General features: G+C 42.3%; 5 protein-coding genes across 5 annotated transcripts; 2 read left to right on the forward strand and 3 right to left on the reverse strand.

Annotated features, from left to right (window-relative positions):
* Positions 1-1,192: 1,192 nt before the first annotated feature.
* On the reverse strand, positions 1,193-5,356 carry LOC143314523 (TNFAIP3-interacting protein 1-like). The gene is made up of 10 exons (XM_076721586.1): positions 5,279-5,356; positions 4,131-4,249; positions 3,923-4,013; positions 3,622-3,690; positions 3,471-3,536; positions 3,245-3,364; positions 3,026-3,154; positions 2,837-2,914; positions 2,243-2,368; positions 1,193-2,156 (listed from the first exon to the last, which is right to left on the reverse strand). Exons 1-10 carry the CDS (start codon positions 5,354-5,356, stop codon positions 2,073-2,075), a joined length of 960 nt encoding a protein of 319 aa, XP_076577701.1. The 3' UTR covers positions 1,193-2,072.
* Positions 5,357-9,783: 4,427 nt separating this feature from the next.
* Positions 9,784-15,775, reverse strand: LOC143340110 (ADP-ribosyl cyclase/cyclic ADP-ribose hydrolase 1-like). The gene is made up of 8 exons (XM_076761731.1): positions 15,548-15,775; positions 13,975-14,101; positions 13,732-13,867; positions 12,546-12,628; positions 11,272-11,345; positions 10,423-10,509; positions 10,193-10,276; positions 9,784-10,098 (listed from the first exon to the last, which is right to left on the reverse strand). The coding sequence occupies exons 1-8, from the start codon at positions 15,703-15,705 to the stop codon at positions 10,050-10,052; spliced, it is 798 nt and encodes a 265-aa protein (XP_076617846.1). The 5' UTR covers positions 15,706-15,775; the 3' UTR covers positions 9,784-10,049.
* A 1,648-nt stretch (positions 15,776-17,423) lies between these two features.
* LOC143314382 (ADP-ribosyl cyclase/cyclic ADP-ribose hydrolase 1-like) lies at positions 17,424-22,207 on the reverse strand. Its single transcript, XM_076721359.1, has 10 exons — positions 22,047-22,207; positions 21,565-21,689; positions 21,334-21,457; positions 19,857-19,983; positions 19,621-19,756; positions 18,710-18,792; positions 18,508-18,581; positions 18,333-18,425; positions 17,779-17,865; positions 17,424-17,592 (listed from the first exon to the last, which is right to left on the reverse strand). The coding sequence occupies exons 2-10, from the start codon at positions 21,671-21,673 to the stop codon at positions 17,493-17,495; spliced, it is 933 nt and encodes a 310-aa protein (XP_076577474.1). The 5' UTR covers positions 21,674-21,689; positions 22,047-22,207; the 3' UTR covers positions 17,424-17,492.
* A 3,268-nt stretch (positions 22,208-25,475) lies between these two features.
* On the forward strand, positions 25,476-33,058 carry LOC143340112 (inositol monophosphatase 1-like). The gene is made up of 9 exons (XM_076761734.1): positions 25,476-25,535; positions 25,903-26,011; positions 26,766-26,899; positions 27,592-27,696; positions 27,947-27,992; positions 28,188-28,296; positions 28,471-28,579; positions 29,759-29,910; positions 31,510-33,058. The coding sequence occupies exons 2-9, from the start codon at positions 25,949-25,951 to the stop codon at positions 31,629-31,631; spliced, it is 840 nt and encodes a 279-aa protein (XP_076617849.1). The 5' UTR covers positions 25,476-25,535; positions 25,903-25,948; the 3' UTR covers positions 31,632-33,058.
* A 4,638-nt stretch (positions 33,059-37,696) lies between these two features.
* Positions 37,697-42,238, forward strand: LOC143314427 (inositol monophosphatase 1-like). Its single transcript, XM_076721443.1, has 9 exons — positions 37,697-37,797; positions 38,779-38,865; positions 38,992-39,131; positions 39,223-39,327; positions 40,009-40,054; positions 40,151-40,259; positions 40,671-40,779; positions 41,681-41,832; positions 42,008-42,238. The coding sequence occupies exons 2-9, from the start codon at positions 38,803-38,805 to the stop codon at positions 42,133-42,135; spliced, it is 852 nt and encodes a 283-aa protein (XP_076577558.1). The 5' UTR covers positions 37,697-37,797; positions 38,779-38,802; the 3' UTR covers positions 42,136-42,238.
* The last annotated feature ends 28,157 nt before the right edge of the window (positions 42,239-70,395 follow it).

A 70,395-nucleotide genomic window follows, 5' to 3' on the forward strand; every position in this document is an offset into this window, starting at 1 on the left:
TGGAAAAAAATATGGTAATAATGATCAGCTGTGAGGAGTGAATGACTAACTGCATGAAGGGAAAACAGGGCTTTGCTAACAGTAACATGCAAGAAAGGAAAATTTCTGCTTCAGTTGCGAGAGCGTTTGTTTGTCTGTTGTCCAGGTGATGGTGTGGATCCACGGGGGGAGGCTGCAGGAGTTCACCCCTGGCGGCTTATTAGACTGTGGTTGTGGTCTTCTCAGTATTATGGGATTCCTAAAGTATCAGACTGCAATGCATTTGATGTTTTAGGAGTGTTGTCCAGGACGTTTAGAGCACCTAACACCATGAACGTGTACGATTATATTTTGGATCTGTGGATGTTTTCATAATAGGTTTTCATAATTTGAAGGAACCTAAGTGTTAAGTTGGGTTGGAGATACCAAAGAATTATGCAGCAGAGAAAAAAAATCAGTTAATGCACTTCCTCCTATCTACCAGTAGAGGTCTCTAGAGGTCCTAGATTTCTCAGTTCTGCTGACTCTAAAATCAAGCAATAGCGTGCAGGTGTGAAATTACTTCATGACCAAGTGACTGATTGTTGGCTTTAAATCAGCAAACATGTAGCTGTGCAGAAGGGGCTTCTTGGATCAAATAGGCAGCCGTCAGGGGGTTCACAGCAGTATAACAGCCTTTAATACAGACCCAAATTCAATCACCATCTTTGGACAATCTGCAGGTGGCATCAGTGTCTGAGTTGGTAGGTTACAATTATCCAAGCAGGCTTGTCTTAGTTGTTTCAAAACAGACTTTTACACATGTTCCTGGGTGGGTGGATGATGCCAATTTGAAAGTAGTAATAAGAAACTTGTCAAGTGCACCAAAGGCAGGAGGAAATGCTGAGTGCTATGAAGAAAGTACACTACCTACTAGTGACTGTCTGTATCTTCGCTCAGGCTTTTGCTGTTCATTTGTATTTGTCTTTGTTTGGCATTGACAGCTTTCTTGGTCAAGTTTTCCATGTTTTTTAATATCCATGGAGCACCTGTTTCAAGCTGCACAAGCTCAAATCAGAAGAGCCTCCTATACTACCTGATGCTACACTACCAAAAAACAGCTTTGCCGTTTTATCTGCATTAACGCAACTGTGCAAGAGAGTGAACACACATGCAATGCTTTATTTTCATGATAAATAAACCTGAAACATGAAGAATATGTGCCAACAAATTTCTTCGAACATTCATAAGTCTGCTGTAAAAATAACTTCCCATGTACTTTTTTCCTCTTCTCCCACAACTCTCCATATTTCCTCTTTGACAGGTGGGTGTAAATGAACCAATACTGAACGAATACCTGCCGCAGAATGACTCTGCGTGATGCTTTCGCAGAGACACTTGGCAACACGGTCCTCACCCTTCCCATTCTTAAAGTGTCTGCATACCACCGATGTGAGCATACTTTATAATGAGCCAGAAACGGCTCCAGCCCTTGCAGTTTCCTTCCTCCTGACAGATGCAGGAGTGTCCATGCATGTCTTTGAGTTTAAACATTCATCTCTGAAGCACATCGGACCTGCGTCTGTCCAAGCAGACCAGTATGATGAGACACATTGTGGTTACAAGTACTGAAAACAGGAAGACGAGGCCTCATTCATTTCACCCCTTTCATAAACATTGTCCATGTCAATAGTGTTTGGGCTGTGCAATAATTAACTCCCAAAGGACGTGTCACAAAGCTTTGCACGCAATGGCTCGACTAATTTATGTTGCTCTTTGCTGCTTTTCTCCTCTTGGGAAATGTTTAAAGTGGAGGTTCTTGTTTTCATATCACAGATTAAGTGTGTGTTTGCCGCCTCCACACAGCTCTGTGGGAATGGCCTAGCTATGACCAAAGCTACCTGAAGCTGAACCCGCAGCAGACCATCGGCTGAGGGCTGAAGCAGAACAGAGCCCACTTCCTGGATGTCCAGACTGAGCTAGCAAAGTCTGCTAATGATGAGCTCTGACCTGAGACTTCCATAAAGTGCAATGTACATTATCACACAAAGGCTGTTGTAATTCACAGTTTGCTATCAAGAGTTTAACATCTTTGTAACTGCGTGTGGTGCTGGTTAACTGGGTGGACCTCCCGGTTTGGTAATCTTGGTTCGATGAGTGCAGGTACATTCAAGCACAGGCTGTGGCGGCTTTGTCACCTGAGAAAACAGAGACACTGTGTTAAAGGCTTCATTCAGTGCTAACTGCAGAGAAAATGGTTGAAACTCCAAACGGTATGCTGTACCTGAGGTTTGAGGACCCGAAGCTCACTGTAAACTCTCCTAAACTTCTTCTCCAGTTCCAGATATTTGTCCTTAAGCGCCTCCCTGTCCCTCCGCTCCTTCAAGAAGTCCTCCTTGTAGACTTCAGCCTAAAAGTGGGCGACAAAGAAACATGATATAAGGACTGAAATGGGACTTTGGGAAAGCGCTTTGAAGAAACAGTTTGAAAAATACTCTTCTCTTCTTCTTGTCCAGAATTTGATGAGATTGATACCACTCACGTCTGTGGTAAAAGTGAAGCCGCCGGTTAACTTAGCTTAGCACAAAGACTGAAAACAGAGGGAAACAGCTAGCCTGGCTCTGTCTGAAGGTAGTTTTTACTCTTCAGTTTTATGGATTAAGCAAAAAAACATGTAAATTGCTAAAGTGAGCTTTGGAGGTGCTCATATGTCAGAGTCAGGTTAGCTATTTCCTCCCAGTCTTTGTGCTAAGCTGAGCTAAGTGTCTACCACCTGTAGCTTCGCACTTTAAGTGCAGACATTAGAGTGGTGTTGATTTTCTCACCTGCGGATAAGCAGTCATAAAAATGCTCATATACGCTGATGAACAAAGCCCACCTGATGCTTCCAGACATCCTGTAGTGTTTCACTGCTCTTGTCTAGAGGCTGAGTGGCCTGAAGTGCCTCCACCAGAGCCTGCACAAACATATGAGAGCAGCTTTAATGCCACTGTTGTTGCAGGGAACAAACACTCGAAACATCTTGACTCTGTGCTGATTGGAGGTGCGTTTTTCCATCCTGACTCACCTTGTTGAGTCGTTTGATCTCCTCACGCTGATGCTGCCATCTTCGGGTCAGAGCGCTGTTTTGCGCTCTCAGCTCCTTTGCCTCCCTTTCAGCTTTTAGTAACTCGGAGCTGATATCAACGTCTCCAGTCTGCGTGAGCGCGGATCGGATCATTATACACATTTTGCAGATTTAGTTGATTAAAAATTGTATCAGGAATTAAAATACGGCGTCATTTACCGATGTGCTCTCTTTGTCCTTGACTCTCTTGCATGACGTGATGCTCTTTCCTCCTTCCTCACACGCCTCCTCTTCAAAGTGACTGTGCTCATGTTGCAGTAATGCCTTTAACTGCTGCAGCTGAGCGTTAGGTAAAGAAAAGGACACGTCACACAAAGCAGGAAGTGCTGAAATGACGTCAGTGAAGCCATCAAACACTGAGCGGGAGGGTGAAGTTTTTCCTTACCTGCTCTTTGTAGTACTGTTTCATGGTTCGGTACTCCTTTGCCCATTTCTCATTAATAGAAAGAAGCTGAGTAAAAGAGAAAGAGCATGAAGCACTGAGGAGTCCGTGTGTTCTGGGATGAATATAGATCTCGGTTCTGAGATGTACTCACCTCTTGCCTTTGCCCCTCCAGTATGAGTATCTGATCTTTCATTCTGACGTCAGCGCTGCCGACTTCTGACTGGAGCAAATAAGACACAAAGAAAGAGGAACTTCAAATGTGCCACATGGGTAATTATGTGATATGACTGTATCCACTAACTTCCCTTTATCACATTTTGGGATTTTTTTTTATTTCCAGTAACACAAAGAAGTCGGTCATTTCCTCGTGGTCAGGGAATCAGAGGGTGACAGCATGGGAATGAGTGCCGCTGGTCAGACGGACCCTCCAGTGTTGCATCTGTTAGCATTACCTGATCGTCTCCATGCAGACTGTCGGGATGATGAAGTGCAGCCATGTGCAGCTTTTCTCTGACGGAGCGGATCGGCACACAGATCTCATACCTGAAAACATTTGATTGCATGACCAAAAATCAACATTTGGCTTTTCTTTTAGCCTTTTATTAATAGCAGGCAGCCAGGAAATCATTGGAAATGACAGGAAGCTGTGATGTGCCTCACCGGTCTATGTTGGGCAGTGATGGGTACAGTCTGCAGGCGTGTTTTCTGTCTGTGGTGACAGCTTCAGCGGCCTGTGCTCTCTCCACAGGTGGCCTGTCTGCTGTGTTTTCATGTAGAGACTGTAAAAACACACAGGAGGACGCACATTATACATCAGCCTTTAAAAAAAGAAATCCTTTTAACATTCATACGGTATAAATCAATAAGAAAAATCCAACATCTTTACTTTACAATTGTAATGTATACCACTGACTGATGCCGTTTCCTCATAAAACTTTGACTTTCTTTAATTCTTTTGTGTTGTTTTAAAGGGAAACTGGTCTTTCAGGTGTCATTAATAACACAATAGACTCATAAAGGCTCATTTAAATTCATAAACTAATGTCTAATTTACACAACCCAGCAACAACAAACCAGACCAGACCAAACCTACAGATATGAGACAAAAATAATCAATAATCATAATAAATGAATTGTGAAATAAATGAAAATCGATACACATGAAATAAATATGCTGAAATATATGAAAATAATTACAAACAATCATTATTGTCAAAACATACATTATTCAGAATCCTTATTTCTAACATGAGACTATGTAGAACACAGTTAGTGCAGGGGTCTCATGGTGGTCTACAGGGTTCACTATTGACCTGAAAACCCCTTTCCTGTCAGTCTAATAAAGTCATTAATAGAAATAAAGTAAATTAAATTACATCATCTAGCGCTAAAGCACGAGTTGGCTGGTTCAACCTTCTCAAACATGACATCTTGAAAACAAGCATTTTGAAGGTTTGATGGACATTTTTAATCAATCGGAGATAAATAAATAATAGATTGATTCACCGCAAATTATACATATGGAACATTTTGGAGATGGTGTGGTGATGAAAGCTGCCTCAGACCCGCAGAGGATACCTGCAGATCACATCAACAGACCTCAAAGTGTGTCCTTCAAAGATCAAACATGGGTAGATAACCCAAACACACACACACACACACACACACACACACACACACACACACACACACACACACACACACACACAAGGTCTTTGGCTTTCAATATAACCTACTAATAACCGCTTTTAAATAGCTTCACAGATCCGCAGAGACGCGTATAAATCATCGTTCAAAGGAAAACTCACCATGTTTTTATCTTCTGGGCTCCTCGACACGTGCTGATCTCCACTCAAGAAGGTTTGAAGCACTGACTCGCTCCTCATGTTAGTTATACCGAGGATCCCGTGTGACGTGGTAAAACCGGCGTTGGCCAATCAGCTGCCGGGATTCCCTGCCCGGGGACAGGTGCTGGTGTCCAGTCACTCTGAGGAAAGGAAAGTACAAGCAGCGAGCGGTAATTAACGATGTGTTTATGGGACGAATCGATGACTAAGAGAAAAATCTGACTGCACACTGCAAGAAGTGACACACGAGCGACCTCACGCTTTCACCTTATTTAGGACCTTCTTATCCCCAATTTTTGTCTTCTTTTTTCAATGCTGTACGGCTGACTGGTGATTTTTAATATTGTCCTCATAATAGTCCTTTTGTGCTTGATTTTGTTGTTGTTTTAAAGGGAAACTCACCTCTCGACTGCCATTTATAATAAGAAATATTCATAAATATTCAAAGAAATTCATAAAAATAGACTGTGAAATATGCGAGACAATAATAGAAAACTGGGCAAACAATAAATAACATTTAAAATAAATAAAAATCATAAATAAATACAATGAAAATAAGTGAAAGACACATTTAAACGTAAAAAGCCTTTATTACCCAATAAAATCCTCGAGTATCTTTACAAAAGACTTGATTTTTCTTTTTTAATAATATCAAAAAATGTCGACAACCTCCTTTCAGTCAAGTAAAACTGAAACAAAGTGAGATTTACAAAACAAAGCACCAGTGAAGTGAGAGAGTCTGTGGCTGTGCTGAGGTCAGAGATGAGCGCGCTCGTCACTTCTTACAGCGGACCGCTGGTGTGAACTTGCTGAGCGCGTTTTCTTCCTGAATGACTGAAAACACTGAAAACACTGAAGTCAAGATGAAACTGAAGAAAAAAAAAAAAAAAAAAGAGGTAAAGTAACGTGCAGCGGGTGGTGGGAAAACCACACATCTCGCAGGCTCATGTTGCTCAATCTTCTCACAGCCTGTGAAAAGGTGTTGACTCAGACGGACTAGTTTCAGGGAAGAAGCGGAGGGGAAACTACGCCGCTGCTCCTCCTCCAGTACCCGGCAGTGTGCAGGGGCTGGGCCCCTGGATGCTCACTGATGCTTTCTACAGAAACCTCCATTACTAAAGCCTAATTTCCATATTTCTTCACATATACAGCTGTGAGACCACTTCTTTCATGTTGAAATGAATATACAGACATGTCATTCAATACCATCATAACTAAGTTCATTGCTTTTTCAGGTAGTGGATTTTTTATTTTTTTTTTTGCTGAAGTTGGAGCTTCCACTTCCATTAATTACAGCATATGATGGGGAGGTTCGGGCAGGGTGTTCTGGGATATTCCTGCTCACCAAGAGAGCTGTAGCTTCTTGGAAATAAAAGATAATCCTCCCCAGTGAGGATGCTTCCAGTATGTCAGTGGAAACCGAGACGGCCGAGGTCAACAAAGACGTGTCGGCAGCAAATCACGGCTCTGATTTAACAGAGGAAAAGACTTGTGCCCTAAATTTTAAGGCAAATCTTAAAGAGGTTTGACATCCAGGGAAATATGCTATTTCTAGCCAATAATTAGATGAGAACATCTGCAGGATGATAAACATGAACCAGGAGAGGTAGCTTAGCTTAGCCTAGCTTAGTTTAGCTTAGCGAGACAGCCGTTTTTTTATAAACTTTGGACAGAGCCAGTGTAGCTCTTCCCCCCGTTGCAGTAGTTTTGCTAAACTAAAATAAACTAAGCTCATCTTCTTATCCATGACACCCTCATCTGTACGGTAAATATGAAGTTGCTAGCAGCAGCTGGTTAGCTTAGCATTCAGACTCTGAACAGGGGAAAGCAGCTAAAAACAGTCACATACATACACATGTATTATATATCATATGACTTAATAGAGGCCCTGCTAGCACTGGATTCCAGGAAGTTACCCGAACACACTGTGAAGCCACAAAATGCTGTTTTTAGTCTTTTTTACATGGAATAAACAAATCAGATTTAAAGTGTTCATGTTTGTTTTAAGTGTTTTAAACCCTAAAAATGTTTGGAACTGCTTTGCTTGATTGACAGGGTGTCATTTGAGCTTTTAGCTAATATTAACACGCATGTGAAATGATGGATGTCCATAATAAAGCACTTTGTAAGCCGTTTTGAGTCCATGACATATAAATAGGTGGAAATGTCTCACATTTTGCTATGTAAAGATTATTATTAGTCTTCGTGGCAGTGACTAAAACTGTTTACCGACATTACTGTACTTGTCACAGTGCCCCATGTTGTGGTTTTACCGAGGGGGGCCTTCTTCATGTAACACCTGTGCAGAGAGAACCCTGGACGTCTCTTCCCAGCACCGACGCAGCCTGTTTACCGTACGTGTGACACAGCAGCAAAACACTAAAAAGGAAAGAAGAGGTCATTACTGCGCTCGGAGAGCCTCCTTCTTCCTGCCACAGCAGTCTCACTCTAAAAGGTTCACACACACACTTTAACTTCCTGCCTGTGTCACCCCACACACGCCTCCGGCCCACTCACATAATAGATAACACATTTCATGGCCTACACCTGAAAATCCAAAACCAAGAGCAGGTGTGCACTTTCTATTCTGCTCAGTGGTTTGGTGGTTTTCTATATTTGCGTACACCTTAGTGTCACCTGAGGGCAGTAGGTTTCATGTGTGGCAAAAAGAAAGCAAAAATGGTGCGTGTGGCATTATTAGAAGGGAAACACACTACGCACGTGTTTGCTAAAGTGGATCATTAAAGGTCAGAAGGACAAACACCTTAAAGGTGCGGTGAGTTGGTATTCGCTGACTTTGAAATTAGAGCAAATCTAAAGTTCAGTGAATATCTCCTCACTGTCCAGTCGTTGTCTCTTCTTTGTGTGCACTTTTATTTGTACACAGCCCTGGATTTGTAAACAGGAAACAAAAACACAACTATATTCCAGCCAATCAGCAACAGGTGGCGTTCATCCTCGCGTCCAGGACGATAGGGGCGGTAAATCCGGCATGCTGACGTGTAGAAGGAGAGATATCAACAATCTCCCTCCAGAATGACTCTCCCCACCTTTGTCTAAGGGGGTCATGTTATTCAGATCCCCATTAGCTTCCACACAGTGTTTGCTAGCCAACCTGGGCTCCTGCAAAGACAATGAAGTCACACATGAGCCAGATACCAAGGTCAGACAACAAGTGACGCAGCTTCACACAGGAAAGTGAAGCAAGCCGAGATGGAAACAAGAACAAAATCCAGAAAATAAACAAGAACCAAAAGCCTCCATAATCAGCAGCAATCAAAGAGACTGATAAGCCTGCTTTGGTGACTTTCTGAACTCTGCAGGCAGATGAACCTCTGTAAAGAACAGTTCACATTATGTAATGTGTTGGTGGACTTGGTACGACAAGATAACTCACCTCTTGCACTCATGACCGAATAACCTGCATGTGTTAGCTCATCACGAAAGAGCATGACAGTCTGCATGAAAAACAGATTTCAGACAGCCCGGATAGTCACACACATTATCACAGAAAGAAGAGCTAATGTATAAGAGCTGTTCTGTACAACATGTTTCATTTCAGCGCTGGGAATCAGAATAATGGGCTGTATGATGTCACGGCACCTGAAGAATATCACTGTGCACATGACAGAAGCAGCTGTGAGTCAAATCAGTGCTTGTTCCCATGTTCACGTGTTGCAGAAGCATCAGGACACACAAAGCGGATGTTAGATTTTTAGTGTAAACGGTGAAAAATCTATTTCAGGCTTAATATGGTACTTATATGTGTGTATAAAAAGCTTCTTATTCTTTTTTTAATCCGTCAGTGGGCAGAAAAAGATGCTGTTTGTCATCTGCAGGTCCGTGTATCGTGTGGAAAAGCACTTGTCTTTAATTTATCACCGCAGAGCTTCAGGGGATGTTTTACACTCCAAATCGTATAATTTTACAACTATGGTTAAATGTCTTGTTGCTCTGTCAGATTAACATATACCATTCCAGTCCAGCACGTCCCAGCAGGGTGTCTTCAGGCTGAAATAATCCTTCTCCAAAAACAGCTAATACCGCATTGTTAATGTATTATTCTACATTATGAAAGAAGTCTTCTCTGATTAAAAATGTGCAGTAGCTTGATGTCCATTTTGTTGCATGGATAACAAAAAGGGACCTTGGCCAAAGTACTGCAAAAATCAGCTCTCAGTAATAAAATGGTAGAAAAATTACTTAAAATAAGCAAAATTATCCGTCCACAGAACAGGAAATGTTCCCATACAAAGACTTCACGGCTTGTCATTAAGGGGTGATGGTGGGTCCCGAAGCCAGAGCAGCTGAGAGCCACTGCTTTGATACGTTAAAGCAAAATGATTTCACACGATTTATAATCCAAAGAGGACTTCACAAGCTCACATTTTAACATTTTATTTACAAACACTGAAAAAAGTTGTGCCACCAGGAGGAGTGATCATCATTGTTCAGCAGCACTCATCTTACCTTACAGTGCATGGCGATTTGGCAGAAGTCATTCACACTTGATTAAAAGCTTCTCCAAAGATAAAAAGGTGCATTGTCATAGTGTTAAAATGTAAAAAGATGCATTTCACATTAAGTCAAACTGGCCCACAGGTACAAAAGGAATTACATTTGAAATACAAAGACTCAACAGACATGAAGGCAAATCGGACGGATATTGTTCATCGCTGGTTATTGTTGTGCTTCTTATCAGACTGTATAATCTGATTTTTAGTTGACACCTTCACCAACAGTTTCCACAGGGTTTATGGCTGCACTGCTGGAGCTGAGCTCTGCAGAGAGAAGCACAGAACATGCAGTCAACAAACTGCGTGAGCACGGAAACATGCATATGATGGCATCCTCTCATAGACGTGCCGTACATACTCAGTCATGTCCTTGCAGCTATATGTAATCCCTGCAGACAGCGTTTTCTGTATTTCTTGTAAAGATGCGTTAGTGCAGTTTGCCCTGAGGAGGTTGCAGAAAACATGACTTTAAGATTAATTTGTGCCATATCCCTAAACCAGCAACCTATGGAAGAACATGCACAGCATTTATGCATTACAAAGGACACAAGTGTTGCAGGAGTCCTGTGCATGAGGAGAAAATCTTACCCTGAGTTCGTCTGTGAGACCAGAAGAATATGCAAGCGCTTCACTTTGGGGGAGGTGAACCTCGGCAGCTCGATGCTCCCAAAAATGCTGATGAGGAAAAAAATACGTGACATTAAGTTCTCAAGTTGTGTGATGTAGCAGGCAACAAGAATTATAATAGCACAGCAGAGTGGAAGAAAAGTAATTCTCAGGATGTGATAAAACTTGAGAGAACAGGACACAACTTAGTGGATATAAGGATGATTTGATAAAATATTGGTTTTCACTCAATCAATTTGCACAATATTACATTTAATCCACAAATTCAGTTCCATAGGAATGCACAGAAATGCAGACTGTAGCGACTGTTGGCTGGACTGTTGGCTGGATGTCTTAAAGTGATTTATTGAAGTACAGAAGGGTGAGGTTGCCTTCCTAAAGCTAATATAAGCCTGTAATGTAAAGTACGTATTGTTTGGGCAGAACAAGCTGCATGTTCCAAAACACCGAGTGGCTCCTTTGGTAGAATCTAGTGTGTTGATTCAGCCAACATCCTCACAGTTTTCCTTAGAGACCCGATGCTGTAAATACTAGCACTTATCTACAGCACCTGGTCCATCATCAATCATCAGACATTCGGAGAGGATTTCCTGGTTTCTCATGCAGTGCCTGTTCCTGTTAGCAATGCATTTCAGCCAGCAGTCAGCATGCAGAAATTGTTGTCCTGGTGTTCGGTCGATAGCGTGCTGGTGATTTTGGGTCCTTGTATTTGTATGAAATGGCTTTAACTACACATGCTGAGACCTTCTGTGCATCTGTAAAAATGTTTGGGTGCATGAAGTAACGATAACAGGGCAGAGGGCCGCTCACCTTGCAGAGCTGAATGGGGTGTCGAGGGCTCCGTTTAGCATTGCTGTGACATCACCGCAGGCAGCATCTGCAAACTGCACACATGAAGATGATGTTCAAGACAATGCACAGACCCAGTAACATTTACCAAATTATGTCACTGGTAAAGTGTTGCCATCATGTTAGCGATCACTCTTTCAATGCTGCTTATCTATTCCAGCAAGACAACGAGACGCACAGACGCTTTCAAAATGCCCTCCCACTCATTTCTTATCTGGTTTGGAAAACAACCAGGTTGTTTGGAGGACTTTCCCACACAGGGGAGATAATAAGTGGGTGAACGGCAGCACATTCCAAGCAACAACTCGTGGTTGACAAGAGCGCTGCTGCTCAGGACTGTGGGCAGCAGTGTAGGGATAGAACTCTAGCCAGCAACAACTGACCTGTAATAGTCATTCAGCATCTTTTCTTGTTACATTTTGGGGTTAACGTCCTCTTGAAGTGGGCGTGGATCAGGCAGCCCAAAGGAGGCAGGGCCACACTGATGTCACACCTGAGGGCTGTGATTTCTTCACCTGGGTAGAGTTTTTTTGGTTTGAGTAGTAAATCAGATGAGGAGAAAGCTGCAGGCATGACATTTTGGAGTTTATCTTACACACTACTACAAACGTTTTATATACGTCTTTTAAACTGAACATCCACGTCTACGAGCGACGGAGCAGCTCTGGAGGAAGGTCTGCAGAGAGTCACAGTTACTGCTTCCTGCGACCAGCCAGCGAAGGCTGCTGCACAGCTTGCTGAGAACAAATAAAAACACTAAGATCTGACAATTTGTCCTGCTGCACTTTCTCACATAAGAGATGTAACGATGGATTTGCCTCATATCTCAGCAGCTGTAAGGCTGCTGGACTTCATAAAGATGCCAGCAGCAGCTAACTTGAATCAGTGTGTTGTTATCCTCTGCTGTGTTTCATTTTTATGCCTCACACTTCTTTTGCATATTGTTTATCGGTTGTTTTGCGTCTGCACCCAGACAAGCTGAAGCAGTGTGGGTGAATAGTGGGTTGCTGCCGCTCGCCCAGGAGACAGCTGCACTATGTGGCTCCATGGAGACCAGCACAAAGCCTCATTGACTGATCTTTTTCTTCTCTCCTCTCCATCATAATCACTTATATTCAGGAGAGATTTGGGTCACCTTGTGCTCCACATTAGTATTCTTTTAACCTCGGCCTGATCCCAGGACTGCCAGCTTTATTATTACTGGCTGTGTTAGTGAATTCTTCCCGTTAACTTACAGCAACTGAGGCTCTGTTCCAAAATGAGCGAACGGTGTTGTTCTCACAGTCTGTCCATCCTGGGCAGCCGATGGTGAACGTTTCTAGAACAACACACACATTCAAGACTTTTCTTTTTGCCATTAGACCATAGTTAAAAAAGACATCACGCACAAAAAGAAATGAGAATAAATGAATGAAACAAGCATCCTGCAGAAAGCGATTAGCACCATAAACCTACTACGATGTGAACTATTGTACGCATTCAATTTCTAACTCTTCTGGATGAGAACACCTCTGATGTTTTAAATGGATGAACATAATAGAAAATGCACTTATTCACTTTCTTTCTGAGAATGAGATGAGAAGACTCGCACCAGTCTCATGTCTGTTCATTAAATATGAAGCTACAGCCAGCAGCAGGTTAGCACAGCTTAGCACAAAGACTGGAAACAGGTGGAAACAGCTAGCCGGGCAACAACAAAGGTCACAAAATCTTTCTACCGCACCTTCAAAGCTCCCTGATAAACATGTCCTGTCTTGTTTGTTTAATCCACCGGAGAACCGAGGCGTAAAAACAGTGGTGGTGTCAATCTGTTTTTTAAGGTCACCTTCTGGAAATGTGTTGTTGCACGACTTGACAGGAAGTTTAAAAGAGTTTGGCAGGGAGAGAGGAGAATCTTCGGCCCGTTTTCCTGCAGCTTAAAGTGTGTTTAGCAAGCGATAGCAGCTCCTGTCTGAGGATCTCTGATGATATTTTCCAGAGGTGTTGCTGGACCACACAGTCACTGCTAATGTGAGAATGCTCAACACCAGCGTGATGAAATTACATTATACGCTCCGGTGGCGTGAACTTTACCTTTTCTCAGAGAGCTTGAGAGAACTGTTGACAATGGGCTTAGAAAAACTTGGCATGACTTGATACGCTTTAATATGATACTATGTAAAAATAACTGTTGGCATCACCTCCTTTGGCATTTGACCTCAGCGGCTATTATGAAGCTTTTATTCCCTCGTGGGTGGAAGAGGTATGCAAGCACCCAAAGGGCATGTGATGCCTTTTGCTTAAATGGTGAATGGTGTTGCCACAGACCATTGAAAACAAGCTTGTAGATGTCAAATACTAAAACTTAACATGCATAGTTAAGTGACTGCTGCTGCTGCTCTAATCGACTAAACTGTGGATCCAGTTCTACAACAGTCTTACCACTGCTGCCCTCCTTTCCACACCAGGTCAGACCATCCACCACACCTCCCAACACGGTGTCCTCCAAGGTGACAAAACAAGGGTTCTTCTCAGTGAAGGCATGGACCACATCCTTCGTTTTGCTCCAGAACATCATCTAACCCAAAATACATATCACATCGTTCAGTGTATTCATCTACATCATAAAAGGAGTCTTGAGAGGATAAGGTGCACACAGAAAGTCTCGTGATGAGTGATGTTTACTCTGTCGCATGCTGGTTTGAAAGAGGCCGCGGCAATGAAAGGGTCGTAGTCTTCAGGGGTAACTTTACAAGGGTCCCGCCCTACGTAGGCTTGTTCAAATGTAGTCCATAGCTTTTTACAGTCGTATCTGAAAAATAAAGGACAGTGCTGGATCAGCTTCATTCTGATGGAAAAAGAAAGTGCAGGACTGAATGTGGTGGCAAGGTTACAGTTTATTTACAGATTTACTGATGAACAGGAGGAAAATCTGAAACTTCCTGCATTCCTTGAACATAACATTGCTGTTCATTTGAATAATTTGGGTTTATGTCATTTAACAAATGTTTTTTATGTATTTTGTGAATGACTTTGTCTCTTGTTTTAAGTTCATTGTTATCTAGACACAACATTGTATTACTGAGCGTGTTGTGACAGCCAGCCTGCCCACGCCCTCGTGACCACCCCCAGGTACCGATTCGTTTTTTCAGATTTTATTTTGCTTTTGGGCCCCACGTTGGACGCCACTTTTTATGTGACCGTTTTCTGTGGGCATGTGAGGGGGAAGGTTTTTAGGGCGCCAGGTCTCTCTCCTGACATATAAGATGTTTGATTTAGTCGGTCAGTTAACTCTTTACCTATTATTATTTTTCATTTAACCCGACACATTTCTTTTCCCCACATCAACACACACGAAGGCAATACATTTAACCATGCACACCTTCACTCATGACAATAAGCTGAGCAACACAAAATCACAACAGCACAAAACATTATAGTCAGCGTAAACACTGTATTTGTGGATCTCAGAGTCACAGAGTGGCAGTTCAGACAGTTCAATCAATCAATCAATCAATCAATAAATAAATAAATAAATAAATAAAATAAAGTCTTTTCCCAAAACAAAAAATGAGGAAACCCTTCAGGACAAAGCAAAAAAAATGCATAAAGAATAAAATTGCGCCTCAGTCCGAGTAATAAAAAAAGAGGGGAGGGTTGCTGAGAGCGAGATGCAGAAAAAAAGTGGAATAAGGAAATGAATGAACTGAGTGAATAAGCGTATTCGCCTAACTTTTAATAATGGAGATGCATGAAGACATCAGGTTACCTGAGAGGTTATGGGAAAAGGGACGGAAATATGAAGATGTGGCAGGAGTGGATGTCGGATGAGGTCCGGCTGAGAGATGATGTGGATGAATGAATGGATTGCCTTTTGAGGTCCGCGTCGCAACTGCAGACGGTGCGGGAATGTGGCGGTACGACAGGTGAGGATTAACGGCTCACGTCTTTTTCTGCACAGGAGTTCCGACACTTTGCGTTTCACACTATTCGGCATCAAACTAACACCTGAGGTGGAGATTTTTCATAAAGCGGCGCCATCCAGCCTCAGCGAATCGGTGCCGCACAGCGCACCGGGGGGTGGTTACGAGCGCGTGAGCAGGCTGGCTGTCACGGTGTGCGGTGAACAGACACTGTGCATACCTGTGTTTCACTGCCATATTTTGGGATTCATATTATGGCTGCATTAATGTTGTCTCCTTCAACACTTGACATCTTTTTTCCCATAAACTTTGAAAAACAAAATGAACTGACTTACCCTTCGAACGTCTCACACCTGTCGATAAAAGTCGTCTCAAACTGCTCTGGATCCCTCCGGAGCGTCAGTCCCAGCACGAGCCCGAGGACGATGATGAGGAGCACGACGGTGACCACAGTGACGATAATGCAGCGTTTCCTATCCAGGGAACGCGCCATTTAAAAGCACTTAAAAACTCCTGACCGCCGGAGAAACATTGGCTCTTGAACCACACTTGCCTGTCACTGCTACAAGGCTCGCGCTCGCGCGTCTATTTATGAACGCGCGCAGTCACGGCGTGCACACACGTGCACTGGCTCGTGGCCATGTCGGCTCTGGTGCAATCAGGGATGTTATATGTCATGTTGGAACTGGCCAACCGAGGCCGAGGATCACAGCAGGACCCTTTAATCAAAGTGTGAAGTGGTGAGTACTTGTACTTCAGCTTCTTGAGTATTAACCTGTGGTGGGAGAAGTACTCAGCACAGAAATACTCTGTTAGAAGTAAAATTCCTGCATTCAAAACTTAGCTTAAGTAAAAGTACAAAATAGCCTTAAAATATACTTAAAGTACAAAATGTAGAAGTACTCATAATGCACAATAAAGAGTTTTATATATTACTGAATATTCTAAGAGCTCAATAGTAACTCAAAGTACTGCTTTAATAACACATCTTTAATAACACTGATGAAGAGTATTTCTACTCCATTAAGCACAAACATTGCTTTTAGAGTGTGATATTCTTACTTATTAGTAAATAATCAAAATACTTCTCCCACCTCCACATGAAATCTCTAACAAAAAAAATAAAATACTGTTCAACTGTTCAACTTTTAATTCACTCCCATGAAAGTAGCTTCAATAGTTTGATGATATCAGGGCGTATCCAGGATTATAGAAACACTCAGATCTACTGATATATCGACAATATATATATATGTGAATTAATAAAATAAATAAATAAACAAATAAATAAACAAATATTGAGTCTGCCCCACACCCTGAAAAATAACCACACCTTGTAGTTTTTACATTTGGCTGCTCTCGCTGCTTCCCCTTTTTGCATCATGTAAGCACAATAGATATATGAACCAAGGCGCCGTTACAGTAGCTGAGTGAAGTTCATGAACCTAATGTTTATCAGCTGCTGAGAGGCGGCTGTGGGCTGTAATTCACGGATCATGGAAGGGCCATCGATAGTGGACGTGTTGAGAAACACCTCAGACATTTGAGTAAGGGAGATCAAAACTGTCCTGGTTAACAGGTTCTTCATCTCTGTTCTGCAGAATTATCCATGTAAACCGTGGATGTCCAATTGTCTCGCGCCATAAACGAATTATGTGTTTAGTTATATGTGTCATTGTTCAAAGCTCAAATCAAACTCCACAATGAGGTTTTGATAGATGATCTAACTATTGTGAAATAACAAAAAAGCAAAAGATCAAGTTGCATATTATCTGTGTGGGTGTGTTCGAGCCTGAAGGGTTTACGCTCACGCACACTGAGCACATGAGACAACACACGTGAAAACAAAGTCTTACTAATCCGTCAGTGCAATGCAAACATAATCGTGATTATATTTATGCCAGCCTATTAATATTATTGTCAAAACTTTATTGTCATTCTTATCTCTTCTCAATGAGGCGTTCAAGGAATGCAGTGTTCTGATGTGACCTTTGGTCTCATGAACTCAGTGACAGTGAGACAGGCGAGGCCGGATCAACCTGCCATGAGGCCCAGGGCGAAACTGAGCTGAAAATTAGCAATGACCCATATTAAAATCTGATATTTAGTGGTGCATCCCCCTCAAACTGACCTAATCTGCTAATGAAACTGATCAAAAGAAGTGAAGTGTGAAGAAAACACTAATTCAAGAACTCTTTTCAGCACCCAGTTTAATTTAATGCACTGTCACTGAGAACAAGACTACGAAATATCAGAAAATGTGCAAAATCTGTGGGTGATTCAGTGAAATGTGAGGTTCCCTCTGTGCAACAGGCTGTTTGCACATGTTTGGCAGGAGGACTGTTTGGGGTTCTGGATGCACTGCAGGATCATCAGGGTCCTGTGGACAAATATGATATGTGTAACTCGAGGGGACCATCATCAGGAAGTCCATCATTAAGCCATGAACAACATCTGTGGCAAGTGTCATACGTCTGCATGTTCTCGTCAGATCAGAAAACGCTTAAAGGACACGGACGAACAGCACATCACGTTTGATTTGGAGGCCTTGACGGGTGTGACTTACTGGTCGTTGTCTGTGCAAGTCCAGCGGAAGCCTCTGGACTGGAGGATTTGGATCAGGTCTACAATGGATCCTTGACCACATGATTCTCTGCAGAGGAGAAAAACAAGGAACTTGATTTGTGGATATAAATGTTTACTGCTTTCTGATAACACATCAGTTATGAGGAGACCATAAACTGCAATATAAATGGTTGATAATCAAGCTTTAAAGATCAGTTATAAGTCATTAAAAGCAATTGGGATGCCAGGTTCTGAATGTTGATAAGGCCATTGATGGATTTCAGTCCAGAATCCTCAAGTTTTTCCAGGAGTTGTCCATTAGAGGGTTTATTGGATGGCAGAACGAGCTAACCAGAGGAATTTTTACACAACCTGGCAACCCGGTAGTTCTTATTCCTGGTTTATAATTAACTTAAAACACATCAGCATGAAACGAACAGGAAGTCACTGGTTACAAGGTGACTTATTGGAAAGTGGTACTACTGTATGTGGTAGTACACGTTTATGATCCAACTTTTTACTGTAAAAGAAAGTATCATCAGTTTTAATCCTCACATGAAGGGTCCCTCGAGGTTGGCCACCACCTTGATGTTGACATAATTCACCCTGTGTGGGTTCAGACCGTCCAGTTCAACGCTTCCAAACATGCTGTGAGGCCACAAAAAGAGGATTATCTTCCGTACACTCGACAACACCGCTGCTAAAATTTTTGCTTTGTTAATCTTTTCACCTTTTCCTGTTGAAGGCGTTGGCAATAGACCCGTTCAGTAATACAGTGATGTTGCCACATGCCATTTCTGCAAACTGACAAACAGGCGAAGAAAATCACAAGATTCCACTGCTGGTTCTGGAACAGCATGTTGCATGTAAATGACAAAGAACACAGCTGCGTGTCCTGCAGAACGTCTCTGCGGCTCTGACGTTAAACTCACGTTTTGTGAGGCTTGCCTCCACAAGGAATACACGGGATGATTTCTACACGCCGACCACTCCGGACAAGAGCTGAAATCAAAACCTGTGTGTCAGATTCACAGCCGTCCGTTAGAGGAAGCAGAGTGTCGTCACCTTGATGATTGTTAGATGAGTCATGAATAGTAAGAATAACTGGTTCAGGTGATGCAGTTGGCAGGTTAATCAATCAGCACTGCGGCTGATTAATAAACAAAATTCCTAAAGGCATGGAAAAGCACTTGGGAGTGCAGCTGCAGCTGCCTGAGCGATGAGGTTTCGTTGGAATCCCTGTGCTGCTGAGCTTCCTCCAGAGGTGGAAGCAGTACTCACAGCTTGTACTTAAAGAAAAGTAGCAAAACCTTAGCGTACAAATACTCTGTTGCGAGCATGTTGCATGCATTTAAATTTAAACTTCAGTAAAACTGCAAAAGCTGGATGCACAACACTGAGGAACATTCAAGCTGATATGATGTGTGATGAGTTACACATCCTGCAGATTCAGATCTACATTAACATTCATTTGGAGTCCTGTTTCTGGCCACCTGACAAAATAAATCCAGTATTCCCTCTCCTGCCTGCTGTTTGGAGCTGAGCAGGTGGTGGACAGTGTTTTTTTTTTTTTAGCGTTTCCACTGAAAACATCTTCCTGCTGCTGCTGTGTTAGGTTGCATAACTAAATAAAATTAGCTGAAAGAGGCTAAAATGCTAGAGCTAAACTAATATCATAATTGAGTTGCCGCAGTGTTTCCCAACGTGCAGGTCGAGGGATAGATCGAGGACTTGTGTGCTAATTAACTGGACAGGAAAGAAGAAAATTCTTCTTCTGCTCTTTTGTTTTAAGGCGTCAAAGGCCAAAGAGTGTGTGCTCAAAGGACGGTGTTTAAAGATCTACCAGAGTCTTCCTCCTGTCCACACCAGATGAGGTCGTTGAACATGTAGCCGACCAGCGTGTCCTCCAGCGTCCAGAAGTGACGAACAACAGCCGCATAGCTGTGCATCAGCGTCCTGGTTTTACTCCAGAAGAGGAACTAAACAGAAGGGAAGGGAAATATAAAGCAGCTTAACTCAAAGATTTCCATTTAGTGAAACATTGTGTGGTTTAGGGGCTGAAATCTTACTCTTGCTCACCCTATCACAAGGCCAGGTTTGTGGCATGGCATAAAACATGTGATGATAATCCTCCACCGTCACATTACAAGAGGACTGACGGACGACCGCCGCCTCAAACTGTCTCCAGATGTCCTCACAGTCATACCTACATGGAAACATTGAATATATCGTGATGTTGTTCAGGGCTGCAGCAATTAGTCAATCAATTGATCAGTCATTTGAAAGGAAATTAGTCTGCAACTATTCTTGTAATCAAATAATCATTAAATGCCAAAATTCATTTGGTTAGTTTTATACAATGGTAACCTGAGACATGTTTGAGTTTTGGACTGTTGGTTGGCAGTGGTGGAAGAAGTAAAAGTAATAATACCACACTGAAAATACTCCAAGTCCTGCATTCTAAACCTTATTTAAGTGTAAGTGTTGTCAGCAAAATGTAAAGTATCAAAAGTGAAAGTACTCATTATGCAGTAAAATTGTCCCTGCCAGTGTTTTACTATAATATATGTGGTGTTTTTGGATTATTATCACTGCTTCATTAATGTGTGTACTGAGTTTTACTGATAGATGTTAAAAGGTGCAACATGAAAGAATTGGCCACCTGTTGAATTCATACTCAGCCATCAGTCAGCCACCTCTGGAGGCCTGAGCTACACTGCTGGAATATCGCCTCTTGAGGTACAAAGTGGTATTACAACACAGGACAGGCTAGCTGGCTAGCATGCTAACTTCAGCAGATATCTCTGCAGCACAATACACACCTGTCTTTAACATAACGTCAGAGCTGCTATTTCTTCACATTGTTGATGGATTTAGTACATTTTTGAATGTTTTTTAACTAAAATGATTACATATTGTACCTTTAAGGTTGAGCTAATTTTACTAACTTTACGTACTGCTGGGTGATGTGTTGATGTCCTATGAGGACAGCATGTCTCTAAAAAATCACCTTTCATGAGCTAAACAGCCCTGTGACTTAAGTTCAGGACCTGAACAAGCCATAACACATTATTCTGAATGAATGAATGAATGAATGAATGGCATTTCAAACTGTAAACACTAACAAGATAATATGATAAACTGTTTAAGGCTTAAGCTTTTTTCAAAAGACACCGAAGGAAATGTCATTGAATTATAAATAAAGCCGAGTAAATATAAACTAGACGTTCCCACGAGATAAAACATCTTCTCACACAAAGCGCATCAGTGCGAGCCTTCATCCCACAGTAACCATCTTTGTCTCCTTCTACAGCAGCACAGAAAAGAAGAAAACGCTTTCAACATCAAAACAGTGTTACGACACTGCCTTGATAATCTGCTCGGCCTTTAATATGCTGCCGGAACCAGACGGAGTTCCTCTGCTTTGGGCTTTTGGGAGGAAGGCTTTCAGGTTTTGAGGCTGAAGCCACTGCTGTTAAAGTCAAAGGTCATCAAATGAGCAGGCTCAGTCAGGATTGTAAATAGCATGAGTTTAGATCATCGCACAGTACGTTACCTCAAGCTGGGGTTAACTAGCGTGATGTAATTGTAACACCTTCCAACCGCTATGTGTTTAATGTTGGGGGTTGTCCCGAGCTGGGCTCCCAGTTGTCCAGTGCAGAGCAGGATCACAATAAACCCTTTGAAATGGACACAAAGACAGAAGAAAGAGGACATTATCTATCAAATCAGGGAGAGGCATATCAAAAGAAAGAAACCTGTGGGAACGTCAGGAGGAGTTACTTACATAGCCTGACGCCGATCGTCACAAAGGGCGCAGATGTTTTAGGGGAGCTCGTGATGGTGAGACCCTGCACCGCTTCACTGCGCCTCAGAAAAGATGCGTGTGTGTGCATGCCTTGATCCGCTTTACTGTAGAACAGCAGAAAAAAAGCCAGTTGTTGATTTGACTCCAGGCCAGCAGGTATTTACCAGGAACTCACAAAGAATCAGCGTGACTAAGTGAAATGTAATTTACTGTTGGCATGTACAAAACTCCTTCCCACGTTCTGTTTGGGTTTTTTGGTCTAGAACTGTCACACCTTTGCAAACATCCTGCAGGAGATTTTCACACATGACCTTTACAAAACAATACATCTCCTGGCATCTGAAGGAAACAATTTGCCTTTTTTTTTTTAAATTACAGTGGTTAGCACATGCAATTATAACATACCATGTGAATAAACAGGTAGCATGCCCCGGGGTGAAACGCTAGAAACCAATTCTCACCATTTTCAGTGCAGAAGGTTAAAGTGCAACAAATGGCTCCGTAAATGCTTTGCTCAGGTCAGACTTCTGCCCAAAATCGAGTCCCGCTGTGGTGTGATCTGATGTGAAACCTCCCCTCAGGGCTAATGGCTGTCATGCCCGAGAGGCTCGACAAACGCAGCTCCTTCCCAACCCACAGAGACAGTCTGAACGGACAGATGAGATGTTTTTTCCCAACCTCCTGTTGCAAAGAGCAGATCCGCATGACTCTCATTATGGAGCCATTAAGAGTGTCCCCTCATAGAGTGTGCGCTGTTCTCTGGGAAGTGGTGCAGTGATGTGCAGGAGGAAGACATGCGTCTGTGTTACTGGACGCAGGGTAACATGTGTGTCTCTGCAAAGCATACAGGAAATCATTACAGGTCAGTGTGACGGATATGTGAAGGCCCACAGTGTCAAAGATTATCTGTCATCTACATCTGTTTGTTTCTGTTTCCTCTTTTTAAAGCTACACTGGCACGACGACGGAACACCTACTGCAACACTGCGGTTGGACATTTCTTACAGGTTACTGCAACACTGGGCCGTTCGCCTTGGTTTGCTTCATTAATTTACTGCACATCACTTTATTCTTTCATAATGTTTTTTTTTAGTAAGATTTTGAATGCAGGTCTTTCATGTTTCCACTGTGGTACTCAAACTTCTATTAAGAAAAAGCGTCCATCGCCAGAAACATTTAGGCAATGAAGAGAAGATACATTTCATCACGAGTGTTTTCAAAACATCGCCGATTTGCCAGGCAGCAAGTCCAGATGAGGTGACTCAGTACTTTAATGTGGCAGCTGTGAGGCGGCTGTGTCCTCATTTCTATCTCCTCTGAATAATAACGATCACACATAAACTCAGATTGTTACTGCTGAAGTGTCTGAAGGGCCTGATTCCCATAGAAACAAACACTCGTCGGGGATGAGCGAGCTGGCACATTTACATTTGTCTGACCTGTCTGACCCCACATGTTTGGAGCCTAGCCTCCTCAGGGCTGGTGTGTTAATGTCACAGAGCTGAACTTAACATGGAGCATCAGATAGTGCTGCCTGTAACAGGACACACAGCACAGGTCATGGATGCAGCTATTATAAGATCAGCAGAGTTATTTTTACAGCGAGCTGAGTCGTCTCCGGTGCTTTTCCTCACCTTTCAGCACAGATTGGTCCATAATGAAAACTGCGGAGAGCACAGAAGCCTCCGTTTGTGCGGCTTCAGTCAGCGGAGGCGCACACAAAACAACTTCCATGTGTTTTGCTTCTTTCTCTTCTCTATGGCATCATATCTAGAACATAATCTACTGAAATGTCCATCAAGGTATCAGTGTGAAAGGTGTGTAGATTAATTAACTTGTAGATTAATTTCACAGTGATGACGTTCAGGCGTCACTGAATGTTTCCGGGACTTTGCAGAAACATCAGTACTCTTGTTGTTGTACATGAAAGCCGTCTGAGGTTAAATCTGTAAGACAGTGAGGATGAGAAAGTCCACAGTTTAGAAACAATAACTTTTCATTAACCATCATTAGTTGAAACATGTTTTACTGTAGAAAAAAGTCAGTTCTGGATTTGATGCCAGACCAGCAGAACTCACAAGAAGTCAGCGTGACTGACTGAAATGTAATTTACTGTTGGCATGTACAAACTTCTTCCCACCTTCTGTTTGGGGTTTTTTGGTGAGAGCTGTCACACCTTTGCAAACATCCTGCAGGAGAAGGGGCAAAATGTAAAAAATGACAAAGCAGATTGGATTATTCTCAGAGAGTTAGTTTAGTTTTCCTTCTTTTCCAATGTTTCCGCACAGGAGAAGAAACAAATTAACTTCAAGGCTAACCACAAAGAAAACAGAATAATTAAAGAAATGCAACCAACATTTGTGAAGTTATAACTCGCAAATATTTTGCATTTTAAATGGCCAGAAGTACCTTGGTCAGTTGTAATCAATGGGGTTCTATTTTGACAAGTATTTCATCCTTTAATGTCACTTCAGTATTAAAGCAACATCAAAGTTGCCTGCAGCACTAAAAGCCTCCACACAGCATCATGTTGGACCCAGTGGAGCTGTCACAGTGTTGCTGCTGCCACCTTCTGGCCTAAAGACTGAACTGATGTGCTGGTTTCTGTATCAGTGCAGAGCCGCTAACAGCTGCAGCCTGTCCATGACCTCTCATACAACATGCACACACATGCAAACTTTTCAGCTAAAGTTCACACTGTGGATACCTAATATTTATTTTGAGTGAGCAGAAAAACATGTCATGTCACTGATCTGAACTGCAGCGTAATGACATATTCAGCCTTTAAACAAATTTAAAGGCGCTCACGGCTCGTCCTTTAATGCACCACGTCTTGGGACCAGCGACCGGCTTGATGCTCAAATTCCGTCCATTAAACCTGTATTGAAGCGATTCATCATTTCAGGCTTTTCAGATGACAAAGTCTGACATGGCTGCCGTAATTAGAAAAGTCAAAGCCTGCATAAAGAGGCTCTGTGAACGTGGTTTGGACTGTGGATGAGAGCTGGGCTGCTGTGACAGGACAGAGTTCCTGCTCTGTGGTCTAGGAACACTCCTATCCTCCTCCTGTGTCCACTATTGTGCCAGGAAATGAAACCAAAGTCAGTCCAAACTCCAGGAGAGCTGATTCATTCCAAACTGACTCTTGTTGCTCCCACCTTTCCCGCCTACACCTTCATACGACACTGTTATGCAGACCCTCTGCCCTCTGCGCTCCAGCTTCCAGTAACAGCGTCCCTCCAGGCTGCACAGCACCTCCTTCCGGTGGTCAGATCTCCCTGGGTGGTCGGGGACTGGTGGAGGATGCTCGATGCATGTGGCCTCCGTGGAGTGTCAGGGTGGGCTGCGTCTGGACTCACAGTGAGGTCTTTCCGGTCTGATACCAAGAGTAGAATAAAAGATACTGTTTTTTGTTGAAGAGAGGGAAAAACTTTCCCCTTGAAAACTTTTTTTTTTGCTAACTCATGTTTTTTCATACATTCACACGCACATCTCTCCACCCATCCGCCCACACACACACACACACACACACACACACACACACACACACACAAATACCCTCACACCAGACATCTACCCTTACCTGTACTGAATAAATCATAATCCCTACTTCCTATGCTGACACAACTTTGACTTTGATATGCACTTACAGCTTTATAAACTCAGTGTTTATGGGTGTCCATGAGATCAAAAGCCATATAAATATTAAAAAGATTTATGGAAATCATCTATTTGATGCCTCTGTTTCTGACCAGGAAAAGTTTACACTGAATTGTACTCGTCTCCTCAGTTTCCTCCAAGGAGAAATGACTTCTCTTGGCCTTCTAGCCAATGAGAGCGTACACTGGACGTCCCAGAGGCATTTATTGACCAATGAGAGTGAGATTAGCCTTTTAGTCCCACCCTACCAAAGCTAGGAAGCAACACTTGCAAAGTCGACCTGTTTGGAGGTGGGTTGAATTAGCTTTAGCACGTAGAAACTCTGAGTACTATAGTCAATTACAACACAAATAAAGATTAATTAGCTTCTGGAAAAAACGTAAATTTAATGTGTGTAAATAGCAGTAGCTGTCATTATGCTCAGCGGCCGTTTATCCGTGCTTCCTCCGGTCAAAGCTAACTAGCATAGGTAGCTAATTAAGCTAAAGGGGCAACGGTCGCTAACAGAATTACTCGTTTTTTAAGCAAGTTAACCTTCTTCTCCAGCCGGTAGCTGACTGTTTGTATCAGTAGGTGAATTAACTATCCCAAAGTGAGCGGAAAACTTCTGTGAATGTGAGTGAATCTATGAATGAGTGTCGCTTTCCTCCCCAACAGGACCCTGATCTGTATCTGAATATATTTCCTCCTCATCCCTGCCAGCATGAGTGATCCATGGCAGGAGTGTATGGATCACTGTGTGGAGGTCACCAAACAGGCTGGCAAGGTGAGTGAATGCTGCTGCAACTTCCTTTTTTAATCAGTGAGTTACCTTAAGTTGAAACATTCACTTTTGTAGTATCACAGCAGTAGTAGTAACTTGCAGGTACATCATAGTCAGTACAGTCAGACAGACTCAGCTTAAATGGCACCTTTGCCATGCAAAGACTATTTACAACACTCACAAGGATGCCAAAGGAGCTGAAAGGCATGGAGGGGAGAGTTTGACCTTTAAAACAGCAGTTTTCTCCATGAAGCATGTGTTTGAATGCCACGGGGCTGAATGTTAGGGATAAAAGAGAGAGATGAATGATAGACAGGATCAGTTTACAGTAGCATTGAGTCAGTACATGCATGTGCAGGATGTTGAAATAATCCAAAACAGAAAACTGTAGACTGGACAAGACTTTTTCCTGCTGCAGAGAAATGAGAATATAACTTGGCTTGACAGTCATCGGTGTGAATACGGACAGTTAAATTGTCATCTAGCTGTATTCAGAGCAGGTTTTTGTATTTTTTAATAATTCACATCCACCTATCTCATGTGCAAAATGGGATTGATTTCAGGAGAAACCTGTAGTAAAGACAACACATACCTAAAGGTGTTTTTGCTCTGGAGCTTCAGCTAATTATCTCTGAGCCATTGTTGCCAGCAGTATGTTACCATAACACACAACATGTTAGGCTAATTAAAGGAGCAGATGTAGTCAGTCATCCAAAAAATCCCCTCGCTGAGTTTGTCATCGCTGTGTTTCTGCCAGATGATCCGCGAGGCGCTCCAGAAGGACATCGCCGTCATGCAGAAGAGCTCGCCGGTTGACCTGGTGACCGAGACGGACCAGAAAGTGGAGCAGCTCATTATATCCTCCATCAAGGAAAAGTACCCCACTCACAGGTACTTAACCAGCAAATGGGGACATCAGAGGTGGTAACACTGAAGGATGTAAAGGGAATAATGTGTTATTAGTGTGGTGTTATTCAGTCTCTCCTTATTTTCCTTATTTTCTTGCCATCTTATTATCATTTTTACTGTTTTATGGTATTGAAGGCTTCATCTCACTTTCTTATTTTGTTTCAAGCATGTCCTCTCATTTTTTCTTCTGACTCATCCTGGCAGAGCTGTTGCCAAGAAATATTGATGTCATGAGCCGCAAAAAAATGAGTAGAAACCAAAAACAAAGCATCTAAATCTTGTAAGGATGAGGATTTATTCAGTTAACTGTGAATATAACGATCTTAAGAATTTTGTAAAGCCGTCTTTGCATGACCTGAATTACATTCTGGTGGTTGTTGATTTGTTAATTTTTTGTTGGACTAAAAAACTTAAAAAAACCTGTCAAATATCCACCAAAGATAACTGCAGAATGAAAATCTCCTCCAGGATGCTGACGTGCCTGAAATCGAGGAAAAAGCACTGAGCACACGTGGGAGGAAAACTCGACATAATATCACATATTATAGACTCGGATAGAAAGTGAAAGTAAACGCAGCAGGTTAACAGTATCAGGTGCAACAGCATCACTCATTTTACAGTTGAGGTAACATGTTAATCACCGTTTCTGATTTTTTTTCGGTCTGATTTTGCAGCTTCATTGGTGAGGAGTCAGTGGCAGCAGGCGCTCCCAGTGTTTTAACAGACAATCCCACTTGGATCATCGACCCAATCGACGGAACCACCAACTTTGTTCACAGGTACCGCCTGCGCTGAAAGACTGTTAAAGCCATCGAGAAGCCTGATACGGCTCTGGATTCGTTTTATCTCTGTCGCTCCTTAACTATTTTTATCTTTTAATTAGGTTCTCTCTTGGATTGTCCTCTCTGTCAGGGATAATTAGACAACGTAGATGAAACTGAACTGATAATAGAAATTGATTCCTCGGAGCTTAAACCTAGAGGGAGTTCATTAAATGGATGTTTTATATTGTACATTTCTTTCATGCAGGTTCCCGTTTGTGTCTGTATCAATTGGCTTCACTGTGAACAAAGAGGTGGGTTTTATTGTTGGAGAGTCGCACATTTTTTTCACACTGCAGCAGCTTTAGTATAAGAAACATCAGCATAGGAATCGTCCCAATAACCCTGTGACTAGTACAGTAGTTTATCCATGGCTGCTGTTCTATTCTTAGCCCTCCACCCACACCACATTGACGCCTGCTGTGTTCTGTGCTGCTTCTTGGCCTCAGGTGGAGTTCGGGATCGTCTACAGCTGCATCGAGGACAAACTGTACACGGCGCGGAAAGGCAAAGGCGCGTTCTGCAACGGGGTCCCTATCAAAGTGTCCGGACAGGAAGGTGAATATTGAAAATCACGTCAAGCTTCAGTGTTGCAGTTTTTAACAGATCCACCAGGTGGAGGTAATAGCACAGCTATCTTCTCTGCTTGTTCCAACAGTTCTGTTTAGAAAAAACTCAGAGATAGAAGTTGTTCTTTACTGACTGCTTCTTTTTTGCCTTTTTTCATCCAAGATATTAGCCAATCTCTGGTGCTGACAGAAATGGGCTTCAAGAAGGATCCTGAGCATTTTAAAACCATGTTGGCCAACATCAAGACCATCCTGACCATCCCAGTCCATGGGTAAATAAACACTGACGCACAAGTTGTAATCCTTAACATTTCAGTGGTGGTTGATCTGGTGGCTCCTGTGGTAAAGACGTTAGCAGAAACACACCAGAAGAGCAGCCGGTGTGTCTGTTTACAGTGCAGCCAAACAGATCCGTGTTGTTTTATTCAAGCAGAGCCTCAAAATAATTGCAGCCACTATCTGATTTTATGCATGCAGTGAGTTTTCTAAACAACAGCAGGTGACTGTGAGGTGAGGAGTTGGAGGTGTGCGGCCTGTCGAAGCCTCCTTCCTGTTCCTGTACAGCCTTTAAAATGAAACGAATGATCCATGAATTGTGCTGAAAACGACCGTTGTCATTTTTTGAAGACACATTTTTAATGGTAATGGACTGGTCAGAGCTAAACATTGTGTTTCCTGTTGCTGCTTCACAATAAAAGCCATTCTTTTTTTTGCTAAGTGAAGCTGCGTTAGCTGGACTGTTATACAGCTTTAGGGGTGAACTGTGGAAATGGGTAAGAATAGAAACACTGGATTACATGGATGCATTGTTTCCTGTGAATCCCTCGTGTGTGTGAAGCCAGTTTGAATCCAGAGTGGGAATGACGTACTCCGCTGCTAACAATTGAAAGTGCTACACGGAGAGGCGCTCTGGTAGCCTAAGGCCTCGCTGTTAGGTGTGAAAAATTATCCAGATATACTATGAGCCGCAGCGGAAGGAGGGGAGGAGTTTTGTGTTGTTGTTTTTGTCGCTGCCGCTTGTGATTTCTCCCTCTTTAAATGAGTCAGAGAGCAAATGAGTAAATCAGGTGTGCCAAACACCTGATTTAGTGTTTGGGCACACTAAATCAGGTTTGTGTCGCCTCCAGTTAGGAGGCGGTGTAATGATTAAAGCGCCTACTACACGATTCCCAGCCTGTGGGCCTTTGCTGCGTGTCATACTCCTCTGTCTCCACCACATTGTCCACATGTCCGTAAAGGCAAAAATGACCAAAATAATTCATTTCTGAGTTAAAATTATTACAGAACTTCAGTGCCATAAGTACGCCAGACTTGAATAGTGTCACAAACGGGGTCTGATTCCATGAAAATCTTAAGGATCACAACTTAAAACACTCACAAACACACTCTGAACTTTTACTAAACCATCTGGGGAGCCCAATGCAGAGCAGACATCCTATTTCCATCCACAGTGTCCGCTCCCCGGGCAGTGCAGCTGTCAACATGTGTCTGGTTGCGTGCGGGTCGGCTGACGCTTACTACCACATGGGCATCCACTGCTGGGACATGGCTGGAGGGGCTGCGGTCGTTACCGAGGCTGGAGGAGTTATCGTGGACATCTCAGGTGAGTCTCTGAGAAAATGTGAGCTGTTCACACACCAGCTTTTCAGAGGCTGCTGAGTCACTGGATGAAATGAGGGAAGTGGGCAACAGGGTGATTGGCTGGTGGAGAGGCTGCAGGATTGCTGAAGGAGATTATTTTTCGGAGCAGAGTGGCGAGAATGAGTCGCTGTTCTGTCAGCGTAAACACACAGAAGGTATTAATGTTATTCCTTTTTCATTGTTAATAATTCTTATTAGTTTTTACGTCTAATTCTGCTCACAAAGGCGTGTGAATCACAGTCAGAGATGGGGAACAGGGCAGCTGGCGGTTTTGTTCTTGAAACAGGAAGTGGCGAGGTTTGAGAAAGGTGATGTTGATTTCAACAAAGCTGCCACTGACGTAACAGCTGACCTGAGATTAAGGATGTTAAGGACGCTGTTCGTCAAGTCAAACCACCACTGCTGACAGTGACTGTGCTGTTCAGAGTGAGCACACGCTCTTTGTTCAGTTTCTATGTATTCAAAAAGTGCAGAGGACGAGTGCGAGTGTTTGGAGCAAACTAAAAGCACGGATGGCAGCGACTTTCAAGGGTCAAGTGACAGAAAAGAGATGTGTCCAGCATGAGAAGTGAAGGTTATGACTCGCTGAACAGCTCTCCAGCTTAAACTCTGATGTTGGAAATTTGTCACCACACCTTCACAGTCTGCTACACGGAGCATATGACTTTGTCAGCCCTCACAATTAGCTTGGCACTTAGCAACTGCTCTTGTACACACGAGCATCTCAGAATGTGTGCACTGGTTTCAGTGTATAAAAGCGTATTACTGTAGGACGTCTTTGACCTCACACTAAATCAGGTGTGCCCAAACTTTTTCTCTATCTATATTTAAAATGAACTGAGATCCATGTATTTAATGTTTGACCTCATCAGCTTCATCGATTCTTGTAAATATCTGCTTATTCTGAATCTGATGCAGCAACACGTAGCAAAGACTGGTGGTATGGTCCAAGAACACCTGTTTGGAACATTCCACAGGTAAACAGGTTGATTGGTAACAGGTGATGGTATCATGATTGGGTATGAATGGGGCATCCTGGAAAGGCTCAGCCGCTCATAAGCGAGGATGGAGTGAGGTTCACCACTTTGTGAACACATGATTGGACAAAGGATTTTACTATATGGACTTAGGAACACTTATTTTACTTGATTTAAACAATTTCCTCATTAGTTTATGGTCTCAGTCATTAGTTTCAAGTCCTCTTAAATCCTGCTTGATGTTCATTTTGTAACTAATGGTCCCATTCAGAGGAAAATAGACGATAGAGCAGGATATGCTTTAGTCCCTACCACGGCCTGTCCTCGGGATCTCAGTCAGATCCAATCAGGATAGAGGCGTAGCAATGCGTATCCACGGCAGCTCCACCCTCTCGTCCAAATATGGTCACTGCTGGCTCCAAAAAAACAAGATGGAGATGACCACAATGCAAAACTGGAGGCTTCAGAACAGTAATCCTCGAACCAATCGGTTGGTTTACACTACCAGCGCTACCACATGCAACATGGAGCAAGTGCAGTTCAACATTATTCCAGTGACACTACTGTTTCCTCTTTTCGTCCAGGTGGACCGTTCGATCTGATGTCTCGGAGGCTAATCGTCGCCAGCAGCAGAGCGATAGCAGATCGCATCGCTAAAGAGATAACGCAGTTTCACGTCGGCAGGGACGACACAGATGGCGAGTAAACGGCTATTTAAACATGTCTTATATTTAACAGGTCTCGATTCCGTCTCTGCCTTAAGAACCAAAACGATAAACTTACCTCTGTAGAACAGCTGAGCGGGCTTGTTACATATGCAGCACTGCGACTTTCAGACGTCTGTCTGCTTTGTTTTTAAGTCATCCACGACCATGGGTTCACACTTGGATGTTCTGTTTTCATTTACGCACACACTCACACAAACATTAGCTTCACTTACCTTTGGGTGAGGTGTGTGGTGTGTTCGCCCGTCGCCTCCCTTCAGTGAATGTGGTTGACAAACAGCGGCGTAACATCACACTGTTAAATGTTACGTTCTCGTGCTTCGATGGTCACAGGAACTGCATAATTATGTTGTGTCGTTTTTGCTTTCTACATAACTTGTGTTGAGGAAAATATTGAGAAAATACAGATAAGCGTTGTTGAGAATCTATTTGGCATTAGGAAGCCGTGCATATACAACCCTGTTTCCAAAAACGCTGGGACACTGAAAAATGTAAATAGAAACAGAATGTGATCATTTGCAAAACACTGAAACTCCATATTTAATCAAAAATAGCACGAACACATGAAACGCTGAAACTGAGAAGTGTCATTGTTTTTGAAAATGACTCCTCATTTAGAATTTGATGCCAGCAACATGTTCTGAAACAGTTTGGACACTGGCAACAAAAGACTGGGAAAGTTGTGAAACGCTAAAAGAAAACAGCTGGTGGAACAAGTTTATTAGGCTAACTGGCACCATGTTAGTAACACAGTGTCCACACTTTAGTGGAAACAGGGTTGTATTATCTGGAAGGAAAATGCGTTGATGGTATGTTCGCTGCCGGTTTGAAGAGGCTGCTTTGGGCCTGGGTCTGTCGGCTGGGGTTGCTTAAAGACAACGTTCAGCTTCCAGATAGTGTATTGGATTCTATCTTCTGAGTTACTAGAAATACTCACTGGTTGCACCTTTGGGAGACGGTGTAATAAGTCACCGCATCATATTTTCATAACACGCACTTGATTTTATGGTACTGTTATAGTCAGCCTTTTTTTATTCTTTGTATTTCTTAATGTGGACAGATGCAGTCAAAAAATCAAGGAATTTAATTGATAAAATACCTCCATACAGTCATTTTATTGTAAATGTGTTGAGCTTTGGATCAATAAAGTTGCTTTTCCATGTAGGATTTTGGTGCTTGTTATTGTTTTTAGTTTAAAGATTAATTTATTTATACAGTAAGTGGATAAATTTCAGTGCCGTCACTAGTTTGCACTAAAGTTAATGCAGGAGGATGTACTCCAAACACTGTACATATAACTACTGTACTGTAAGTCCAGACTGAAACAATGTGTGATTTATGTTTTAATATTAAGTGGTTTTTGTAAGGACGTAAAGGAGGCAGCCAATAAAAAGCACTCTGAATATCTCCTGCTCATGCCCAGCCTCTTTCTGACACACTAGAGATGGATAAATTCATGTCATTAAAGCCCTGCAGAGGCAGGTGTCAGCCTGCATCCACATGTCAGCCATGCTCGTAAACTGACAAGCAAAGCCCGACTAAATGCCGACGTAGCAATTTCACTATCTTTGACTAATTACCGGAGTTCAGTGTCATGACTTGTTCTCCCTGAAAGTCAGAAATAAACCATCCCCGACCCAAAAGACAAAATTAAGAGGACAAAATGCCATAAAATCTGCCAAAGCCATGCAGTGTCCTGCAAAGTTATTACTCCTTCACCAAGAAAACAAAAGCCGCTCCACCAGCCTGCATGTCCTGAAATATGATTTTCTGTGGAACGCATCGGAGAATGGAAAATCCCTCCGTCTTCAATCTCCAGCAAGGCTCCTAAACACCTTCGTGACATCCTAACAGCGAGCTGAATCACAGCATAAATAAACGTCCGCATTTGCCCTGACCTAGAAAAATGATAAACTGTCTTTTCTCCTTATAAAACCTATAAAGTAAAAGGAAGAAAGAAAGGAACGCGTCTCTTGCGGCAAACAGAAAAACAGGCCTCTGAAACTCATGAAGGAGCAGAAAAAAGCCACTGACTGCTACCGTTGTGATTTAGTAGAGAGATAAAAGCTTTCCCGGCCATTACACCATGTAAAATCCTCTGCTGCATTTCCCCTGCCCTTTCGTTCGCTGCTGCAGATGCTGCACATGCAGAGCGGCGGACTGCCCCCCGGGCTGATCTGCTCTATGAAATAGCCTCGAGTTTTGCTCTCCACGGGCCGTTGTGTCTGTTTTTTCAGCTTGTGTTTGCTGATGACTAACAAATGGTTTTAAAACACTTTACTTGAGCAAACCCCGGTCTTAAAGTGCCTCAGTCCCCACTACAGAAATCAATGGTCCATGTTAGTCTGCAGCAGGGGGTTCAGACGTAATCTCCAGTGTCGGGAATGATTTCCAGAGTCAGACAGCTGAAGTCCGTCCTCTGTCAACTCCACCTTTACACCAACAGCTGCTCAACAAGTCTTATTGGATCACCGTCTTTTGAATTTTAATGCGTTTTTACTTGTTTACAGAGTCATTAATGGTGCAGCCATCCAAGTCTACTTTACTGTGTGTCCTGGATGCTGTTAAAGGAAGTACCAACCATTGTTCTTTGAACAAACTGGCAGGGCTGTGCTTTCCTGCTGCATCCCTGGAGACTGGAGAGGCTGGCTCTGCAGACGTCTATTAGCTTTCTCTTTGGTGCAATTACTTGCTACTTCAGTTTCCATACCCCGATATGTACATTTTGTGCTCTGCCTGTGGCTTGATCTGCCATCATGTGTTAGAGTGCATTTCCAGAGTAAAATGCAAATAGGAGCAGAATACAAAGTGGTGAACCTCGCCCCGTCCTCACTTGTGAAGGACTGAACGTTTCGAGAATGCTTTCATACCCAATCGTGATACTTCCACAACTGCAGAATGGGTTGTTATAGAATTCGGCACGTATACTCATGATACCCAGAGGATGAACCCTACTGACTTTGGTGACCCCCTGACTCGTCATCTAGTGCCACCAAGGTATTGAATGTCAATACCTTTGATCACCCGTCAACTTAGCATAGCACCTGCATGGATCACGTCCACTCATTTATGGCCAATGCCTGAAAAACTAATTGCATTCCAGTCAGCTTCAGCTGTGCTTTGTGTTTAGTGCTAATAATCTAATGTTTGCATGCTTTCACGCTGAACTACGTGGTAAACATTATACCTACTAAACATCAACATGCTAGCATTATCACTGTCCGTGTTAGCGTGCTTGTGTTGTCACTTAGTGCTCACAGAGCTGCTTGCACTGCTGTAGTCTTGTTCAGTTAGCGAGATGTGGTTTGTGTATGTGAAGCACTTTCAGTTGCATGTTTGCATGACGATAACCGTTATGCAGAATCAGAGTCATGGAGGCTGTCATACAAGCACCTCGCAGCCCTCCGGCAGGAAGACTTCTCCCTTGCTGTAATGTAAAACACGTCACTGCCCTCGGGGGAAATTGAAGGCAGCCTTCCTACTGGCCAGAAAATTCTAATCATCTTATGAAGAAGAATATGTCTTGACTTTGATCCAAATTCCCGAGCACTGTATTCATTGCTTATTGTAGTTTCATCTCGTCAGCTCACAGCGAGTCATTAACGATTCGAAGAAAGGACGGAGTTGACAGTTTGAAATAAGTCGTAGAGTTTCAGTCATCCATCACCAAGTCTTACATTTTCATCTGTACATGATCATCATCCCAAGCTTATTCAACAGCCAGCCTGTCTACTGTATATATTAAAGTGATATTATTTAATCAGAAAACATTTTTGTTCTGCTCGTGGTCGCAGTTACATCCTCCAGAACGTGACTTGTCCATCTTAGTTTGAATCCAGACGCACAGCACATACATAAATTGCTCACATGTAGTTCTGTAAATACAGCAAAACAGACTAAGAGACTAAAATTTGATACCTAAGATTAAATGATTAAATCCTTTGTTATTAATTTTGGCTCTTTAGAGACCCTCTTGTCTTAGGCTCTTGGTATGGAAATGTCTGTCTCACAGAGCTGCTAGCATATGCTCAAAACTCAAAGGGGGCTTGGTGGCAAGATTATAAAAGACTGAAGGCAGGAAACAACCTGTCTGAAGTTCCTGCTCATCTTTCATGGTGCACCATTGACCTTCAGCAACTTCAGGATCATGGCAGGCCTCAGCTGCAGCTGTGATTCCAGGGAACCAAACATCCAAAACATCCGTCATCCTGGATAAATTATTCATAACGGACCTGCCAGGGAGACAGCAGGACTGATGTATTTGTTTTTCTTGTCCTATCACTTCCCTCCGCCTGTCTCCCAACATTTCAGAGAGCGTCTTATATTTAGTGCACAACAGGGACAACAGGGTGACAACTGCTCTCCTGCCGCTCCCGGTCAAACAAAACTTTCAACAAACCTTCCCTTCATGATACCCCATACTGATGTGTTAAGTTCAGCAGAGGCCTGTTTATTTTAGCTGTGCAGCTCCATCCAGTAACTTATAATACGATGACAGTGTCTTCTGCCAGCGATGGTCGACTATAGATCGCCAACTTGCTCAAAGATGATCAGATGCAGCGCTTCATTTGCTTCACATTTACTTCAAGATTTCCTTTAATACTCCTCCTGCCATTGGTAGCGTAGTAGCAAACAGCCTGAACAGGTTTTGGGTATTTCAACACAGATAAACTTGAGTTATGTAAGGTGTGGCGGTGATGAGCATCATGTCTCAACGAGCCTCGGCGAAACATTCAGACTGTCCCTGCTTTTTCAGTAACGCACACAATGATATCAGACCATGCAGAAACGAATTGTAATCCCATGTCTTAAAATGTTTATCTCGTCAGTGGCACGGCACGGTCAAGCGCTGTTGCCTTTACATACGCTTACCTCCTTTTTCAAACACTTGAATGAGCCACACATCGCCGTTATCGTCACGTTTCAGCTTGTAAGCCAGTACGAGGCATAATGTAATTTTCTTGAGACATGCGGCGTTTGCCACTAATTGAACAATCCGTCTTGCAGCAAGGTATGACTTCCTGCAAGACAACTGTTTTTTCTTCTTGAGAAGGAGCCCAAAGACTGAGAGAAGAGTCTTTAAGTGCATCAAACTTTGTCATTTTGGGGTCAAAACATTCGACCTGCGTCCACTTTAACCACTATCATCATATTATCATGTGGTGTTTGTACCTCGCAGTCCTGATTGTGGTGATTCTCTCACGGAAGAGGAGAACGTTTCCAGTCAAGCCTCGCCTTATGATGAGATGCGACTGCTGCATGCTTTTACATGTCTGGACATTAATTGCTGAAGGATGAAAAGCTCTGGTAAACATTTAGACTCATAAATACAAACAGACGCATGCAGACCTGCATGACGGTATGTGCTTTCGTTCAGTTCAGGAGGATACTGGCGAGACTTTGAACACACCACAGGGAGAAACAGGCATGTATGCACACATAATCTACGCTGACTCACCTGGAGACCTTTCAAAGTATTTCCCACTTGTGGAATACAATGAAAGGACATGAAGGGAGAGCTCAATAGCTGTGAAACTGGCAGGAAATATAAAACTGACAGGGGCTTTCTTTGTCATGCAAAACCCCGTGTCAAAACTGAGTCAGGAGCTTGAATGCACACTCATTTCTCCAAAAAATGTAAGATTTTCACCTTTCTCAACTCAGTGAATGTGATTTAGAAGTGAAATGTTTGTGAGCTGACGTCAACACTCAGAGTATACTGTATACAGTAATTTTCTCTGCTGCATTGTTCAGCACTTAATGACTAGCTGTGCCAGCTGCTGCATGCACATATGTGACAGACCTTAACGCAGCAGGGCGTGTCTTCCTGTGACACCTCCACACTCAGTGAGGACGTCTCAGGACCCAAAAATTTTCCACTTAGGCGGCCATACATGCACTCGCTGTGCAGTAAATGTGGCATCGTGTTGTTGCAGGTCTGCCCTCATAAGCGCAGATGTTTTTTTTTTTCATTCCTCGGGTTGCTATGAAGAAACACATGAGGGCGGGGCTAGTACTTTTCCCACTCTGTCATGCCAGATTTGTGGAGTTGCTTCATCTCTCCAATGAAGCAACTGAAAGTTTTTTAAAGAAGGTGCACGAGTGTCTGCGAGCTATACCTTTAACAGCCCCACCTGACTTCACAAGGTAAGCTTCCCTTTCGTTTTAGACCTGCATGGATGAGACATGATACGTGTGTGGTAACAGCCGTGTGTTTATCATCACAGCAGATGGACAATTGTTAATAACTCTATTTTTTTTTTGGTCGTTGTTGTGTAACTTATGACTAAAAACTCTACATGAGGGCGTCCTCGTCATAGAGCTACACAACACACAGAGTAGTGGAATGTGACAAAGTACTTTTACTCAACTACTGTGTTCCACTAGAATTTTGAAGTACTTACACTTTGCTTCAGTAATTCCAGCCAATATTGTACTTTTTGTTCCATTTATTTGATGACTTGAGTTACTTTGTTACTTTGTGGATTCAGATTGTTAATGCGAAATCTAAGTGAACTAACACATTATGATGCACTGCTATGGATTAAGCTACCTGTCAGTATATAAAGTAGTTAAAACACAGTAATGCATTGATAAGTATATGTATTATTCTGGTATGGGCCATTCTGCAGTACTTTTGATCCTGTGAGTATATTTTGATGCTAATACTTACACACTTTTAGTTGAAGAAGAAGAATAATGTGTTTTTTGTAAAACACAAAGTGCAGGAAATAGCATTCAAGTGATGTAATTTGTATTTATTTATTCAAGAACTTTTGGCTTTTCGTGCCCAACCCCGACTTCCGAAGCCGAACCTGCACGGTGTTTTATTTATCTCACTGATTTCCAGCCTAAAACCTGTGGCCTGTGGTGGAGATTTAGAATAATGCAGAACAGACAGTCTGCCAGCTGCGGAAGTGTTACGTAACTCAGTCTTTTACAAGAGAACAGCGCCTGGCATGCATGTTTGGACGCATTGTTTTGTGGGCCTCAGAGACGAGGCGTTCACACCTTTTTACGTCAGGCATGCTCCCACTTGTTAGCTCCTGATTATATATTTATTTAAGATGCACGTTTATGCATTTATGAGCCATTATTGCACTTATTCAAACTTTATTCATTTTACAGGCTCTCCTCAGTAAACCCCTCAAAATGGATGACCCATGGCAGTTACCTTATGACTTTGCTGTTGAAGTGGCGAGAAAAGCTGGAGCTGTACGTAAGAGCCATCTGTAATAGCCTCCAAATGTTTTTCTTCTCTGCAGTTTGCAACATCTTTGAAAATTGATATATCCACTATTTTAACCTCAATATCCTACCAATAATATCCCTTTTGTGTAGGAAATTAGGAAAGCCGGGGAGAGTGAAATAAGGGTCATGACAAAGAGCTCCACTGTAGACCTGGTCACTAAGACTGATGAGAGGGTGGAAAAAATCATCATCGGGTCTCTTAAAGAGAAATTCGGCGAAGGCACACACTGGTGAGACATGCACACAGACACGCCTACGTGGGAATCTTTCTGTGCTCACTGTTTGACACGTTTTGACGTTGCTCCATCTTCTGTGCCGCAGTTTCATCGGGGAGGAGTCGGTGGCGAAGGGGCAGCCGTGTATCTTGACTGACAAACCTACATGGATCATTGACCCCGTGGACGGCACCACAAACTTCGTCCATGGGTAAGATGTCGGTGCTGCCAAAGGACAAATTGTTGCGTTAATGGATTTACTTTGTGTTACTGGACTCCACTCAAACAGCAGAACTAAGCATTAGAAGTGTGATTTGTCCTTAAATTAACTAATAAATTAGGTTTATTGCAGTATGGCAACAATTATTCACAGTAGCTGCTTAGCTAATTGTGGATCAATACATTAGACTCTGATTCATTGCGTCTAAACAAAACTATATATGGCTTTTACATCTTACTTTCTGAGTCGTGGATTTTTAAGGGCTCAGGTAGCAGCTATTACACATTAGCCTAGCGTTCAAGCAGTAAGTTGACATTTGTGATAAACTTATTCGCTTCTCTGAACAAAAAAAAGCAAATAAGTGAATTTTTTGTGGTTGTGCAGATTTTGTTACCTTTGAGCAGAGCCAGTTTGTATGATATACTAAGCTAAGCTAAGCTAAGTTAAGTGTCGCCATGCTCCAGCTTCATAACTTTCTTTATTATAATTAACAGAGCGACATGAGAGTAGTGTCATTCTTCTCACTTTGGCAAGAAAGTTAATAAACTATGTCAAACTTCCTTTCAAGAATTTTCTTAACCATCTTTTATGAAATCCCTTATTTTCAAATACTTTTGTAAGACAAAAGTACTTCTTCTAGCTATGTAATGGCTCACTCTGACTTCTTTGCAGATTCCCTTTTGTGGCTGTGTCTATTGCCTTTGCTGTCAATAAGGAGGTATGTCAAATCAAACAGCAGAGTCCTTTAGAGTCAATAAAAGGAGTTTATCCATAGTTAGCACATGGAAGCTAAAGCAGTGACTTCTGTTTTCAGTTGGAGTTTGGTGTGGTGTACAGCTGCTTGGAGGACAAGATGTACAAAGCGAGGAAGGGGAAGGGAGCTTTCTGCGATGATGATCCAATTCAAGTGTCTGATGTAAAAGGTAACGCAGTCATATTTCTGTGCAGCGTCGAAGCAGCCAAAAGACAAATAATTTAGCATTAGTTGAGAAGGAAAAGGGCCGTGAAACCCAGGAAGTAACACAGTAACATGGAGCTCTGCAGTGACCACAAACGTGTGGCATCCTCTGCCCTGCTTTTCAAACTGAAGCTGAATATCTGGAAACAATATCAATTCATCATCACTTTCGCATCAAGGACCTCAAGGTGAAATATTTTTTCTAGGAATGTAAAAATAAAGCATTCAAGCAGAGTCCTCCAGATCAGAAAGGTTTAACACATTGAGTTTGGAGGACGTTTGACTGGTACCGGATCTGTGAGTGTGGGCACCTTTATAGTCACTGTCACAACTGTGTTTACGTAATATTAACCCCTTTGGAATGCTGTCTTTACAGATATCCATAAGTCAATTATCATCTCTGAGCATGGAACTGACAGGACCCCGGAAAAGGTGACCAAGATCTTCTCCACCATGAAGAAGATCCTGTGCATCCCAGTGCATGGGTACGTGGTCTCCACATGTGTATAGACTGATTACGCTGTGTGCCACCCTGCAAAGCAAAAACAGGAATCTGACATTTTTTATCCTTTCAAAACTCATTTCTCAGAAACCGCAGGTGCAATTTGCAGTGACCTCAAGAAGACGCTAAATCCAAGCTAAACTAACTAACTGCACTCTAGTTTGATCATCTTGTGGCTCTAAAAGCGACTGTTGCACTTATTACAATAAGAGAGGAACAAATAGGTTAAACAGCTAAAGCCAGAGACCTGTGTCAAGCGAAGGCTAGCTGGTGAGGAAGCCACAGCTAGCCTTAGCTAAAGCTAGAACTACATGTACGTATTGCTTTTTCCCTCCAGCTGTTATTTGTTACTGAAAAATACCTATTTTGACAAGTTTATTTCTTGGTTCCAAATAACTAAATGAGGCTTAGCTGCATCCACTTCCAGTGCTAAAAAACAGCTAGCTAAACTCTTGCTAAAGCTAACTAGCTTAGGAGAGTAGCAGTTACTACCATGTCAGCTATTAACAGTGGAATTCATAATATTAGTGTTGTTAATCTACCTTGAAATCAGAGTTATTACATTGTAAAGCAGTCAGACAGAGACAGCTAGCAAAACTGCATACTGTCAATAATTAATATTGATTTTTTTTTTGCTTTCCTTAAGAATTATGCAAAGTCAGAGTGCAGTGCTGCATATTTTAAGCTTTATGCAGGTTCTATATTGGCATTTATTTATGTTTGTCTTAAAAAATGCATAAAATTAAGAAACTTCAACTTCTGTTTGCTGACCAGTCTGAAATTTTGAAACCTTTTCTTCTGCATCTGTAGTTACTGCTTGCTGCCTTTGTAGAGCAGTGCAGCCTACTTGAAGTCATTCATCTCTAATTGATCTGTCCTGACAGGCTCCGTGGCTCTGGGACAGCTGCCACTAACATGTGCCTGGTGGCGTCGGGGGCGGTGGAGGCCTTCTTTGAGATCGGGATCCACTGCTGGGACATTGCTGCTGGAGCGGTGATAGTCAAAGAAGCTGGAGGAGTACTGCTGGATGTTGATGGTGTGTATGCTTTCAAACCTGATCACAGAGCATGAAGTGATCCAAGCAGCAGTGAAGTGAATGCAAAGTCTTACAAATCAATCAATGAGAAGGTTATGAGTGAACACTGGGGCTAAAAGCAGGATTTGTGTTTTGGTGAAACCGCTCTTAATGAAGGTTTTGTTTGACAATTTAGGGGGACCGTTCGATTTGATGTCTCGAAGGATGGTTTCAGCAAACAATGAGGATATTGCAAAGCGGATCATCAAGGAAATTGAAATATTCCCAGCGGTGAGGGACGACGCTCCCATCCAGAAGAAATGAGAATATATACGAATGTGTTTCACAATGAGTGCAAGAAGAAAAGTCCAGTCTGTTGCTGTGTGTCGTAAATAAAGTTTCTGTGCTGTAATCACCACTGATTGTCTCAATTTGCATGCTGTGCTTTCTTGGCTGCACATAATTTCATTCCAGTCGGCAAATGACGTGACCTCCGGGTTACGTTTGATTACCCCTCTGCGATTTGTCAATCAAAAATATTGATTGAAGTGGGAAACAGCTGTAATTTAGCACTTGCCGTTTTTGCATAGCAGGACACAGGCCTTTTTAGCATGTAGCTGTGTGCATTTGGTCCTACGTGAAACATGAATTATTCAGTTTGTAGATTCACATTAAAGAAGGCGTTTGTTTTCTGCTCTGCCACGCCCCCGCCGCATCAGATCACAGCCCTCGTCTGACATTGATTGTTGTCTTGACTGGATTTCCTGTCACTGAATTTATTTCTCCTCTCATGTGACTCGATCGTGTGATTATCTGATGGAAACGAGTGAAATTCTGCAGGGGTGATTTTACCCTCATTAGAGGCAACAGCGCTGAGTGAAGTCGATGCTAAAGTGACTTTAGAAACAATATAATTTACTTACAGTTAAAGTCACCATATTGCCTGAGAGCCTCTATTTCAGCTTTATTGCTGTTTACACAATTCATTACACTCATATTACCACTCACCACTAGAGGCCAGTGATGCATCAGCAATTAGATCTTCAAGTTGCTCTCCTTTCACTTTGATGGCTGAACTTGCGGTATTTTTTTTTTTTTATATATATATATATATATAATTATTATATTTGCATGCAGGACTTTGCTTTAGTAGAGACTGGCAGCATGCTTTGAATTCCCTTTATGCTTCATCATCACCTTTTCTAGAAAAAAAACAACCCCACCCAAGACCTGAGGTCATCTTTCAATTCTGTTCTGCTCTCTCAGAATTTATTATGATCAGTTAATTAGCAGCTGGCTTTGATATCGGTCACTAGTGCAGGACGGAAAGGTGGAGGAGCGAGCTAACGAACGGCAGTGGTGAAGGGAGCAGCGGCAACACAAACAGCAGGAACAACAATGGCAGCAGAAGCAATGACAGCAGGAGGCTGCGTGGCGGTGGGAGGGGGTGAGGAGTATATGATCGTGTTTGAACTCACGCCTTTGAAACATAAATAACTGCAATTTCCTTGTGTAATTATGCTACTATACAGTACATCTGCCACTGCTGCATGATGCGGTGATGTTCTGACAGAGATGCTGTTTGTCTTTCAAATGGCAAAATCTAATTCCACAGCACTTTGAGCATCAAATGTGTGCTTTTTTCTATTATGTACGGGGGAATTATGTGCTGCAGCAGAGTGGGCCAGATAATAGTTGCAAATACACTGCATCTTAACATTTGCTTGAACTTGCCCGAAGTACCAGATGGCTGGAATTCGCCTCGTAGGACAATACAGTAAATGCCACAGAGGTCAGAGAACCACATGCAAGTGCATAAAAGTCAATTTAGCATATTTACTTGAGACTGTCAGTGTTTTCCTCGTGCTAAATCTTGCTAAAAAAAAAAAAAGCCCTGTGTTTGAGACGTGTCACAGTTGCAGTAGATCAAGTGTCTTATTATCCCTCAACCAGAATGCAAAGAGACACCATGAGAACAATGCAACATTAAATGACTTCTAAGATGAAAACATGTGGTTTATATCCTATTAAATAATGCTTTTGTCAAAAAGATTTAAATATCTTGTTTGCAGTGTATAAATAATTAACGAATAACAGATTGTAGTACACCATAAGCATATTTATGGACATTTTCGAGGGTTTGTTAATTCATTTTCTCCCCTGTGAAGCGTCTTTAACTAATGTATAAACAGATGATGAATGAATCATGAATTTATCTTACAAAGCATTAACTGCACATGGATGTGAAACATGTTGTATTGATTCATTTGCTATTTCTTTATGAATGCTTTTTTACTTTTCATGACAACCGAGCAAACCCCCGTCGGCTGATGAAGGCCATGACTCGGCTGAAAGCCCCAGAAAAAACAGGTCCTTCTCAACAGCGCAACATGTCGTCATGCGTTTTAAACACATTTAGGAGCAGTTAATAAACGTTTCCAAACACGTTTGAGGTAAGCTGTTTGTATATTATCGCATTACATATGATTTTGTGTTGCCAGTCATTTACACACCAGTTACGGATCAAGTTCTAATTGTGGACACATATGTAGGATAAATTAAGATGGAGAGAAGTTGTTGTGCAGCAGTTGCAGCAGGAAGTAGGAGCCAGTAGAAATATAAAAATAAATAATATAGAATAATAAGAGGGCCAGCCAGCCTCATTATAAAGTAAGCAGTGATGAGGGCTGTATTTATCTGCAGTAATGAAGTGGTATAAGCAGACGTAAATAGTACAATGTAAAGAGTAAATATGAAAACATGATAATCAACCCATATGGCTCTAAATAACAGTCAAATTGTCTCAATGGCATTTACATTATGTGTGGGATTAATTATTGGTGTGTGCAGAGCATCAGGTTTCCGATGGCTAATTGAGAGCAGCATTAGCACAGAAATAAAACAGCAGGTAGAAGGCGACAACAGAGAAGTGAAAATGAGCTCCTGACCCGAAGGACCGATCCATCACGAATCCAAGATGCCTTAAAATCTGAAACTCGACCCGAAGAGACTCTGAGCAACCGCGAGCAGAAACCTCCCCCGTGTCAGACAAAGTTGCCTTAAATTTGTGCCGAGAGCTCACATCCGTGACCTTTTCCAGCTCAGAGCCAGTTGAGAGGAGCTGTGATTAACAACAAATTGGTTCTTAACGGTCACATTCAAAACTCCCATTATCAAGTTCGCTTCATTATTCCAAGAATTTTCTTGCTCAGAGGAAGTTTTCTCTCTGGCACATTAGTGGTCCACTGAGGCTGACTAACTCACACACATAAAAAAAAATCAATCGCCACCATCGCTGCATCCTGGCCCAAACGCTGCAGCAGGTACAATCTCTTGCAAGATTAAGCCAGGTGAGTAATTTGTTGCTGTTTTGACTGGCTGGCTGAAGATGCGGTCTGTGTGGCTCGTGCTATCAGGTGATTTTCGGGGCCTTTCAGGTCCTGTCGGATTCAATCAGAATCTTGCACGTACCGCAGGCCTGTTGCGGTTTCTGCTGGACCAGGTGCAGAACAGAGGTGTCCGGAGGTGACAGTGTGGACCTAATATCCAGAGTCTCTTCCTGAAGCGTTTCTGAGGCGTCTGCCTGACTTCTTCGAGGACTGTTCGGTCTAAATTCAGAGCAGAGTCCAAGGTGATGTCTTCCAACTCCGTCTCCTAGAAATTATGTTTATATTGCACTAAATTGTTTTCCCAATTATGTTGTGATGACAAACTTAATTGGCTGGCTGGATTATGTTCAGAGGGACAATGAAGCGCTGCAGAGTCTCGGGTTCCCGCCCTGTCTGTGATCACATTTTCAGCAACAAGAAGCTCTTTGGTTAGGCTCAATGACCAAAGATTGTGATTCAGATTAAATGCTCATAAATATGTTGAGTCACTTTCTGTGTCTGAACAGACCAGAAACCATGACCTTCCCCTCATGTGAACCAAGCTGCCGGTGCCTAACCTTAAAAAAGCTGAATACTGCTGAAGTCAGCAGGAGTGGATGTTTTATTGCAAGATGTTTTGGTGGGAAACAAACATCAATGAATATTTTACTGATACATTCGGTATTGTAACGTTTTTTGCGACTTGCCTGATGCATTAATAAACATTTCCTCACTCTGGTAATGGAAAACAAAATCCATCTGGTATTACATTTCCTCCAACACATATTTTCTGTTTCAAATGACTTGCATATGTAATGTCCAGGAGGAAAGGTCTTGTTTTGTGCAACCAACAGCCCAAAATATTTAATTTCAGGTAATGGAAAGGGGCCCATTCTGACATTTGAGAAGCTGCAGTGATCAAAAGTTTGGTGCTGCTGCTTGAAAAATAACTTAAATCAATTATATATATTATTCAAACAGTAGAATAATCTTATGTCGATTACCTACTTGATTAATCGACTTAGCATTTCAGCTCTACTTGTGTTGCGGTTGCCACCACATGCATCATCATGACAAAAAAAAAAAAGAGGGACCCGGCTGACAGATCCTCCATCATTTCTCGTTGAAGTGGAAGCATGCCTGTACAAAGTTTCTAGAGGGGGAAATTGTGACACAGAGAAGGTAAAGGGGCAGTGACTGAAGCAAGACCGAGACGCTGCTGTTAAAAGCTGCAGAGCTGAAACCTGGAAATGACAACACGGCTGTTATTCAAGAGCAGAAAGTGCTGCAATCAAAGCAGTTTTCAGTGACTGAGATTATTCAAATAATTCGGTCTTGTTCGCGGAAAGGAGGAAGCAATCGTCCAATCCGGAGGAATTAAACACGATGTAAGCGTTGGACTGTAATGTATATATTCAGCGATCAATAGAGCGCTGTATATTATACTCTGCAGTCAATAGCACTGGGAGTTTAAGGGAGCAAAGCAGTGGTCCGAGATAGCATTGCTGCTTGATTTCCTAATTTCACACAGTTAACGTCTGGAAGTGTGTCAGTAAGTGTAATGAAATTGAACACACGGGGGGAAAAAAGAGACCATCACAAGAAGAAAAGCCCCCAGATATCCACTAAGAGTCCATCTTTTCTGGTTCAGTAGAGCCAGAAACAAAGCAGGCTGCAGGAGATTGAGTCTGCAGATCCTGTGGGTGCAGCATATAAAACCACAGTAAACAACAATAACCATAATCAAAATGGAAATGGCAGGAAGCCTTTAATTTGTGCTTGTTACCATTAGCTGTCATCATTAGGTAATAGAGGCCCGTGGTTGCTATAAATGCCCAAGACTACACAGCGCAGCTCAGTTCCCTTTAGGTGATTTGTTGGGACTGTTACGTATAGTAAACTCGACTTCCACTTCTTTTCTTTCCCTCCTGCTTTTTGTCAGTCAGTTTAAGTCATGTTATGCAAAGCATGTGAAGCAAAGCCAAAGAAATTAGCTTGTCCTGGCCGGCAGCCACATTGACTTGGGGGCTCTCAGTCCCAGTTGTTTTGATGCACTATTACACCAAAAAAAAAAAAAAAAAAAAGAAGTTGAGTGGAGACACATTTCATCAAAGCATGTGGTGAACTTATGCTTTCTATCCGGATCGATATTCATAACCCCCCCCTTGAGGAAATGAGGGAGCAGTCAGGACATTCTAATGAAATCTACAAGTGAAAGTTTATGGGATGCAGCGCGAGTGGTGTCTATCAAAAGCTGCTCAAAAGCGGCGAATCAATAGGAATATTAACATCACACTCACACACAGATATAGACAAAATCAATGGTGATAATCCAAAGTAATAGCCCTTGAAGCCGTTCGTACATTTATTTTAACTGATTTTTTGTCCCTGCGAGGTTGCCTTGACATATTAATTGCTTGCCTAAGTGCTCTATTTTCTGAGCACTTTGATTAATCTTCTTTGTCTTGTCTGTCCATCATTATTGATCCATTAAACACACACTTAATCTTTGCTTTTTAATACCCGAGATTTAATTACATCTGCTGATGCTGTACTTTTCCTCTAAGTGAGCACATTTCTCGCCCCCCCTCACCAGCCACTTGTCACCTCTCCTCGTGTGTTACAGTCTGAGGAGTTTTGAAGTGTGAGCGCAGCAGTACGTGCATGTGTGTACACGGTCCCAGTGAATTACCCTCCCCCAGCACCGTGGTGCCCCGGAACGCGTCAGCCCATCACCAGCGGTTTCTCCAAGTCGTTCAAGATGTTTGCGATGTGAGGATGAGGAATCAATATCCCTGCCTGGTGCTTGTGTAGGCGTTAGCAATTAGCAGTTACAGCCTCAGACGGGTGGCAGATGGATCAAACTGCAGTAAGGGAGGGTTTCCTATTAGTCGCTAATTTGACAAATAACCATGCAAACTGTACCAGCCTCACCTTGCACTCCTAATCGACAGGAGTGGTGCAGCTCAGCAAAGATTTAAACTCTGCAACCCCCCAAAAAAGATGAGACGCAGTGTAAAACATAAGTAAAGCAGAAGGACAACTCGCTAATCCTTTTTGACATATACTCAACTGAAAAGACAATGTATTTAACATTTCAAACAAGTTGGGACGGGAGCAACTAAAGTTGGGAAAGTAGTGGAATGCTCCAAAAACACCTGTTTGGAACATTCCACAGGTAAACAGGCTCATTGGTAACAGGTGATAGGTCATGATTGGGTATGAAAGGGGCATCCTGGAAAGGCTCAGTCAATCACAAGTGAGGATGGAGAGACGTTCACCACTTTGCGAACACATGATTGGATAAAGGAAGTTACTAAAACCAAAAATGAACTGATCTGACTAATAAGTGCAGTCTGTGTGTTGCATAGAGCTCCATCCCCGTAAAAAGAACGTGGGCGCTGTGGTTTATTTCGAGTCAGTCCCGTATCCTTCCACACTGTAATGACTCCTTTCCGAAGGTGCTTCTGCAGTTGGCAGAGGTTACGTGGAAAGACTGAACAGTAGCTCACCTTATTAGAACAAACAAATAGAAATTACAATTTGATTAAAAAAACGTATCCACATATTGAGACAGCTGTAGCACTTCACTTGAACGTAACATGTTGTGATCGAGAGTGCATGAAAAGTAGTTCAGCAGAGGAAAACAGTTAATACTAACAGATAAGTGGGTACAGAAATAAATTGTTTGCTAGAAGTAAGAGATAAACACTTGAAACAGTTAAAAATAATGGAAAAATGGCTGAAACGCATCTTCACTGCAACCTCGACCAAAGCACCTAACAGTTCCTTTGTATGAAAGCATTATTGTCGGCAACCACATCCAAAGTTTTAGAATTAATAGCCTAAAATTCACCTACAAAATTAAGTCAAAAACACACAAATACCACCATACAAGAGCACCAAATGTGTTTTTATTATCCGTTATAAGTGAGCTTTAAAGCCACTGGTAGATGGATTTTTTTTTTTTTTTTTTTGGTTGAGCTAGGCTAGCTGTTTCCACCTGTTTCCAGTCCTTGTGCTAAGCTAAGCTAACCAGCTGCCGGCTCCAGCCACACATTAAGATATGAGAATGGTGTCAGTCTTCTTCCCTAACTCTTGGCAAGAAAGCAAATACGTGCAAAGTCCCAAAATGTCAAACTATTCCTATCATTTTTCATTAAACAATGACTTATCTCCCTTCATCGAAACTGTCATCCAATTTAAACTGACGGAAAAACCGCGAGTCATCCGAAGACGTTTCTGATCATTCGTCTTTTTGGAATAACATGGGTCACCAAGTGGTTTCAGCTTTATTACTTATACCTTTTCTGCTCCTTCCCTGACAAACCACACTGCATTTGATGCCAAAACAAGTTTGCACATTTTTCTATCCAATAAGCTGGAAGTCTTGTGAAATTCTAAAAACGGGACGTCAAGCAGCCTTTCATCCATTCAGCTCTTGTGTGGGTGGCCTACGAGGGCCACCGGCTAGACCGTGTCACCTTGTGTCACCTTGTGTCACCTTGTGTCACCTTGTGTCACCCGTGAGTCTGAAAATAGTCAACCCCCCCAACTCAGGAAAACACAGCACATGGGACTTATTACGTACGGGGAGTGACCACGGCTCGGCAGCAGGGCGACCCCATAGGCAAAGCATCTATGCATTTGAATAATCTATTGCTCCAACTCACACATTTGCATATCTGGGCACTTCCAAGTCACAGGGGCACTATGATTCACTCCCCTCTGCCAGACTGTGTTGTTACTAGTGTGAAACAGGATGGATATTAAGCTTGTTTGAATGCAAGTTCCCTCATGAATCTTTAAGGCCTTTGTGTAATAAGAAAAAAGAAAAAAAAAAAAAAGAGGAGAAAGCGACGCCATCAGACTGCAGAATTACTTTTCTGTTTCATTCCGAGACATCAGCGACTGCAGGGAAGTTTTGTCCACAAGGAGATACCTGACAGGGCTCTAAATTGTGAAGAAGACTGACACAAGTGTGAATTTAACAATTGCCAGTTAGAGTGTAAAGAGAGGTTGTGTGGTGTGCAGTGAAGCAGCCCCTCTATGCTCTCTGCCTCTTACCCACCTCTCATGGATCCTGTAATGGATACAGCCTCTGAAGGATTTAAGGATGGCCAGGCTGCTCACCTGTTAAAATAGAGCTTGTACTGTATGTAAGTCTATCCTCTGGCAAACTTTGACAAAGCACGACTTTTCTGCCGCAAGCAAATAACGCGGGGATATTTGTTGTAATTCAGCGTTGTATACATGTGTGGAGCACAATGAAAAGTAATTAAATCTGCACTGTGACCTTTTGTTGTGTTTTGACAGCTCGCTGCTGTGTATTCAACACGTTTTTTTTTTTTTTAAATGAATGTGGAGTGTTCGGGCCCTGATATCCACCAGCGCGCCGCACTGAATCAACAGAAAGCAACGGGGAACACTGTGTAGTCATGCACTCACCGCCGAGGTTATTGTGAGGATTGTCTAGCAAGAAGAAGAAGAGCACAGAGGAGCTACAGGAATGAAAGATGTTAGTCTGCCAGTTTGTCACAAAAGCAGTGTGCTCCTGTGTGATAGACTGGCAGACCGTGCTAGCTCGGTATCCTCAGGGACACGCAGGCTACTGTTATAGAGTCACAGTTTTTGAGATGCTCCTCTCATTTTCTGAAGCAGAGAGCCAGACGGAGAGAGAGAGAGCAGCCACTGGTTCGCCGTCTTGGAGCAGACATGCTTAAGTCTTGTTAGGCTGCTTGTGTCTGTGAAGGTTTATGGCCTGTGTCGAGCAGAAAGTCCACAATCAACTATCATGACACGGAGGATAACAAAAAAAAAAAAAAGAGTGTTACACTGGATGGATCCTCTCAGCAGCGTTTGAGTGGTGTTTGAAGAGCTGCCCGAAACTTTTGTATAATGACATCGAGCAAAGCATCAGGACAGTGCTGGAGGTGAGAGGAAGAGCCGGGCCTCCAAATTTTCATTTTACTCTGTCGGTTGTCAAATCAATTCCAGTGTAGTCAGGTTTATTTTTGTAGCCCAGAATCAAAAGTGTATCCCGGAGGTCTTTACAATCTGTATGGAACGGCCTCTCTCCATAAGGAGGAGCTCCCTGCGTGCAGTATGGAGCTGTTGCATAAAGACAGCGGACAGGAGCAGAGGTGGTGCAGATAAAACACCTTTATAATATTTAATACAAGATATCCAAGAGCTGCACAAGACAAAACTACAACACAAACAATCCCCACCGTCTTATTAACACAGTGAATAACATACAGTCACAGACTCGCTCTTCTAGTGCTTCGTCCCTGCCTGAGCCCGCCGTGTCTTCATCGTCCTCAGATGCTAAAAGAGACTTCCTCAAAACGGTTGCCACAAACAACATTGGACCAAAAGTACACAAACGTGCAGCGTGTGTGTCCACAGTGAAGATTCAACGTTAAAAGGGTTAAAAGGTTTTTTTTGTCACGTGCTCAAACAGTATGTGCAGTCAAACGCGGGCTTGCAAACCCTTGAGCTTTGGCTAGAATTAATTATTCATAAATTATTTAATTATTATATAGATTACAAACAGGGTGAAAATGTGAATTAGATTACATGAAATATAAATAATAGGACTTGAAAAATATCTTAACATATGCCACATAATTATTATAATACATGCATTGGCCCAGTGTGCGATGTTTCAATATATATATATATATACGTATTATGTACAGTTATTAATAAACTGTACAATAAAACTTTGTACACTGCTGAGTGTAAATACGCAGGTGTCAGGGCGCTGCGATGGATTCAAAGAGAACAATGTGCTTTTGTACACAGCTTTGAGCAAACAGTGTAACAGAACTACAAATTCACACAATTACAATGTTCCACCAAGCATATGTGTAATTGCTGTAAACTGGTTCAGCCTTATGAGAGGGTCGCTTTATATGTGTGTAAATGATGGTGCGCGCATGACCTTGTAGCTTGAAGCAGCTCTTAAATAAGACTCGATATGGATCCCACGTAAATGCATGCTTTCCGTTTCTCTTTCTGCTTGGAGCTACATTCTGGTTCCTGATCTGATCTCGAGCTCAAGTCACTGCACGTGACAAATTTGTAGTATTTTTAAATCCTTGGTCTTGTATTTTCTTGAGCGTTGTCGTTCGGCTCTGACGCGTTCGTGCCAGCCGTACTTCCTCTGCTGGGGGAGAAGCAAAAAATGAAATGATGGTGTGAAAGTGTTGCTGCAGTGTTGTGGTTTCGGTGTCTGGCAGTAAAACATGATGGGTGCAGAGTAAGTCTCCGGGGCAGAGGTCAAGAGGAGCCGACCGGAGCAGGATGGTGCCCCTCTAAATAGCTAATTTCGCTCTGTGCCCTGTTACTGTTGCTTGGATACTGTGTGATTCTAATTAACAGTTTTGTGATTCACGTGCTCTCCTGTTAACCTCACTTTCCCACACTTGCTGCACTATTACAGTTTATGAACCTCACCCGGTGTTGTGATGGACGCTCAAGCTAAAATTCAATTTCTCAATGCGCTGCCTAAATTACAAGTACCAAAAAAAGGAACGTGCCTTGTCTTGTGGATAGAAGCTCAGCTTGTGGGTGGATTTGCCTTTTAGGGTCACGGACTAACAGCCTCTCTGTCGGTACCTCTCGCTTGCTTGTTATTTTTCATATTATAACACCACATGATTATATACAATCACTGTTGTGCATTATTTCACCATTTTTTTTTTTTTTTTTTTGCAAACAGTGAAACTCCTTTATATTTCCTGAAAGCCTGAATGGTACCCCTGGGACTTGAGCTCTTTCAGCGATTAGGATAGCTGAACTCTTACAGAGTCTGCTCTTTGAATTAAGTCCCCCTCCCCTTTCCGGCAGGCCTCTCACTAGGCTGGTCTTGCAGGCTAATTGGCCTCGGGGTTGACGTGCAGTGTTTACCAGCGGTCTTCTGGGAGCTGGACGATCCAGTAGAGGGGAAGGGGCGCTGCGGCTCCCCTACCATCAGCGCCGGCTCAAGGCATGGACCGCTAGTCCTTATAACTGTCCCCTGCAGCGTCTGGTCAGCACCCAGGCTTTAGCCTTACCATAAACTCAAAGTTCTTCTGAGTTCATATGAGGTGACTTGAACAACAGGAAATGCAAAAAGAGCTCTTCTTTTATATGGAAACTATTTCTGTCTGCACGATAGCAGTGTTATGAGATGTTAGCATGAAAAAGAGGACAACAAAACATACAGCTGGCATAAAGGCTCGAGGAAGGCAGGCAGATATTTCTTTGTAATCAATAAGAAGCAAAAGGCAAGCACACTTATTTGTAGAGCGCATTTCATGCACAAAAACAACCGATGAGCTTTACATAATGCATTAACATTGAACAGAAAATACTGAATAATGCTCAATAGCTCTTCGAGCCAGTTAGCTTGCTTGTAGCCCAGTCGCTAACAGGAAAATAAACCCCCCACAGTTTATTCAAGAATGTATTTGTACATTCTTGCTCCTGACTCATAAAAGTCTGCAAACAAAGCCTCTTTTGTTAAGCAGTTTACTCCCCCAGAGGCTTTTAAATGTTGATGGTGCAACAATAAGCAACAGTAGTTTCCTCCATGCTGGACTTTTTTACTGGTCAACAGCACAAATTCATGTGCCAAAATTCACCAAAGCTGAACTGAGAGATCATGCAGCTTTATAACACTTCACCTTCATTTGCATTGAAATGAAGTGATTTTATTACAAATCTTTTATGTATTTTCGTCCAATACTTGTGCATGACCAGCCTTGAACTTTAAGCTAAGCTAATTAAACCTTTGCAGCAGTTTCAAAAGGAATTAAAAAGATACGAGCTGAGATTTTTTTCACATGGAGAGAATACTTCCATCTTCTGGAAGTTTGTTCCAGAAGTACCCACGAGCACAGCGCACCCCTTCCCCAACTGACTCTTTTCAAACTCGCGAGCAGCAGACGACCACCGACCACACTCAGCAAACCAATATTTTCCACCATCAGTGTCAAACTCCAGCTTGTTTCCGTCACCAGCGTTGGTGGGAAGATGTCTCTTTTTGCCACTTTTGGAGCAGTTTCTTAATTTTGAGACAATGTGCCTGTTTCACAGAATTACCAGACTCCAATTAAAACTAATGTATTCTGATCACTGTTTTCTGTTTATTTGTCAACTCCTCAGGAAGCGAGGAAATCTTCATCTGTTATGCTCTTTAGTGCTTCAAACTGAGTGCAGCTACATTGTTAGTGTTTATGAATGGGACACGCTGATGGAGAGTTGTTCCCTCCAAAAATGCTTCAGAATCACATTGTCTGTAAATTAAGCAGACACTCTTGGTTTCAAACGGGCATTTGTTTCAATTATAGAGCGAGGGGCTGTGCAACTCTCTGCTTTCCTTGAATGTTTTTCTGATTGAATTGGGAGCCAGATGGGAAACACGGCATAGAGAGAGAGAGAGAGAGAGAGAGAGAGAGAGAGAGAGAGAGAGAGAGAGAGAGAGAGAGAGCGATTCGAGAAATGTGGTCATGGCGTACGGCATTCGCAGTGGATGAGACAAATCAATTACAGATAAATGCCATGTGCAGCAAAAGAATGCAAGAAAGGCTTTGCAGTGGTTTTAGAGGCGGATGAAGAGGCACAGCTCGATGGTCACTGACCTTGTTAAGAGGGAATCTGAAAAACACCCAAAAATGTTTGTTTTCAGATTTCATATTGACTCCGCGAAATCGTCTTAGGGTCACACAGTGTCAGGTTTTTCTCTGCTACAGTCGACTGTTGTTCCAGAATCGGCGTGCGTATCTCCGAGATCCTTCCAGACCCGAGCAGAACTCCATACAAGAAAGTCTGCAAATTAATGAGCCTCCGTCCTGTGGGATTTGTACCATTATTCACTAAGTTCTGGATTATTATATTGTACAGACAGCAGGAGCGCGACATCCATAACAGGAATAGCACCCTAATTTCAAATTAAAGGTACAAGAGCAAGCTTCGGATGAATAACAGCCAAGACCCAGCTGCCTAGAAATGCTGAATTTTAGCCTTTCTTTCCTTGTTTGTGTGACAAGTGAGTCCACTTTCTTGTTGCTAATACCCAATTAGGGAGATGATTATTGATTGAGGTGCTGAAAGTTGACCGCTAATCTCCCTTCTGTCAGGATGAGGCGATCAATAGGTGAGTGTAATGAGCAACTTGGTTTCTCTGTGCTAATAAACAGAATTAGATTTAGACTGCATACATATTTGTAAAACAATGGATAGAGGGTTTGAGGTGCACATTGCAAATGTGTTGTTTATTTTATTTTAAGAGAGCTGACATGCAGGACAAGCACACGTCGTGAATGAGCAAGCAGTCAGCCAGCAACACAAAAGGGAGTCAGCCATGTTTGGCTGTTTTTTGGCGCTGGTAATGTCAGTGAATGTTTGCTAATTTCTGCCAAAAGCCATTTCAGGACCCTCTGTTCTGATGCTTAAAAATGTTCCATACCCATAAAGCCACCTCTGCAGTTTCACTCCTGTGCTTATATTTAAAATTTCAAGACCCTTGGGTGCTTATAAACAAACAGTGATTAAGAGTGAAGGTAAGCTAACGCCACCAATAGCTACAGCAACAGCATGATTATGGCTAATTACTTCCAGAAGGCAACAAACCCCCCCCCTCCCCCCCCTCCCTCCAGTTTGTTTTACTAACTTTGTTATGATGAAAGTGGCTCATGAATGAATGACTGAGTGTTTGTTGCTGACCCATCAAGGGCAGCGAAACAATCAAACAGTGCAACTGCGGGGCCATTATTGTAAAGAGGAATTTGCTTTTCAAGGGCGATACAATTGTTCTTGACATATGGGTCCTACACTGTTCTTGCCCTGATTAGAGTTAATACCTCAGCGAGGCATCTCTTCTGATTTTCAGCTTCCATTTTGAATTCATTTCCTGCCACCACAGTCTTTCCAGTGTCCTGTAAAACACACTTTGTATACAAGCCAGGAACATCACCTGTTTGAGTGTAGAGAAGGTGTCATGTTTGCCTCCTGGTTGTCACTTGCCTCTGAAAGGATGCTACGCCGTGCCATGATGCAGTCTCTGTGGGCCAGGTTCTGTTTCCAGACATTGTATTAAAATGCAGCAAAGCTTTAGGAAACATGACACATAGCCGAGCACATTAAATCTCAGACTTCCTGGCTTCCAGATTTATTGTAAAATACAGCGATGTGTGGCAGTTGCAAACATAAAACTTTCTCTTCTCGGTGTCTTAATGATGAATAAAGCTGAAGCAGCTTTAGGCTGAGCTGTAAAACGATAACATTACAAGAGGACCTGTAATGTCCTTTTATCGTTATTTACGGGGCAAAATGAAGATGAAATTCAGAGTACTGTGAAGATACTGAATCCTCTAAATATGTTTAATGTGTCTCTTAAAGCTGTATTCATTAAAAATGGATCAATTATGTTGCATGTAGTAATAAACTAACAGAGCATTAGCATCGCGCTCTGCAGTTCCTCTCAGTTTCTTTGGACGCTTTGCGACATTTCAGCTGATTGTTTTGGTTTTATGGCTTTGTTATTTTTAACTCTTATGTAATTTTAGCTGAAGAGCCAGATATTTCCTGACAGAGGAGACTAAAACAGAGCTAAAACAAGAGTGAATATTGGACTTAAATATCATAGGTCTCCTGAGATGCAACTCCAGATGAATGCTAATGTTGATCTGTACCTGCTGGATGCTTGCTGCACTGCCCCCAGCTGGCCAAAACCAGCTAATGTAGCTTTAAATATTGGTTTCAATAATTACTTATTAACTTTATTAAATTCTTTTTTACTGGCATCTAGTGAATTGTGAATTGTTTTTTCTTCTTAACTCACTCAAGAATGAAGAATTGTGGTCCCAAAACGTATATACATAAAACTCTGATCACAGTTTACTACAGCTCAAACTGATGTCTCCAACCTCAAACCCAAAGATATTCAATGAACTGTTTGGCATTTGCAGGTGTTATAGTTTGCTATTTAGTTTGAGAAGTTGAAATGAAGGGCCCTTGCATATGATGTGTGGCTGTTGAGGCGTGCAGAGGCTCACGTAGGAATCCAGACCCGATGGTCCTTTTCAATTATGAGGCTCATCTCCTCCCTCTTAGTTCAGATTGTTTTTATTAACCATGTAGTGCCACAGAAATGTGCATTAATAAAATATGTTCTGATCTTCATGCTGTAAACAAATACTTCCAACTGGGTTAGCTTGCACTTTGCCTCCCTTTAAAGTTTGGACTTTCATCACTTGCCGACATCAGTGGAGTCTTTACAGGTACACTCCTGCAAAACTTTGCCTGCTCATTTGCAAAGCTAGGTTAAGCTTATGTAAAAGAGATGCATTCTGAGTACGTTGGAGGCCCGGAAACAAACATTTTCCCCTCCTCCCCTCCCCTTGACAGACGAGTGACAGCTATTTAAATGCAAACTGTCATTAACAAACACAACCCCGCGCGACACCTGCTTTAATCACGGCAACAAAGGCGCAGCAAGTGGCCGAGTAGGAGCCCCCTCTCTGTGTGATATTCAAATGATGGGGCGGTGCAACAAACAAAAACAACAACATCAAAGAATAGGCTGTGCAGGGAGAGAAATATGCTGCACTACGTGCCTCCTACCACCACTGTTAATCAGCTTCATTTTTAAAGTGATTAAAGTAAGAAGGGCTGAAAGTCACTAAATCACTTATCCTCAGAATTGTGTGGAATTGTAGCGCTTCGCTTCACGTCTGTTTTTTAAGCACAGCTATTTCCTGCAGACTCTCATGCCCTCTTTCACGTTATTTTCATGCAACATTCATGTCGGCTTCGGGTAATCGTACATGAAAAATGGAATCTGTAACTCCCCGTGAACAGTACCAAGTCTGGCTAATTCAAAGCGTCAAATGTGCAGCGATATTAGTCATGCTAACGAGGAAATAGTAGCACTGTAGTTAGGAGGAGTTAGAGCAGTATGCTCTGAAATTCTTTTTTGCCTTGGACTATGGCCTGATGCGTCTTGGTTGTGGTTCTGTCTTGGGTTGTTGTTGTTCTGCCCGGTCGTAATTTAAATGAGGAAGTCATTGGGCTGTAACATCCCGCATTCCCGCCAAGGCCTGGGCACTTGTAACTAATGCATGGCATTTGTTTTGATTAGTTTTTGTCTTCTTCTTCTTCTTCTTTTTTTTTTTTTCAAGCAACTGCTGCAGAACATCCAGCTGTATTTGCAACAAATTCGCTTTGTTTGTTTTACCACAAATTTGCACAGTTTGAGTTCAGCACATTAAGATAAACATTTCTTTCACTGCATGCTTTCATTCATTTATTCCTCAGTGGTGTGCATCTACTGTACATATGCAAACACAAAAATGTGCTGCCACTCACAATAATCAAGGGACCAAGTCCATGCATAACAATGCGTCTCCAGTTTTCTCCATTTGTCTTTCTCCTCATGCACAAGCACCTCTTTTAAGTTACCAATTGGACCATATGATCCACCAAATGGTACTGTATGCATCTAACATTTTGAGAAGGCTACATCCTATTACAATTTATGCACATCTGGCAAGAAAATAAGGAAGAAATTAGCAAAATTTCACATTAAGTTCATTCTTGCAGATCCTCCCCCCAGTGCATTACCCAGACTATTGAGTTTCAGCCTGTACGCTTACAGACTGAGAGGATGTGGACTGTATATCAGTAGAAATCCAGTCAGTTCTCACCATCCATGTGCCACATTTCATTCAGATGCGTCACTGATTAGGCTAATTCCTGAAGTGAGTCATGCATCTGGGCAGCAGATATAGAAGCAGAAAACATGTGCATGGGTGTCGGTTGTATCACTACAGTTTTGGAACCAACGTAACTGCGATTATTAGACATCTGGTGCGAGTACGAGAGAGGATAAATCAGGAGCCACTCTAACTAATCAAATTTAATCACACAAGCAGCCTACTGAATGTAATTAATGGACGCGGCATAGAACATATATCTACCTCAATCTGCTGTGAATTGTGCGCCTCACTATTGTAATTCTATGCAACAACATGTTTCATGCACATATGTTGAAGTCATGCTTCAGAAAAACTGATTGTCAAGATAAATAAATAACCACCACAATGTAAAAGTACTCAATTATGAGTGAATGTTCTGTATTTGAATTGTATTTGTTCTGCAGAAGGACGATGCCTGTGCCTGACAGTACTGGATTGTTAATACTGATGCATCAATTAGCATTTAGCTGGTTGAGGTGAAGCTACTTTGAAGTGCATTATGATTTCGTTATGGTGGTTCGGTAATACGGTGGGAAAGATGAAAAAAACAAAGTTCTGTTATGCTTGAAGTCTTTTTCGGGACATTTCAGTTTTTTGTGAAATATTGGATACTCACCTTGTTGGGCTTTGAATATTTATTTAAATGAAGCCATCGAGAGGTCTAGAGGGGGAATCACTCTCTTTGGAACCAGCGGAAATTAAAAAAAAAAAATCTAAATATTGCAAAAAACTTTTCACTCTTGGTCTGCAGGTGGAAAAGTTGGTGCATCAACAATAAAATGTGAGAAAGTGCAGTGGAAGCAGGCTTAAACGGTGACGTACATGAAACATGTGACTTCAGTTGTGAATGAAAATGCGTATTAGTTCAGACTCTTTTGCAGCTTTTAAAAATCCAACCCACAACAAGGCTGTAAACATGTTTATTTCTGCTGTAAAGTTTGCCATTTTAATCTGGGGGTCTATGGGGATTGACCACTTTTGGAACAAGCCTCAAGTGGCCATTCGAGGAACTGCAGTTTTGGGCTCTTCCACAAGTAAAAAGTACAACATTTCCCTCTGAAATGTAGTGGAGTACAAATATGGAGTAGCATAAAACTGAAATATTCAAGTACAGCTCCTCAGTACCTCAGGGGTGTACTTCAGTACAGTAAATATACTTAGGTACCTTCCACCATCGTAAACAGAAGCTTAGTGTTCATAGTTCGAGACGTCATCCACTCTTTGCATACTCCAACAGCTCAAACATAAAACACATCCACACGCTCGCTGTGAAAACTCTTTACATTATAAGATCAGACCTTCGGTGTGCATAAAATGCCCGAGCCTTGACAGTGACTGATGGCTTTATTTAAAATCATAATACTTTTAATAAATGAAGTACAGGGTGCACTGTGAACTCGTAAGACGTGATTAAATACTCCGGTCCCTCGTTAATTAGATTCCTTCAGGTGTTAACTGCAAATGCCAAGCCTCCCAAAAGGCACCGGCGGTGAAGTCTGAAGGAAGACGGCGGACTGCAAAGAGGCCGCTCGCGACGTCGGGAGTAAAATCTCCTTTATATGGGTGCATGAAGATTATGAAGCCTTGATCAGACGAGGATTTGTGGGCTTTTCCTCCCAACAGATGCACAAAAATCGGCGAACGAGACGATCCAAGTGACATTTAGGAGGAGAACCTGTGGAAGTCACTCTCATATAAAGCCATTGATCTGTACATAGTGATTAACATTTGTGACAATGGGTGAACTGCAGCTTCTTTCAGTCATCGTCTTTATTATTATTTTATTTCTGACATTCAATTCACAGTGAGAGCAGCGCTCATAAACAGTTGACAGAATTATGCTGGAAATCTCCAGGGCTTAGCGGCGCTCGGATCACTGCTTTCCTTTGGCAACAACTAACTTACAATTAGAAAGAAAGACATTAAGTGTGTGACATGATACAAATCTGTATATCAAGGATTTAGACGTCTCATTTGTCCCTTTGGGGTCTGTCTTTTTTTTTCAAAAGGGGGTTTGATTTTGTGCCTTTCTGTATGAATTTTGCATGAATTTCCTCCTCACAGAAAGCACCTGGACAAGACAATCTTGCAGTTATATTGTTCTGTGCTTGGACACAGGCATCCGTGGGCTCAATTTACCCTCCTCTGTGCATATGAAATAATAAATAGACACATCCTTTGAGGTGGAAAGCATCAAGTGAGTCTGAATATTGAATAACAGACGGCAGCTATTTTTGCTTACCTTCTGCTATGTGCACGCGTGTTGTATCCAAACACGCTCGAACCCTCCTCGACGCTCTTTGTTCTCGGCGCCGTGAACTGCGTTTAACTCCGCTCTCTGAGCTCGTCTCCTCCAGCCTTCAGTAAACTCTTTGCTTGAGTGTTTGCACCGCGTTTGATGAACGTCAGCGGCGTCTTTGTACATGAGTGAGAGCGGAATGCCTGATGAGCAGGTGGTGCTTTAATTCAACCACCACGGGGTGATATGATATCCTGGCTGATACAGTTTATTGTGGATTTTAATATTAATGTTAAATTAATATTATATTACATTAATGGTTGAGCTGGTGAGGCCTAAAGTGACTAAGGCAGCTCGGGCTCCTGCATGAGTAACCCTGCAGTCTAACATAACAAGTGAAACGGAGCGGGGCGGCGAACATCAGCTGGTCGACTCGCCCGGTCGGGAGACTGTCTAATAACATCTTCCTCATATTCATGCATGGATTTTCTTCCCTTTTGTCTTGCTGAGAAAAAGAACCATGAACATCAACTATTACCAATTCCCTCGCAATTGCATTTTACCACAACTTCTGTGATGAATCCTTGGTCACAAACAGCCATGTTTGTTTTCCATCTTCACCTCCTCCCACACACTCGGCCCTTGGTGCTTTGGGTCTCAACCTTGGCTTCTTGTCAAGTGCACAGGGTTTGCTCAATTTATTTGGCCTTTTTTTGGTTATGAAAACCAGTCAGATGCAGCTGCTGATTGCGGGGAGGTGCAGGATGTGTTAAGCACCTCAGGGCTGAAAGGAAATAATTGATTTTTGCCAACAAGGTTAGAAGGAGTGAACTTTTAAAACCTACACAGGCCCAGCGGTAGGCCAATTAACGGTTCGGCTTTAAAAAAGCGTGAAAGAACCTCTCTATTTGTTTACCATTGCCTGAAATTTGTGGTAATTTATCAAGCACAAACAACATGTTAAACAAAATCCCTCACATTCGACCTCCTGTCTCTTTGTCTGAACATTTTAAGCTCACAGAAAGTGTGTTTACACAATCTGAAAAAACGCATTTTCTTAAAAACTGTGCATATTTCCTTTGGCATTAACATCAAATACCGATATTTTTAGCTCCATCGCCGTCTCTTACCTCGAAAGCAAGTGCAACTTTAAGTGAAATTAGAGAAGTTGCTTCCCAGTGCCATCTCCTGTGACTTCTATTAATACTTTTTAGCAACATGTCTTATTAAGCATCAAAGGGTTTTGTATAATAATTTTGATTATTTCATTGCGTTGTGCATTTCATTACATGAGAGTAAGAGGGAAGTTTTCTTGCACATAAAAGAAAATATTAATAGCTGTCTCACCGTTGGTCACTTTGCATGCTGTTATGGGCTTTAAATAAGCCCCTGCAGACATCGAAGCCAAATGCAGCGGTAAGCAGATAAACACATCTATTGGAACAGAATTTACTGCATTAAGAGAGTGTTTCAGGTGAGAAGCCTTTACCTTAAGTTTTCATTTTCTGCGATGGATCAGCTTCTTAAGACGATGATTCACGGCCAAAGTGAACGCAGCCGGCTCAGTGTGCTCGTGTGAAGCTGCCCATCCATCTTTTCACCTCTTCCTTGTTTGTACTGTAAAGCAGGTTGCATCGGGCTGCTCCACAAAGCAATCAAGCTCCGGCTATGACATGTTGGTTTTATCTAAGCCCTTCCATTTACCAAAGTCCCTGTAGAGCCCATAGACGGAAAATGCACCTGGCAGTTTAAATGACATAAGTACTGTTTGATCAGCATATCTTCATACTTAAAAGTACCTCAACTAAATCCACCTCAGACTGCCTTGTTTCATACTGTAAATGCATAACACAGTAAAAGGCCATCAGAGTCAAAAATATGACTAAATACACAAGTAATACGATCAGTACAATCATTAAAATAAATGGAAACTTTAGTTAATACGCTCTTCTGTTCATCTTTCACTGGCTCCTCCTCCTTAACGTCGAGATGAAATGACAGATGCTTTTTTAACCCTCTTAGATCATTTCTTTTCTCTCAACCACCAATAACACGACATCCACCCATCAATCAATCCTCAACTTTTAGCAGCACAGAGATTCATGAGCTAGCTAGCTAACAACAGCACGGTGCCTCGGCGTGTCAAGGCCTGCTCTGTGGGATGGATGATTGCTTCGTTCAGTTCTCTAAGCTGTTGCTCGCTAGTGAGACATAGACAAGCGTCGTAGGCTTTGATGCTTTTTGACAGAAGCTGTCAGTATGCTAACGGTTAGCTGCCAGGCTGAAGAGACAGTTGTTCTTTTCTGAAGAGCTCCGTGAGGTTTACTCGCTCCTTTGTGACGTACCTGTCGATGAAAATGCTACATTCAAGGCATCCATGTTGGTGGTCAAGGTGTTGAAAGATATACCTGAAATAATTGCATAAACCGCATCCTGATGAAAATGGCTACGGTGTGTGCATAAACACACACATGCATGAACGTGATATACACTTAAGGATCTCAGTTTGGGGGTAAAATCATATACTTCCTGATTTATTTGATCAGCTTTTTGGTGGTTTATCTTTTTTTCACCATTTTCTAGGTTAAAGTAAAAGTCTAAAGCTCCACATTCATGTGTTTATCTGTGTTTTGGACTTGTCTGGTAATGTTTTGGGGCTCCATATAACACACAGCATGTGAGCTCAGAGAGGGAGTCCAATCTGAGAAAATAACCTGAAAGAAGCAGGAGTGAACTATGCAATCATCGTTGCGAGCCGTTGCTCGGGGACATGGAGTCAGATTTATGTGAAATGATTTAGGAGATAAAACCAGGATGTGCTACATTTTGGCGTGTACATATCCATTTATGTAATTAACTAGGAGTGCTCCCGTTAGCGACAACGGTTAATAAGCTCCAGTGGGAACGTGGGGAGGCAGGTGAACCCGTGGCCCTGGAGATGTTAAACACAGATGAATAGATGCCATAGCACACACACGGCCTAGTAAATCAGATAAAATGAGCAGTGGAACAGGACGCAAATGGGCCTCGCGGTGAAAACTCAATATCACATAAATGGACAGGCCTCTCATAGATATGGGAAACTGGTAACCTTGCCACTGCGAGCTCACCTTTTCTATTGCTCACACACCCACTGCACATTTACGGGCTTTACCTTGCTCAGGTCCATTTTAGCCTTCAAAACCTTTACATGTGCAGGACGGCCATAATGGGCAGTTGGCTAAATGAATGTATGATTTTAATAGCTCTGGTAAGACGACAGTGAAAACAATATATTATGTAGTCATCTGCGCTGCACCCTAACTGCTGCACAGCCGGACGAGGTATCGGGTGAGGTATTGTGGCCTCAGGTCAGAGAGGCCAGAAACGAGAGAAAATGCAAGGTCACCAGTTTGACGTTCATCAAGAGGAGAGGCAATGACCTCCTGAACTCTTCACACCTTGTAAAAATAAAGGCTTTTACAGATAGATAGATAGATAGATAGATAGATAGATAGATAGATAGATAGATAGATAGATTCCACAGCAAGTTTTATTGAGATTTGATGAATCTGCTTCAAGCGTGACCCATTTAAATCACGTATTTTGTGGTATATTCCTGTGAGACACTTGACAATTCTTTACTGCTGCCTCTGGCTTTGAGTGAATCTCAAATGGCTTCTCCTATATACATCAGGTTTGGCTAATACTGTTTTTTTTTTCACACTCGCTTTTCCTTATGTATAGAGTGAAAAGTTTCAAGATATTGAGACTCACAGGAGCAGAAGCCCCTGAGGATTTATACTAATGCCAAATCCACATTGGGCCTGCAAAAACCCCACATATGGACAGATGCATTAAGTAGAAGGAACGTGTAATTTAAGAGCGTCTGTGGCATGCATTTCCATATTTTCTGAGATACTAGTGAAATTCAGTCGTAAGTCATGTGCAGATACACTTGAAAATGATCACGCCTGATATGATACCAAAAATCAACTAAAATAAAATTTATCAGTCCAGTCTGCCATCAGCTCGAATTCATGACTCTATCGCTGCCTAGTCTGACAGTGATCATCTCTAAAGACCAAAATATTGTGTAGTCAGGTCAGCAACAAAATAATTAGCCTCATCTTAAAATATGCGCTGTGTCGACGACGATGATGATGATGATGATGATGATGCTCAGTGGTTTTATGTGGATGCGGGCTCATGTATTCTCTCCAAACCGGCGCGCTCTGTCATATATCATTAGGAAGTTATTCTACACACAAATGCAGCAGAGAGAATAGGGAATAATTAAACTGTTTGATGCCAGAAATATCCATTTAGATTCATAACGCAAGAGAACAGAGCTGAGAGCGTCGAGAGAGCTGAGAGCAAACGCAACATGACTGCAGCGACCAACACGGGTCAGGTCTTATAGAATTATGCTGCTAATTTAAATATGATTTTTAGTTAAAGTTGCCGGGTGACAAATTACGGCTGACAAGTTTGTTTTGGGAACATATTTATGCATTTATTTCATAACTCTGTAAAGCAGCGTTACAGACGCTGGAATGTGCTGTCGGTCATTGCATACGTCCTTGCAGCCTTTTTGCATATTGCGCCTCACAGCTATCTCCCCATTTTTATGACCTTTGTAATTACAAAATAAAAGCTTGAACTTCTCCAGAGCAACTATCTTCACTCACGTTGCTGTAATAATAAAATAAAATCCTGTAATAACCCTTTAACAATGCACTTATCAGAAAAGTGGCTCCCATTTAAGTTGGCCCTAATTGTGTAGAGTTATGGTCTATTAGACGAGGTCTAGAATAGCTGCACTTGGCACTTTTATGAAGTGGGGATATGAGAAGAGGAAGTGTGGGAAAGAATGCTTTTCGTGGTGTTTTTTATTTTATGAGCTTTTCAGTAACTTAGAGCGAGACATCCCCTAGCCCTGCCCTTTTACTTTGTCTATTCCTTCCTATGATTTAAATAATGAAACTCCCGTGTTTTGCCTCTTAGCAGTGCTCTTGTTCATCATAGTTGCACAAGAAGAGTGCTTGGATCACCAGTCGCTGTCACAAAGGGCTTTACTGCACAGCGGAGACGAAGATGGATTTTTTTTCCTTTTTTTTTTTACTATTTTTTTTCCAAGCAATGTCACCTTGATAGAATCACAAGACTGGAGTTCAGGATTTCTTCGGGAGTCACTGCACCACGTTGTGTTTTGAGCACTTTGATGTGGTGTGTCATGTAAGGTGTCAGTTAACAATAAGATTTCCACATCAGAACACACGCGCACACAAAAAAGAAATATCTTTCCTGGCTTCAGGTGCACAGAGAGGCACTGCAGGCACTCATCCTTTAAGCAGCAGTCAGATGAGACACTCTCCCCAATGACCATTAATGTAGAACAAGAAATATCTTCTAAGTTATGTGCTCTTATTTTGGGAACGCAGCCCTGATTAGCATACCCTCCCACTGCACAAGTCCCTTTAGTGGTGTTCGGATGATTTGCACGCCGATACATATTCACAGATTCATCGCACAGATTCAATAAAGCAGGAGTCCAGTTGTTCCTCCTCGGTCCTGCCGCTCTCCAGCCCCTCTCATTCTCGCTGCGTCCTTCACACTGCTCATCCGCGGCTCTGCAGCGGTAATTAACAGCAGCGTTACATCTGGGGAGATACTGCGAGCTATGTGAGAAAATTAGGCTGTGGAATAATGAGGGTTGAGGGACGTGTACTGCTGGTCTGTAGCGCTGCATTAAAATCAAAGGACTTCCGCAGCTAATTGGAGAGGGGTTAAACTGCCAGGCGGCCTCACCCCTGTCCCAAGCCCTCCACCCAAACCCGGCCCCTAGGCCCCTAGATGAATGTCTCCCCTTTGACTGTAATTCTGTGTTTCATCTCCGTACCAAAGTGGCTTTTTTTCCTCTTTACGGGGGGAATCTGCAGTTGTGAGATGCCGGTGAGAAAACTTTATACGGGGCCAATTTAAACCACAAGCAATTACTTCTTGTTATGATTCCTTTCCCCCCTTCTCTTCCTGGGTCTGGATAGGCCACCCAGCTGGGTTGTTTTCTTTTGAATGGTCACCAATTACCTCAATGTCCTCGCAAATGACCATAAGGTACACACGGCATAAATCAATACAATGTGCCTTCATTTGAGCCAAGTGGTACGCTGACTCACACAAGTGGAATAATCGCAGCACGAAGGGAGGGAGACACCCCATTCTCCTGCCTCTCCCTGGTTACAATGATGGCATCAGCAGCATGACACTGTATAATGAGCACAGACATGGTCCGCTGCTCAGAAGAATACAGTAAATGCACAGTCTCTCCATTGTGTTCGGGCCTGTGCAGTGCAGCTGCGCGGTACCCCTGAAGACGGCTGCACAGCGGCTAATTACCAGTCAGCGGTTGTATTTATGTATGTATTTAAGGGGATAATCAGACCAAATTGTGTTCTTTGCTTTTGAAATCAAAGTATAAAAGATCAACAATGCATTGGTTTAGCATCCCAGTGTTTGCTCCCAGGAACGTGCTTTACATACTGCAGCAGCATTTCTGCTAAATGAACAAGTGATATATTTTAATACAGCAGTGCTTTTAGCCACACTAATAGTAATGATGTTTGATAAACTCATATAAAAGGAGATTGGTACCAAAGGATCATTGACCACAGTAATGGAGCACTAATTAAGCATAATGGTATAATAAAAAAATATTATAACTACAAAATATACAGTCATAAATAGTACGTTAGGAGATGAACAGTGTCAGTGTTGTGTATGTGAAGTCTTATTAGCAACCATGTGCTCAAGAATTAAGTTTTTAGTACACACAATACATGTAAATGACGTATAAAAATGTACATTTACAACAAGTATTTTCATTGTTCATTATGTTTTTTTTGGAGCTGCAGTTCTAAAATTCATAACAACAACTTTTTGTCAGTCTGCTCTTTCTGAAATGTAGAAATAAAAGACCCCAAACCCCCAACGTTCCAAATGCGTGGAGCTAAGGAACTTGCTCAGAAAGAGAAAACCGAAACAAGTCTGGTGTTTTGTTGTTAAATCTTTTATTTCTTTATTTATTAAGGCTGGTTTTAAGGAAGCTTCTTCAGCATTTGTTGCTGCCCTCCACCTCCAGATGGACTCTCAGGTCAAACACAAAAAAAAGCATTTTTTTTTAAATGTAATGTGGACTTTTAGACTTTTCCTTGAGAGCAATTGACCAATCCACTCATGGCTTTGAGGAGTCATCATAAAGCCATTTTCAGTCTGTTCATGTTCGGTGGAAGTTGTGGTTTGTGTTGCTAAAGAACTGACAGATGCTCTGAAAGTGCTGCTGTAATATTATTATTATTATTATTGTTATTACAACTGATAATGACCGCAAGATACAGGCAGGATCCCAGGCTGTTCATCACAGGTGGGTAAATACAATCAGCATCCTCTGTAATGTTAAAAGTTTCCATTACCTGAACTTTAAGCTGCTAATGTACCCGTGACATCATTTGCAAACGTCATCCTTAAACATCCTTAAAGCTAATTTACAGCCGTTACCTGGACAAGACCACCGTGTTTGACTGTAGGAAAATCAATTTAAAGAACACCTTCCCCCAGCGCAGGCTTTGTTGAGTGCTGGTTATGCACACGTTTAGCATTAGAATTGAATAATGCTAAAAAAAACGCCAACTCAGCAAAACCCAAAAACGCCTATATATGCTTCTGGTAAGATATTGTTTCTCTGAAGCCTTTTAACCCAACTTTCTGACTACCTTTGCGATATTTGTGTGAGATCATGGCAGCATTTTCTTGAAAAATCTGATAACTCCAGAGCAGACGACGTGTTCTCATCCCAGGTCAACAAATACCGACGTCCGGCACACAAGGTACGGTTGAACGTCCAATGCTTACGTTAAAAAACCGTTACAGTTCGGTTCAGAATAGTTAAATTTAATGATCCATCCCTCTATCCACCACCATCTTTCTAGTGGTGGAGCAGTTGTTATGAGTGTCTAATACTGCCACACATGGTTTTACATTGGAGTTACTTGAAAGCCCAGTGCGTCTCATATAGATGCTGAAGGGTACTTTGTAAGTCTGTATGAGACGCAGAGGGGCATGACAAAGAGAGGTGATGAAGGTTTTTCCGTAAGGCCCTTGAGAGGAAGTTGAAACTCTTTCTCTTCATAGCTCAAGCTCACGTCTTACGGCTCCTCAAAGTCAGCGACCCAAGCAGCTGATTTTATGTTCTGGTGACTGCACCAACTCAGGTTTTCGCTTTGAACTCCATCTTTGAGAAAGTTGGTTCAAGTTCACAGACACTGACTGAGTCCTGGGACACGGGGGCAACATGCTGGCAGTAGTTTTTTTTAATTGCTGGCATCCTCCTGTTGTGTTAGCTGTGGGGTTGCTAAAATAAAAACACTTTCACACACTGAGTCTGGTGTATCAGATCTTTAAAAGTCCCCTGGAAATACTCCTCATGTACCTCATGTACCTAAGGTGTTATTAAGGTGCTACTTTCTTGCTGCTGCTGCTGCTTTTGTTAGACTTTTTACTGTTATTATTTGTGTGGGCGAGAGCTTCTGCTGTCACTGTCAGTCATCAACAGGAGGCACAATGGGTCCTGACAGATGAAAGAAGCAAATTAATTCAAAACTGATACTAGAATTTGAGGTGTTACCATCTTGGCATGAGCGGGCCGCATGCTTGGAATCTACTTATTGCATTGGAAATGTGGCCAGAGTTGGAAAATGAACAAATCAACACAAGTGAGCAGGAAAGTTGTTTTTTCCAACCATTCTGCAGTGCATAAATAGCATCAACATGTTTATCAAAGCTTTGAAAAATAAAACGTGTCAAAATGTGACATTTTTCAGATATTTCGTATGTTCTCTGGCAGGAAATGGTTTCGTCTGGTGTGAAAATATATTTTGAAATGGATTTATATATTCAAACAAATAAATATCCTGCCACGTTTGTTTTTTTGCGCTGTAAGGAAAGAGTCCCCATAATAAGTGGAGGAACAAGCTAAAATGTTCTTTTAATGTACTAATTCATCAAGTCACTCTACTGTCATGAGACTCCATTATAACTGCCTCCCAGTCCTTCCAGCCTCTCTGTTCTGCTTCCCGATTATGTTCCCAGTCCAGGCAGTGCGGTTGATATGGGAGGGAGGCCATAGCTTTGTTCAGGCCCAAAGGGAGAGTGTGAGGTCTGCACAGGCTGAAGCTGCCTTTTGCTCTTCACAAGT

This window comes from Chaetodon auriga, chromosome 21 (assembly GCF_051107435.1).
Source record: "Chaetodon auriga isolate fChaAug3 chromosome 21, fChaAug3.hap1, whole genome shotgun sequence".
Lineage (NCBI taxonomy): Eukaryota > Metazoa > Chordata > Actinopteri > Chaetodontiformes > Chaetodontidae > Chaetodon > Chaetodon auriga.

Excerpts from the sequence above, each read along its gene's own strand:
- LOC143340110 (XM_076761731.1), bottom strand. The coding sequence starts at position 15,705 with ATGGCGCGTTCCCTGGATAGGAAACGCTGCATTATCGTCACTGTGGTC. Across the intron at positions 13,868-13,974 it reads TCAAACCAGCATGCGACAGA|ATGATGTTCTGGAGCAAAAC; the intron begins GTAAACATCACT and ends ATTTTGGGTTAG. Across the intron at positions 10,099-10,192 it reads AGCTGCAAGGACATGACTGA|AGCTCAGCTCCAGCAGTGCA; the intron begins GTATGTACGGCA and ends TTCTCTCTGCAG.
- LOC143314427 (XM_076721443.1), top strand. The coding sequence starts at position 38,803 with ATGGATGACCCATGGCAGTTACCTTATGACTTTGCTGTTGAAGTGGCG. Across the intron at positions 39,132-39,222 it reads TTCGGCGAAGGCACACACTG|TTTCATCGGGGAGGAGTCGG; the intron begins GTGAGACATGCA and ends TCTGTGCCGCAG. Across the intron at positions 40,780-41,680 it reads CTGTGCATCCCAGTGCATGG|GCTCCGTGGCTCTGGGACAG; the intron begins GTACGTGGTCTC and ends CTGTCCTGACAG.
- LOC143314382 (XM_076721359.1), bottom strand. The coding sequence starts at position 21,673 with ATGCACACACACGCATCTTTTCTGAGGCGCAGTGAAGCGGTGCAGGGT. Across the intron at positions 19,757-19,856 it reads AAACCTGGCCTTGTGATAGG|TTCCTCTTCTGGAGTAAAAC; the intron begins GTGAGCAAGAGT and ends CCTTCTGTTTAG. Across the intron at positions 17,593-17,778 it reads ACTTGCACAGACAACGACCA|GACCCTGATGATCCTGCAGT; the intron begins GTAAGTCACACC and ends ATTTGTCCACAG.
- LOC143340112 (XM_076761734.1), top strand. The coding sequence starts at position 25,949 with ATGAGTGATCCATGGCAGGAGTGTATGGATCACTGTGTGGAGGTCACC. Across the intron at positions 27,993-28,187 it reads GCTTCACTGTGAACAAAGAG|GTGGAGTTCGGGATCGTCTA; the intron begins GTGGGTTTTATT and ends TCTTGGCCTCAG. Across the intron at positions 29,911-31,509 it reads AGTTATCGTGGACATCTCAG|GTGGACCGTTCGATCTGATG; the intron begins GTGAGTCTCTGA and ends CTTTTCGTCCAG.
- LOC143314523 (XM_076721586.1), bottom strand. The coding sequence starts at position 5,356 with ATGAGGAGCGAGTCAGTGCTTCAAACCTTCTTGAGTGGAGATCAGCAC. Across the intron at positions 4,014-4,130 it reads TCACTGCCCAACATAGACCG|GTATGAGATCTGTGTGCCGA; the intron begins GTGAGGCACATC and ends AAATGTTTTCAG. Across the intron at positions 3,155-3,244 it reads AGGACAAAGAGAGCACATCG|ACTGGAGACGTTGATATCAG; the intron begins GTAAATGACGCC and ends GCGCTCACGCAG.